The sequence below is a fragment of the Rattus norvegicus genome, chromosome 3 (genome assembly GCF_036323735.1).
Source record: "Rattus norvegicus strain BN/NHsdMcwi chromosome 3, GRCr8, whole genome shotgun sequence".
In the NCBI taxonomy this organism is placed as follows: domain Eukaryota; kingdom Metazoa; phylum Chordata; class Mammalia; order Rodentia; family Muridae; genus Rattus; species Rattus norvegicus.
Genome location: NC_086021.1, coordinates 161,222,031 through 161,291,771, shown reverse-complemented (window position 1 = coordinate 161,291,771; position 69,741 = coordinate 161,222,031). Strand labels below are relative to the sequence as shown.

Genomic DNA, 69,741 nt, shown 5'->3' with positions numbered 1-69,741 from the left:
CTTATCTGGAGGAGCAGGTGGTGTGTATGTATGTGCGTGCACATGTGCCTGCACAGCTGTCTGCCACTGCATGTGCCCTGAGAGCACAGCCTGGGCATCTATCTCTCTGCCCAGCCCAGCAGCAACTACGCTTGACCCATGTGAGGCCCAGTACCCATGCAAAGCTTCCTCCAGCTACAGCCCAAAGGTCTCCTCAGGGTAGACTCCAGGACTTGTCCCAGGTCAGAGATCCCTGACCCTGTCAGCATGGACTTCTCCACCGGGAGACTCAGACATTGGAGAAACACACATAGCCAGAGGCTTCTCTTCTGACCTGTGTATATGGGTTGTCCCCAGGTATATTCTCAAATTTCTAAACACTGACAAAGCCCTCAGTGATTCAGACAGATGTGCAAATGAAACATTGGTCCCTCAATCCACAAGTTCTATGCTAAGTACTTTCGTTTTGGTACACAGACTATAATGTAACCCAGGCTGGCCTCACTGTGTAGCCAAGGATAACCTTACATTCCTGACCCTTCTCCCTCTACCTCCCCAGTACTGGAATTACAGTCCTATGATATCACACCTTGATGTATGTTAGTAGCTTTGTGCTTTCGAAGCACATTGAACAACATGGTGATCTTAATTTTGTCATTCTCCGAGCCCCATTCGCTTTTGTTCTTGTTGTTGTTTGAGACAGGGTTTGTCTGTGTAACCCTGACTGTCTTGGCACTAGTTCTGTAGACCAGGTTGGCCTTGAACTCAGAGATCTGCCTGCCTCTGCCTCCCGAGTGCTGGAATAAAGGTGTGCACCACCATTGCCAGGCAAACCCCGGGTTTTGTTTGTTTGTTGTTATTGTTTTAAAGATTTATTTATTTTATGTATGTGTGTACACTGTCATTCTCTTCAGACACACCAGAAGAGGGCATCGGGTCTCCTTACAGATGGTTATGAGCCACCATGTGGTTGCTGGGAATTGAACTCAGGACCTCTGAAAGAGCAGTCAGTGCTTTTAACTGATAGGCCACCTCTCCAGCCCTGAGTGCCAGTTTTTAATTGAAATTTTTGTTTTAATTTTATTTTTGCTCATGTATACATGTGTGTGTGCCTCTGTGTATATGTATGAGCATTGGAACCCCCAGAGCTGGAGTTAAGCAACTGTGGGTTACTTGATGTGGCCACTGGGATCCAAAGTCTGGTCCCCTGGAAGAGCAATAAACGGTTACTACCACCGAGTCATCTATCCTGTCTCCCTCTCCCCAAAACTTGAGGCATAACAGCCATTTCCAGGATTATGGTCACTCCATGTGTTGGAATATTAACCCCCCCTCCCAATGTGCGTGTTAATGTATCCGAAGGTGGGATCTTTGTGAGAGGTTCAACTCCTTTATGAGGATTCTGCTCTCTTAAATGAATCCATCCTGGGTCGGTGGGGGATAGGTTCGTGGTTTACAGCAGAGTAGCTTTGTTGTAAAAGGTGTCTTGGGTTGCTGCAATGGCCTCTTCAAGCTATTTTGAAACAACAACAACAACAACAACAACAACAAAAAAAAGTCATGTTCCAAGCTCCAAGCCACAGAGCGCAGGGAAGAAGCATCAGGCCCCTGGACCTCATAGGCTCCAGACTTGAACCACACAGAGATCTAGTTTGTTATAGACAACTCATTCTATACTGTTCGGTTGTAGCTGTAAAGCCCAACCAACCCTGTTTTGGAAGAAACTTCATTTTGTACAAGACCAGGGTCTAAACTCCCCTTCCAGGAAGAAAAATCAGAATCCTTCTGAGCAAGTATCCTATGGCAACCCATCCCCCTTAGCAGCAGCCAGTCAGGCTACACTAGAAGGTCAAGGTACGCATAGATAACTTAAGACATCCTGCAGAGGGGTTGGGGATTTAGCTCAGTAGTAGAGCGCTTGCCTAGCAAGCGCAAGGCCCTGGGTTTGGTCCCCAGCTCCGAAAAAAGAGAAAAAAGAAAAAGACATCCTGCAGAGAATAGCTAACTTAACCATCCTATTCATCAGGTGGTTTTGTCCCTGTGTTCAGTTCCTGCAGATTATGCCAGAAATACAGTTTTTAAAATGTTAACTTGCGGGGCTGGAGAGATGGCTCAGCGGTTAAGAGCACCCGATGGGGTTGGGGATTTAGCTCAGCGGTAGAGCGCTTGCCTAGCACTTGCAAGGCCCTGGGTTCAGTCCCCAGCTCCGGGAAAAAAAAAAAAGAGCACCCGACTACTCTTCCAGAGGTCCTGAGTTCAATTCCCAGCAACCACATGGTGGCTCACAACCATCTGTAAAGAGATCCAATGCCCTCTTCTGTTGTGTCTGAAGACAGCTACAGTGTACTTATATATAATAAATGAATAAACCTTAAAAAAAAAATGTTAACTTGATGACCCGTATGGAAATTCCCCAAGCTTGCTGAAACTACAATAAACACCATGCACCCCTAGACTTGGGGCCCCCACTCCCACCTGCTGCGACCAGGACAGTGAGAGACCCTGCTCAAGAGTTTGTAATAAAGACCCTTATGTGTTTGCATCGTGATAGGTTCCTCGGTTGTCTTTGGGATACCTGCAACTTGGGCATAACAGTAGCCACAGAAAACAGCCTGAGGCCTCTTCCCCGCTGCACCCCACACTAATACTTCCCCAGGAACTGCCAGGTGTCATCAGATAGATAACAGTGACAGCCACTGGGGCTTATGCAGTGACAAGCAACAATGAGGAGTTATGGGATTCTCAGAATCCACTAGGCACCGCATTCAGCAGTCCCTGGCCCAAACCTACACTGGACAGACACCTGTGTGAGGCTTGAGAGAATCTTCGAGGGCAGGAAGGACAGACGATAGATATTGTATGTTTAACACCTAAGAGACAGCAGGTCAAACCATGACAAGTCCTCTGAGTGAGAGACAGAGGGGATGGGTGGGGTAAGGGTGGGGTGTGACAATGTGGAGGTGTGAGAGGCCATGGATGTGTGTGGAGGAAGAGGGATCTGACAGAAGAAACAGCAGGCCACGGCCCCTTCCTCACTAGTAGTGCCTCCTCCCAACGATTGTGCCCCAGTCACCAACATGGGTCCCCGCACATTTGCTTTCAGGGCGGGAGAATACAGAAAGTTCCACTCACCCACTGGAGCCAGAGAAAGTGCCAGAAAAACCACACAAAGACACTTGCATTTTTCCAAGTTGGCAAAGATCAGAAGTTTGGAGAACTGCCTATGCTGTAGAAATTGTGAGGAAATTGTGAGGAAGTAGACAGGTGGTTGGGGACAATCCCCATGGAGGGCTCCCTGTAAAAATACATACACTTTGACCTAGGGATTCTGTGTGTGAGTAGTTGACTCCTAGTGCTTTTGCATAGCACCTGCTCCAACACCAGCCTTGCTTGTGCAACAGAACCCTAGACATCCTGTCACGGGGGGAGGGCAAATATCTGCATCCCTACTGGGGCATCTATAACTTTTGAGGACTCACAGGAGGGTCTTTCTGAATGACTAGCCTGTCCTCCTCAAGACGTCTGGTTAAACCAGAAGAAATCTGGTGTGGTGGTGCACATCGGAAATCCAAACACTGAGAGGCCACTCAAGGATGGCCTTGGCTACATCCTGAGTTCAAGAACAACCTGGGCAACATGAGACACGTGTCTCAAAGAGGCTGGAGAGATGGCTCAGTGGTTAAGTGTCCCAGCCTGTGGGAACATCAACGGAGACCCTGAAGAGAGGGGTGGGATGGATGAGACAAGAGGCTCAAGGAATGGAGACAAGACAGTATTCTGATCAAGTCTCATTTAATCAAGCAAAAAGCACTTGCTTATAAGCAGAAAAATCACATGACACAAACTGGTAGTCAGGGTAATGATAAACATATGTCACATCAAAAACCAATGACATAAGTTTTGGTTTCCCCAAAACCTCTTACCTGAACAATTGAAACAATGTTTCAATTTCCTGAAGTCTCTAACTAACAATAGAGTGAAACTTATTCTTGTGTAGAAGCAAGCTACCAGGAAGTCTCCAGTATTTTTGGCTGGTGGTAACCTCCACTTTTGCTACCTGGAAACAAGGGCCCATGAAATGGAAAACACTAGTTCAGGCAAAGAGAGACATAAGCAGGCCGGGTGGCCCCGGACAGTTAAGAGCCCTGAGTTCCTCAGGGCCCAGATTCAATTCACAGCACCCACATGGCAGCTCACGACTGTTTATAACTCCAGTTCCAGGAGATCAGATGTCCTTCTCTGATCTCCATGGGTACCAGCCATGCAAATGGCTAACAGAGACCCTGCTGCTTCCTCTATACACGTTCCACAGGAGGGTGGGTGCTCACACCTCCACACTGTCACAACGCTACCCCTCCAGCCTACAAACACAGCTTCCTCTCCTCCATAGGGAGTCACTCCCTGTGACATACATGAAATCAAAGCAACACACACACACTCACACACATACACACACTCACACACACACTCACACGCACGCACACACGCATGCACACGCAAATAAATACCACCCCCCAAAAGAAACCTAAAGGGAAATCTGTATGTGCCCATATGTATAAAGACAGGAAACAAAGGAGAATTATGCCAGGCATGGTGGTGAACACCTTTAATCCCAGCACTCAGGAGGCAGAAGCAGGTGGAGCTCTGTGAGTTCAAGGCCAGCCTCATCTACACAGTGGGACCCTGCCTCAAAAACCCCAAAACAAACAAGAACAAAACAAAGCAGAATTTGTGTCATAAATGGGACACGAGAAGATGGTTTGTTTCCAAAATGAGGAGTAGTGGAGCTGGGGACAGGAATGAGGGGGAGATCTTAACCTTAGAATTTTAACCAAATTGAAAAATTAAAATACTAATTAATAACTAATACAATGTTAGTGCCAAGATAATAAACTGTTTTGAAATATGTACTCTCAAAAGTGCCATAGGCCCACAGGTTTCTTGTCCCCAGATAAGCTCTGTTTCCATAGGCAGAAACATCCAGGAGAAGAAAAACCCAGATGGGAGTCCAAGTGTGGGTCCTCCCTCTCTCACATGCTAGAGGACAGCCCCTCCTTCTAGACCTCAGCTCTACTAAGCTTGCAGACAGTGAGTACTTGTTTTCTTGTCCTCCATCTTAAACACATGTGTGTGTGTGTTCACTAGTGTGTGAGTACAGGTATGCTTGCACATACACACAAATATGGACGATCTCAGCAGATCTCATACTCAAGAAAGCCATCTCCCTCCTTTGAAGCAGAGTTCCTCACCGGCCTGGGGCTCGCTAATTAGGTTGTAGTGGCTGGCCAGTGAGCCTCGGGCGTCCTCTTGCCCCCTGTCACTCAGCACTGGGATTACACGCACATGCCATCACGTCCATCGTTTTTATGTGCATTCTGGGAATTGGACTCAGTTCCTCATGCTCATGAGGCAAGGAATTTACCAACCGAGCCATCTCTCACCCCTCACTTCTCTTCTTCTTCTTCTTCTATTTATTTATTATTTTAAGTCTTGTGTATGTATGTGTCTGTGTGGGGATCGTGCATGTGAGTGTGGGTGCCTATAGATGCCAGAGATATCAAATCTGGAGCAGGAGCATGAAACACTCTCAACTGCTGGGCCATGTCTCCAGCCCTCTTCTTGTCCTTTAATTCATTCACTATAGCTAGACTGAGTACCTACTCTACATGAAACTCAGTTTCCCTATTTCTTGCTGTCACATCTGCCCCTGTTTCCCAAGTGCTGGGACTAAAGACCTGCTTTAAAGACTATAGTCTTAAAGATTATCTATCAGCAATTCACTCACAAATCTATTCAGCTACCACCCACTATCCACCTGTCTACCTACTAGTCACTGTGCACCTACCAGCCATCTTTTCTTCCTCGGTAAGCTATAAAGTCCAATAGCTTGACCTCTTGTGCCATGAACAACAAGATAGAAATTGGTACCAGAAGTGGGGTTGTTGCTGTGATAAATCTGACCATGTGGTTCTTAGGCCTATGGAGCTAGTTTGTGGAGGAATGTGGAAGAGTTTGGAACTCCATTGCAAGCCCCAGGTGCCAATCACGGAGACGTGGGACTCAGTGTTTTCCCTGCTGTACTTTGGTCTGAGTATTCCTTGTTGTGTCTTGATCTTCATTTTACAATAAGAAAGCTTACTTTGTAGCATTGTATATTGGAAGCTTTGAATGTGGTTTTTATGTTTTAGGAGCTCATAGTTGAAAGACTTTGGACTTTTTTTTAAAGAGTTATTTATTTATTATATGTAAGTATATTGTAACTATCTTCAGACACACCAGAAGAGGGCATCAGACCTCATTACAGATGGTTGTGAGCCACCATGTGGTTGCTGGGAATTGAACTCAGGACCTCTGAATGAGCAGTCAGTGCTCTTAACCACTGAACCATCCATCTCTCCAGCCTCTCAAGACTTTGGACTTTGAAAGTATTAGAATGATTAAAGACTTTAGGAACATTTGAAGTTGGACTGTTACATTTGGCAATATAATATGGTCGTGCACTTTTGAGAATAAATAGGAAAGTTGTAGTTCAAAAGTTATGGTATTGGGTGTCAAGTTGTCAAGAGATAGACTTGCGATGATTAGTCTTGGTTGTAACTTGGCTATATCTAAAATCAAGTAATATATATAAACCACTGGGCATATCTGTGGAAGGATTTTCTTTACCAGATTATTTGAAGTAGGAAGACCTACCCTAACTGGGGGCAGCACATTCTTGTGGGAGACCTTAAATGAAAACTTCTGCTTTTTCCCTCATTGCCTTCATGATTTGCCTGCGAGTTCACTAGCCCTGTTGTTGCTGTTACTGCTGCCACCACTGCTGCTTCATTCCTTTGATGATATCACAACCCAGCCTTTCCCACTTCCGATGTAGACTAGTGAGTCTCCAGGAGCTTTCCAGGTGTTTGACTCAGGTCGGGACCACAGAAGCATCCAGACTCATGGGCTGAGCTGTTCTAGGGCTCTCAGCTTCTCCACTGTGAAGACGGCCGTTCTTGAACTACCCAGATCATATTTGTAAACCAATTTAATGCACCAATTTTAAAAAATATATATTCTCTCTGTCGGTTCTCCTCTCACCAAAGAGAACAATACCATTACCTTTGACAGTTAACTCCTCCCTGTTTCTTTTCTCTCTTCTTTGGTGTCCACGCTGCCCACTCTCCTGGTTTCCTCCTTCCCAGCTCACTTTGCTTTTCTTCAGTTCTTCCAGTCAAGGCAACTTCCAGTCATAGCCCAAGTCTCACCAGGTCTCGCATCTGTGACTTTCATCTCTGGACCTTCACCAAAGACATCCTGAACTTCAGGACATCCATCCAACCAGACAGGCTCTGGCTTTCCCCAAATGGCTTGAGCCATCTCATCGAATGCTTGACTTGCCTTCATTCAGTCCAAGAAGCTGAGGAGTGTCCTTGGTGCCTCCTTTTCTCTCTTACCCCACACTTAAAACCTCAGCAGGATCTGTAATTCCATTGTTCAGAGGCTCATTGGTAGAGCCCATACATACATGCACAGACCATGTAGCCATTTCCCAGCACCAGGAATATGAATGAATGAATGAATGAATGAATGAACAAATAAATAGAAATAAAGCTGCAATCCTTTTGGTATGCTTTAAAATGCAGCTGAAGCTCATACCCAGTACTCTGGAAACAGTGGCAGAAAGCTGTCTGCGAGTTCCAGGTCAGGCTGGCTTATATAGTGAGTTGTACATAATAAACCCTGTCTCAGACAAACAAACATGACTAACATGTCCCTACCTTATGGTGATTTGACTTGTACAGAGGACAGGAAGGGTCATGAGTTAGGTGGAAACTCACGATTTGGGATTTTGATCCCCCCCCCCCAGGTAGTAAAATGTTGGTTGGCAGCAAAAAAACTATAGCTCCTGTAAGCCACGTGATCATGGTGGCAAGCCAGTGACACAAGCCATGGTGTGTGTGTGTGTGTGTGTGTGTGTGTGTGTGCGTGTGTTATTCTCTGTCTCTGTCTCTCTGTCTCTCTGTCTCTGTCTCTGTCTCTCTCTCTCTCTCTCTCTCTCTCTCTCTCTCTCTCTCTGTGGGGGTGCATGTATGTATGTACCATGGTACACACGGAGGTTAGAGGAGAGCTTTGTGGAGTCATTTCTCTCCTCTCACTTTACATAGGTTCCAAGGATAAGACTCCAGTCATCGGGCTTGCATCGTCTGAGCCCTCACAGGACTTCATAATGACCCTGTGAAGTAACCTCATCTAAACGGAGGCGCACCAGTGTCCCAGAAGTCTTACCTCAGTGCACACAGCTTGGTTTATCACAATTCTGCTTCACCTGCTGCTGTCTGTATGTCCTGTGGTCCATTCCAAGCATGGCTCCCTCCAGAAGCCCAGTTTATTTATTTAGCTTTAAAAACCTTTTTAAAAATTGTATTCGTGGGGTTGGGGATTTAGCTCAGTGGTAGAGCGCTTGCCTAGCAAGCGCAAGGCCCTGGGTTCAGTCCCCAGCTCCGAAAAAAAGAACCAAAAAAAAAAAAAAAAGACCTTACTGTTCCCCAGAGCCCTTCAAAGGACTCCAAAGATGGTCTGAACTCTCCTCAGACCTCATTTACCACAGACACCCTCTTGCCCTATGCCAACAGCTCTAGGAGTCTTTGCAACATCTGTCCCAGCCTGTGTGGTTGCCTTCCAGTAGGTCCCCTGGTGTCCGCCCTGCCATGGCCTGTAAGTGTAAGCATTGTCTTTGTTTGTGTGTTAAGATTTACTTATTTATTTTATGTGTGTGAGTACACTGTCTAGAAGAGGGCATCAGATCCCATTACAGATGGTTGTGAGCCACCATGTGGTTGCTGAGGATTGAACTCAGGACCTCTGGAAGAGCAATCAGTGCTTTTAGCAGCTCAGCCATTTCTCCAGTTTGTGGAAGCACTGGTTTTTTTTGTTTTTTTTTTTTTTTTTTTTATCTGTTATACTCTTTGTAGCATCACCAACCCTTAGAAAAGAGTCTGAGTGTTTAATGAATATGTAACAAATGAGTAAATGGATACATGGTATCCTTGTGTTGGAAAGATGGATGAACAGATGTTCCCTGAATGGAGTTTGAGCCAGAGAGGGAGAGCAAATGACAAAAGCATACATTGTCCTGTTTATAAAGTGTCATCACAAAAGAGCAGGAGACCCTGGGGCTCTAGGAAAGAACAATGCCAGTGAGGATAGGAAAGAACTGTAAGTGGGCAGGTCTGGAGGTGGACAGGTCTGAAAGCAGAGGGGAATGCTTTACTCTAAGATCAGGATAAGTAGAGGGGTCTAGTGATGTATATCCAATCCCAGCACTCAGGAGGCAGAGGCAGGAGGATCTCTGTTAGTTCAAGAACAGCCTAGTCTAAATAGTGCAAATCCTGACTCCAAACAAACCAATAGCAACAACCACAAACTCACAAAACAAAACAAACAAAATGATCTTCCAGAAGGTTGCACCGGGAAAGTTCTAGACCAGGACTCCCCACACTCCCTTAGCTTAGTGCTCCAGGGAGTATTTCCTGTACTGACTCAGCACCTGTCCAGCCATCCCAGAGGCTCTGCCTAACTTTGCTCTTGCTTCACCCTGCCACTTAGGCTCTGGTTAGTCAGGAGCAGCCAGTATGTACAAATGCATGAGCTGGCCTGCCCTGTGGGAAGAGGACCAACACATAGCAGGGCAAGGAACAAGTGCCAGGCTCCTGGCGCCCACTCCTGTGCCCTCTTGATTGTGAGCAGGATGTCTAGAGCTAGAGTTGGTTTGTCTGTGGCTCAGGCAGAGTCAAGGATTAGGGTTTAGTCAACGTCTAAGCACTGACCTAGTCCCATTTCCCTAGAAAAAGGTTGTGGACTAGGTTCTGGTTTTTCTGGGGAGTGTCTTACAATTACCAGGAAGCCCAGGTCCTCTTAGCACCTGCCTCAAACCTTGCTATCCATCATTTCTAAGGTGCTGGACCTCCCTTGGTCACTCGCGGAATGCCACTTTGTCTTGGGGTCTTCCAAAGGAGCTTCTAGTTCTCACTGGGGTCCAGCAGGGCAGTAGGGCTGGGTAGGGGCTGGAGGCAGGACTGTGTCTGTCCAGGAGAGTGTCTTGTGCAAGGCTTTCTGATGCAATTGGCTGAATACTCGTCCCCCTCCCCCAGCTTTTCTCAGAAATAGAAGGGCTGGGCAGTGGCCAGGACTCAACACACAGAATCCCTTTGCTTCTCTGGCCTCCACGCAGGAAGAAAGGCTGAAGAGGGGTCAGATGACTCAGCAATGTCAGTCCTAGGAGAGGCAGGTGGTGGATGTGGCTGGAAGGTAAAGGAGTTAGGGCTCCTGAAAATTTGGAGGTCCCAGCATGTCCTATCCCCCCACACACACCTATACCCACCCTCAACAACAGAACCAGAATTATAGATACGTAATTGTGAAGATGAGCCTAGGGAGGAGCTGTTGGTAGTTCAAGGTCACCCCAAGTCAGACAAGGTCAGAGTCAAGAACAGCTCTTCCCTTGCTGCCTTCTAGCTCCTTCTCCCACAGGGAAGGAGGTCAAAGCCCTTCACTCTTGCACTGGGCTGGAGGCTTCCCCCAGAACCTTCCCTCCACTTCACTAGGCTCCTGAAATGGAAGGTGTTTGTGGTTTGGGGATATACAACCCTGGATTCAAGTCTCAGCTGCTTCTTGTGTTTCCCTGGGTAGGTTCCTTCTGCTCTCTGCTCCCACACTCACAGGATGGTTGGTGAGACTCACATGAGGATGTAGAGGAAGGGACCAGCAGGGGCCTGCTAGGGTGTGGCCCATACCCCTTCATCACTCCATGCAGCCACTGTGTCACTACTGTTCTGGTTTTCCTGACTATCCTGGACGCAGCCTGTGCAGGTTGTGGGTGATGATGGATCTGTGGGAAGGTCACAGGAGACCCCAGAGAAAGAGAGATGTCCAGTCCCTAAGAGAAGGCTCCCCAAGAGGAGCGCAGGTCAGCTGTAACCCCTGAATCACCCAAACACCTGCATCTTCTCCAAACAGGCTGGCCCAATCTGTCTTCCCAATGTCCTGTCATGACCTCCCAAGTATTGGGAATAAAGGCATGCACCACCCAACCTGGTTGATGTGGTGATAGGAATTGGACCCAGGTTCATGTATGATTTGCAAGCATCATACCAGTGTGCTATATCTCCAATCCTTCAACCTCCTTTTCAGGGCAAATAACAATTTTCCACCTGAAGTGATTTTTTTTTTCTTTTCTTTTTTTCGGAGCTGGGGACCGAACCCAGGGCCTTGCGCTTGCTAGGCAAGCACTCTACCACTGAGCTAAATCCCCAACCCCCTGAAGTGATTTTTAAAGGTCCATTTTAGGGCCAGGGAGATGACCCAGTAGTCAAGAGTGCTTCCTGGTCTTTCAGAGGACCTGAATTTTGTTCCCAGCACTCACACTGAACTATGCACAACTGTCTGTAACTCTAGCTCTTGGACTTTTGGTGCCCTCTTCTATCCTCCGTGCGCCTGCACACACACACACACACACACACACACACACCCATACATACAGAGTGTACATGCACACACAGAGAGTGTACATGTACACACACAGAGTGTACATGCACACATGTGCACACACATACACACACAGAGTATACATGCACACACAGAGTGTGCATGCATGCACACACATACACAAACAGTGTACATGCATACACACAGTGTACATGCACACACAGAGTGTGCATGCATGCACACACATACTCACACAGTGTACATCATGCACACACACAGTGTACATGCACACACACAGTGTACATGCTCTCTCTCACACACACACATACACACACACACACACACACACACACACACACAAATAAAAAGATGATAGGTGGATGTGCTGATACCATTAGTCCCAGTACTCAAGAGGCACGGCAGGCAGATCAATGTGAGTTAGCCTGGTCTACAGACCCACACCAGCCGGAATTGTAGTGAGATCCTATTTCAGAAAAACCGATACTAAAATACAATGTCCATTTTAGGGCTGGTGGAATGGCTGAGCAGATGAAGGTGCTGCTGCCTAACCTGACACCCTAAATCCAATCCCTGGGACCCACAGGGTGGAAGAAGAGACCTTCTCCTGTGGGTTGTCGCAGTCTAACCTCCACATGGAGGACTGTGGCACACATGTGGGAACACACGCATGTAAACTAAGATAAAACAGTATGCACTTAAAATTAAATAAAACGTCCATTTTAAACTAGACTTGGCACACATGTCTATAATCCTATCTGCTCAAGAGCCTGAGGCAGACGAATAACACATTCAAGGCTTGGGTTTGCTTTGTCCGTACAGTTGAGTTAGAGGCCAGCCTGGAAAATTCAGTGAGATGGTGCCTCTAAATTAAAAAAAAAAAAAAAGAAAGAAAGAAAAAAATTAGGAAGTCAGGTGTTGGTGGCACACAAATTTAATCCCAGCACTTGGGAGGCAGAGGAAGGTGAATCTCTGAGTTCTAAGGCCAGCCTTGTTTACAAAATGAGTTTTAGAATAGACAGGGCTACACAAAAAAGCCCTGTCTCAAAATAAGCAAACAAACAAACAAACAACAGAAAATCAGGACAAGAAGACTAAGTTCAGTGGCAGGGACTTGCCTAGATTCAGCCTCCAGTGGCTGGGGAAGAGCTCCTGAGCCAGGGTTCAGTGGTTGTGCACTTGTCTAACAAGCATAAGGCCCCAGGCTGGTCTCCAGCACTACAGGGGGAAAAAAAAAAAGAAGTAAAAAGAGGTCATCATAAAATTAAATACCAGAAGAGCAAAACAAGATTATGCAATGCCAGCTCAATCCAGTTCTGGTTAAAGCCTCTGAGCTGAGCTCTGCGCTCCAGTTCTTAAGAGAGAAGTGTGAAACACACAGAGAGTCTGAAGTCAGACTCTCTCCCCAAGGCACCGTTGGAGCAGCAGAGGCTCACATGGGAGGAAAGCCCGTGTCTCTGCTGGGATTCAGTTTCCCGCTGCTGTCCCAGGGCTGGACAGATGGACAGAGATGCTTCCACTGACTTGTTCCAACGTTCTCTCCCAATTTTTATTTGTTAGTAAAGCAACTCATTTGTTTGTGTTGTGTACATTTATAAAGCTCTTCTCTGTGTGTATGTGCAGGAATATGGAAGCTGGGTGAGTATTTTTCTCCCTCATGTGGGGTGTGAGGATCCACTCACACTGTCAGCCTTGGTGACAAGAGCCCTTTCCTGGCGAAGCTATCTCTTCAGCCCACATTTGTTTTGTTTCTTGAGATAAGGACTCTGTAGCCTAGGCTGAATTTGTGTCAATTCCCCTGTCTCAGCCTCCTAAGTGCTGGGATTACAGGCATGAGCTACCACGCTTGACCGAAACAGTTATAGCTTAGTTCCCATGATCCTTTGGAGTCAAAAGAAATGTCACACACTGGAGAGCCAGGAGGGGAGCCTGGGGCCTGTAATCCCAGCCCTAAGAGAGTTGCACACCAGCCTAGGTTACATAGTGAGACCTTTGGATCAGGCCAAGTGTGATGGCATGTACCTGTAATACCAGCACGTGACAATTAAAGGCAGGAGGATCAAGAGTTAGAGGCCAGCCTTGGCAGCCTTGTGAGTTTGAAGCCAGCCTAGGCTGCATAAGATCCTATCTCAAAAAAAAAAAGGGGGGGGGGGATTGGGGATTTATCTCAGTGGTAGAGCGCTTGCCTAGCAAGCACAAGGCTTTGGGTTCGGTCCCCAGCTCCGAAAAAAAGAAAAGAAAAAAAATTAGAAAAGAAGAAAAACTGAGGTTGGGGATGTAATCAACTGGGAGAGTGCTTGCTAGGCACGTGTGCACAGTTTCTAGCACCACATTAAACTGACGGCGTACATGCTTGTCACTATAGCACTTGAGGTGAGGCAGGAGGATCAGAAATCCAAGGCCATCTCCAGCTACATAAAATGTCTCAACAAAGCAAAAACAACAAGAAGAACAAAATCCAAGCCATACAAGATATAAAGAAAAAGCAAAATAAATAAATAAATAAATAAATAAATTCTAAGGTTATTACTGTTGATGGCAATTTTATCTGTTGAGTTAGTAAGTTCAGTATGTACTAAATATGATAGGTGCGTAAAGTGAATTCCTTTTTCAGTTTTCTTCAACCACAACTAGAACTAAATTTTTGAGACAAAACCCTTTTTTTTTTTTTTTTTTTTTTTGAGACAGGGTCTTAATGCTGTTCAGGCTGGCCTCAGGGGTGCAATGTAGCAGAAGATGTCTTTGAATGGCTGCCTCGACCTCCTGAGGGCCAGGATTAAAGGTACACGCCGTCAGGTCTGGCAATTACCCCATCTAAAAATTATTTTTTGCTTTAAATTTTTTTCTTTTCTTTTTTTTTTTTTTCGGAGCTGGGGACCGAACCCAGGGCCTTGCACTCGCTAGGCAAGCGCTCTACCGCTGAGCTAAATCCCCAACCCCCCAAAATTATTTTTTAATAGTTTTGTTTGTTTGCTTGTTTTGAGACAGGGTTTCTCTGTGTGGCCCTGGCTGTCCTGGAACTCACTCTGTGGACCAGGCTGGCCTTGAATTTAGAGATCTGATTGCCTCTGCCTCCCGAGTGCTGAGATTAAAGGCAGCACCACCATCGCCCAGAGCTATGATCTACTTTAAATTACTGTGACTCTTGGTTTGATTTTTCTGATTTATAAGATTTGTATACTGAGAGCAGTCAGGCTGGTTTCCTTGAGTCCTGGACATTTGAGCAAGGCCTGGCATAACAAGCAAACTCTGAGCACTGGCGAGCACACCTCGCTCAGGCCTGGTGTCAGATGGGTGCTCAGAAAACAGCCATCCCACCTCCCCGGGTTTCTCACATCTCTGAGGCTTCCACCTGTCTTGCTTTCTGGAAAGAAGTCCATTCATCCCTTCCCAGCCGCCAGGTGAGCAGGATCAGGTTAGATCCCAGAATCCTCTGGGGTATGTGGGGGTCGGGAGAGGGAGACCCAAGAGAGTTGGTCCCCTGGCTTCTCGAACCAGAGTAACAAACGCAGCCCTGCCTCCCTGTAGCTCTTCCTGGAGGAAGTTTGTTTTTGACTTGAATAAACTCAAGTATCAAGATATAAATTAGAGTATCGGGAAAGGCACTGGGCCTTTGGGGCTTTGCCAGGGTGGAGGAATGGAGGTAGCTGTCACCCCTTTGACTAGTCTCACTATGTCTAGCTTTGGCTGTGGCCGGAATCTTGTTCTATCCCTCCGCTTGCAGCGCCCGGCGGCTCCCTCCTATTTACGGAGTGCCTACAAGTCCCATAGACTGCACTCTGATGTTCCTGAGGATTGGACTCACTGCCTACCTTATGCTAGGCAAATGTTTTGTGGCTGAGCTACGACCCTTCTCGCGTCTCCCGCTGCAGCCATTACATTTCTTTTAGCTTGATAACAAGGCCTTTAGTCCCGGTCCTGGGGGAACAGAAGCAGGTACATCTCTCTGAGTTCGACAGCAGCAGCCTGGGCTACAGAGTGAGTTTCAGGCAAGCCAGAGCTGCATCAATTCAGCCTCCTGCCTTAGGCTTTCTAATAACTGAGATTCTGGACGTGCATCACACCCAGCTGTTCTAAGAGCTTTGCACACACGAACTTACTGATGCTCACAGCAACCCTATGAAGAGAGCAGCATTTCATGGAGAAGGGAGCTGAAGCTCTGCTTCCTTTGGTTGTTTTTGGCTTTGTGTTCTCACAGAGTCACACCGCTAGCGAGTAAGGTGCCAAGTGGCTTTTCTGAGCTACAGATGAGTGTGTACTTGAAAGGGTTGCTTTGGAGGGAAGTTTCCCAGGATTCAGAGTGGGGCTTCTAGCCCAGTCCTTAGTGGGGTGTGGAGGCGATATTTGTTTTTTGTTTGTTTGTTTGTTTTGTTTTGTTTTGTTTGTTTTTCGATACAGTGTTTTTCTGTATAGCCCTGTATATCCTGGAACTCACTCTGTAGTCCAGGCTGGCCCCGAACTCAGAGATCCACCTGCCTCTGCCCGACTACGGGGTAGAGAGTGGAGGGGATTGATGAGATTTTTAAACAGCCTCCGTTCATTCCTTTTACCACTATTCTCATTTTATATATGGGGAAATAGGTGTAAAGTACTGAATAAGGAGAGTCGGTGGCTCCTAGTGCTACTTCAGGAGCTGGAGGCTGGAGGAGGGGGCGTGTGGCTCCTAAGGTGAGGGCGGAGCACACTCGGCGACATGGGCGGGTCAGATGGTGCAATCCCCGGCCTCTGGGCGTCAGCAGCAGATTAGCTCAGGTTTACATCAGCCGGGCGGGGATCGGAGCCGGCGTCCCGGTGCCGCAGCACTTTAGCAGCGGAAGCGGCTGCTGTTGAGTACGTGACGGCTGGGGTCTGGCACGGGCGTGCTGGGACTCCGAGATAGGCTCAGTGAGGCTGGCAGCGGTCCACGGGCGCGGGCGCAGGCGGCTCTGAGACCTCAGGACAAGGTACCCAGAAGGGAGCTGCGAAGGGGGTTTAATAAGAGGTCTGGCAAGAAGGTTGTTGGGAGTCAGGCATATTCATAAATATTTATATTCTCTCTCTCTCTCTCTCTCTCTCTCTCTCTCTCTCTCTCTCTCTCTCTCTCTCTCTCCCTCTCTCCCTCTCTCGTTTTCTCGTTTTCCCGTTCTCCTACTCGCTCTCGCTCTCTTTTGCTCACTCTCACTCTTCTCACTCTCACTCTCTCGCTCCTTTACTTCGCCGTCTGGGGGCGCCCAGAGCCCGAGCCGTTGCCCCCAGCTTATTATGCAGCCCAGGCTGACCGGGAATTCGCCATCCTCCTGCCTCTGTCCCCACGGTGCTGGCGATACAGGGGTGCCTCTCTATGCCCAGCTTTCCTTATTACGTTAAGTCTTCAATTCGTCGCGGGTTCCTTCCCTCTCTAGCAGTCCTTGCATTTGAGAGCACTATGTTTAGTGAGCTTCAGGAAACCCAGTGTGATATTTCGCTGTCCGGAGGGTCCTAGCAGGGAAGACAAAGTACCAAACAGCCTTTCTTCCCTTCTCTCTAGATGCGAGCCACATCTCTGGCTGCTTCTGCCGATGTTCCCTGCAGGAAGAAACCGTTGGAGTTTGATGACAACATTGATGTCGAGTGTCCAGTCTTAAAACGAGTGAGAGATGAGCCTGAGCCTGGACCAACCCCCAGCCTACCTCCCGCCTCAGACTTGTCACCTGCTGTGGCCCCTGCAACCCGGCTGGGGCCCTATATCCTTTTGGAACGAGAGCAAGGCAACTGCACCTATCGGGCCCTGCACTGCCCCACAGGCACAGAGTACACCTGCAAGGTATATCCTACGGGCTCTCCCCCTAGCATCCCAGGACCCTGCAAAAGGCCTGGGATCCAGAGGACTGCCGCTTTCTAGCTTTGTAGGTTATCACTGGGTTCTTCAACTGACATGGAGCACCACACGTACAATGTACTTACTTGCCTTGGTCAAAAACCAGACCCAATCGGGGTGTGGTGGCACATGCCTGTAATCCTAGCACTAGAGAGGCTGAGGCAAGAGGCTTGCTCTGATATTCAGGCAAGCCTAGCGTACATACTGAGAACCTGTTTGAAAATGAAAAAACAAATCTAGACCCAGTGCTATTGCTTGCACGCTTGTAATTCTACACTGGGAAAGTGGAAGCGGGCAGGTCTCTGGAGCCAGATAGCTGGTCAGCCAGCTAGCCTATTCAGGGAGTTTGTTCAGAGGTCAGTGAGAGACTCTATCTCAGGTAGAGAGGAGAGAAAGAGAATGAATAAAGAGCTGGAGACATGGCTCAGTGATTAAGAGTGCTTGTAACTCTCTCGGAGACCCAAGTTCTGTTCCTGGCATCCGCTTGAGGCAGCTCGCCACTGCCTATATAATTCCAGGGCTCTGACCTCCTCAAGCATCTCACTCGTGTGCACATACTCATACACAGACAGACAGACAGTCACACACGATTAAAAATAAATCCTGGGGCTGGGGATTTAGCTCAGTGGTAGAGCGCTTACCTAGGAAGTGCAAGGCCCTGGGTTCGGTCCCCAGCTCCGAAAAAAAAAGAACCAAAAAAAAAAAAAAAATCCTAAGACAAAGATGGGATGGAATCTGAGAAATGACAACAGAGGCTTTCCTCTGCCTGCCACAAGAACACACACACACACACACACGTGCACACTTACACACACATGTGCACACACACACATGTGCACACAGCAGAAGAGCATGGGCAATGATGGAAAAGAAGCTGGTGTCAGTGGGGAGGGAGAAGCAAAGAGAGGAGGAGACACGTAGGGATGCAGGGGAGCATAAGGCAGTCTGGGAGGGCCTCGAAGATGATAAAGGGCGGCCGTGTCAGAAGTTGAAGGAGGCATGGGGAGGAGGGTCCAAAGGCAGTGTGTCCCCGCTGTGGGTATAGGAGGCACAAAGGGCCAACCACATTGATACTCACCTTTAATTGCAGCACTTGAGTGGTGTATTTTTGTAAGTTCGAGGCCAGCCTGGTCTACCTACTGAGTTTCAGGACAGCCACAGAGACACAGAGAGACCTTGTCTCAGAGAGCTCACCCCTTCTCCTGTGCAAAGGTGCCGGGACAGGACCAAGCTCTGGGGGAGAAAGAAAGGGTAGTCTGTGTATTTATTTCCTCCGTGCTACCCTAGATCTTTCTTTTAAGGTCCCATGGTTCACGTTTTACAGCACACCTGAGTTTAAAGTCAAAAGCAACAAAGTGCCACATCAACTCTGTGACACTAGCTTCTAGCAGGCATCCAGGGTGGCCTCTCACAGGCCACTTCCTTTTTCTGAACTTTGGTTTCTTTCTCCATCATAACTGGGCCCTCCTTCCAGGTGTTTGTATCCACAAACTCTGAGCTGTTCCCAGCTGCCTCATGGCCCACCCATATGACTGCCTCCCTCGTCCTCCTGGCCACCTTCGAGCTTTGCCTGCAATTTGAGAACAGGTTGATGTCTTGATTACCTCAGGGCCTTTGCACTGCTTGTGCCCCCAACACAGGGGAGCTTTTTCCTGTGGTGTCTTTGGATCATTTGGGCCACTTTTCCTAAGTCAAGTAGGTCCACATTTTTTTTTTTTCTGAATCAGAGTCTCACCTGCATAGCTCTGGCTACTTTGTAGACCAGGCTAAGCCTCAAAGTCAGAGAGCCACTGCCTCTGCTTCCTGAGTCCTGGGATTAAACTACAATGTCAGGATGGCACTTTTAAAATAGGTGCTCCCTTCTAAAATAACAACCCACACTTTCCTAGTAAAGACTAGTTTAAGTCCGAGATTGCAATATAAAATTTTCCGGGAGAGGTAAAAAAAAAAAAAATTCCGGATTCTAGCATCTTTCTTTGGAATATATGGTTATGGCTTGCTTGTGCTGCACTGTAGACACCAGGAGAACAGGAGCAATGGCTGTGAGTCTAGTCAGCGGAGCAGGGGCGGCATACAGGCTACTGAGCTGTTCTTAGACTGGATGTGTGGGAAAAGGGGGATTACAGTGGTGATCTGCCTCCAGGATCCGTTTTTTGTCTAGGTTACATCCTAGTTTCTGAGGCCTAAGTCACACCAGGTGACTTAAAGCAGAGATGGGTGCACAGGTTCTAGTCCCAAATGTGATACTTGCTGGCCTTGTGGCCCCGGGCTCTCCTGACTTGTGGTTTTGTGGAGAATCGGCTGATATTTGTCTATGAGTGATTTGCTAAGCAAGGGCCTCTGTAGGTGTAGCTCACAGAATTGGCTGTCGCCTTTTGCTGAGCCAGCCTAACTTGCTAGGTCCTTGGTGCTTACTCCTGACTCTGTTCGCAGGTGTATCCCGCCAGCGAGGCCCAGGCGGTGCTGGCACCGTATGCAAGACTGCCTACCCACCAGCACGTGGCCCGTCCCACAGAGGTCCTGCTGGGCTCTCAGCTCCTATACACCTTTTTCACGAAGACCCATGGGGACTTGCACAGTCTGGTGCGCAGCCGCCGCGGTATCCCCGAGCCCGAGGCTGCCGCGCTTTTCCGACAGATGGCTAGTGCGGTGGCACACTGCCACAAGCACGGGCTCATCTTGCGCGACCTCAAGTTGCGTCGATTTGTCTTCAGCAACTGTGAGAGGTGAGTGTGACCCCAGAGGCACACTTGAGAGGTAGGCCATGGTGGGGAAAGTGAGGTCCAGGAGAGTAGAGTAACCTAGGAAGAGCTAAGGTACAGCTCAGTGGTATACCTGTGCTTAGCATGTGGAAGGCTCTGCATTCGATCCTCAGCAGCAAAAGAAAGACAGGGAAAGAAATCCCCAGCGCTGAGTGACAGCTGTTCCGTGGAATCTGTAGCCCTACCACCTGAGCATGGGGGCAAGGGGCAGAGACAGGTGGATCCCCAGAGATCACTGGCCAGCTAGTTTATTCAATTGGTGAGCTACTGTTTCAAATTAAATAAGGACTAAAGGAATAGCTGCGGGTGGTAGCATACACCTTTAAATCCTGGCTGAGGCAGAGGTAAATGGGATCTCTGTGAACTGGAGGTCAGCTAGGTCTACAGGGTGAGTTTCAGCCCAGTCAGGGCTATGTCTCAGGCTATGAGATCCTGTCTCAGAAAAAAAAAAGTGTGCTGGGGGAGGGAAGAGTTGTAGAGATGAGTCAGTGGTTAAAGTACACATTGCAAGCAAAGGACCCATATTCAGTTCCCAGCCCACACCGTGGCTAACAATCACCTATAACTCCAAGTCCAAGGTATCTGACAAACTCTTCACAGGCACTGCATGCTCATGGTGCCAAACATACAGGCAGGGAAAACACCCATTTGCGTAAAATATAATAAAAATAAATGAAAAAAGAAAGAAGCTAAGTGGTGATGGCTCACTCAGAAGGCAGAGGCAGTCTGATCTCTGAGTTCAAGGCCAGCCTGGTCTACAGAGTTCCAGGACAGTCAGAGGTAGGTAAGACTCTGACCCTTCAAAGCCCAAACCAAACCAAACAAGCGCTCAGGAGGCAGAGACAGGAGGATAGTAATAAGCCCAGACTGGACAACGTAGTAAAATCCTTTTTCTGAGAAACAGACCCACCCCACCACTAACACCTGGCCAAAAATAAAATAAAATAAAATAAAATAAAATAAAATAAAATAAAATAAAATAAAATAAAATAAAATAAAATACAGAGTGGGGAGATGGCTTAGTGGCTGCTTTTCCAGAGGACCTGAGTAGGACCTGATCTTTCTGTCTGTGACCCAGGACGAAGTTGGTGCTGGAGAACCTGGAGGATGCCTGTGTGATGACTGGACCAGACGACTCTCTGTGGGACAAGCACGCGTGCCCTGCCTATGTGGGACCAGAGATACTCAGCTCCCGGCCATCCTACTCCGGCAGAGCGGCTGATGTCTGGAGCCTGGGCGTGGCGCTCTTCACCATGCTGGCTGGCCGATACCCGTTCCAGGACTCTGAACCAGCCCTGCTCTTTGGCAAGATCCGTAGAGGGACCTTTGCCCTGCCTGAGGGCCTATCAGCCTCTGCTCGATGCCTCATCCGCTGTCTCCTCCGCAGGGAGCCTTCAGAGCGACTTGTGGCCCTGGGAATCCTGCTACATCCCTGGTTGAGGGAGGATTGCAGCCAAGTCTCTCCTCCACGGTCTGACCGAAGGGAGATGGACCAGGTTGTCCCAGATGGGCCACAGCTGGAGGAGGCAGAGGAAGGGGAGGTGGGGCTGTATGGCTAGAGCCACCTTAACTGGCCCTTCAGCTCCAAGGTGTGAGTTGAGTACTGGTGTCTCAGCTTTCGCCTGCCTTTTTGGGCCAAGCTAAACTGTAAGTGCCTTTCTGGAGGAAGAAACAGCCATTGTGCTTCATGCATTCCTGTGCACAGTGGGGTGATGCTGTCTGGATGACAAGCCCTGTTCTAGGTGCTGTGAACAGCAAAGAAAAAAAAAAAAGAGGGAGAAGCATACCTTGCTGGCCGAGTTACCACAGTGCCACATGCTCCCAGGCCAGCATCTACCCTCTGCCCGGGGCATATTTCATACCAGGGCTGGCCTTCTCTGGTCTGGTGCTAGGCTTCTGTTCATGGGACAGTCCCTTTCATCAGTGCCCCAGCTGCCTTCTGTCTTGTGCCTTTAAACAAAGGGAACATCTCTGTGCCAAAGACCAAAGTCCCCATTCACCCTGTGCCTTGGGGCCACAAGTGAGGCCAAGCTGGGATTGTGGCCTCCAGGCAGGAGAACCTGCTTGAAGACCTGGCTGCTGGACTCAAGCCAAAAGGATGAGACTCCAATAAAGAGGCATCTGGCTCAAAGAATGGTCTAGAATGAGGATCCAGGTCTGTCTACCCTGGTAGCCTCCAGCTGGAGCATCAAAGTTGGAGGGGGAAGGACCAGGCAGGGACTGTCCTATTGCCATTTAGAGTCTCAGGCCCTGCTCTTGGGATTCTTAGTATCCAGGACTGCTGTCAGTTTGATGACTTTGGTTTGGTTGAGTATGTATTTTCACCATGTGCCCAATAAAAGAGAGCTGTGTGGTTTTACATGTGAGAGAGCTCTACCTCCTAACATCCTTGGCGACTTTCCCTGCCTTCAACACTGGCCCCACCATGAAAGCCAGGTACAGCCCAGCCCCTACCAAGTGGCTTGTGAGAGAATTCTCCTACTGATCTCCCTGTACACACCTTTTCTTCTAGAGACCTTGGGTCTCAGGTGGGGAACTTTCTTTTTTTTTCTTTTTTTTTCCGGAGCTGGGGACCGAACCCAGGGCCTTGCGGTCGCTAGGCAAGCGCTCTACCGCTGAACTAAATCCCCAACCCCAGAGGGGAACTTTCTAAGCTGAGGGCTGGGGTTCAGCTCAGGTGTAAGCACATCTAACACACTCAGGATTATGGGGCTCCATCCTCGGCCCAAAGGGGCACCAGTTTAAACCGGAAGGAACACACTTTGCATAAAGACAGGTCAGTGAACAGGATAGTTTCAGGGCAGGTCAGTCTGGCTCTCCAGGCTGTTGTCAGAATGCCTGCTTTCTTGACTCCTTCAGTTCTTGCTGGTTTCCATGGAGGCAGCTGGCACTTATGTCACACTGCACAAAGAGAAGTGGCACTGCCACACTTATGAACACTTGAGAGTCAGGCTGCCCCACGTGCAGTCTGTCCACAACACACCAGTTGTTGGATGGACCCTCAGCAAGTTCTTTTTTTTTTTTTTTTGGTTCTTTTTTTCGGAGCTGGGGACCGAACCCAGGGCCTTGCGCTTCCTAGGCAAGCGCTCTACCACTGAGCTAAATCCCCAACCCCCCTCAGCAAGTTCTTTACCATTGTATATACCTCAGGTTCTTCATCTGGAAAAGCAGAGAATAGGATCCAACCTACGAGACAACTATGGGCTCTTTTTTTCTTTTCCATATCGTGTGTGTGTGTGTGTGTGTGTGTGTGTGTGTGTGTGTGTGTGTATGTGCACACACGTGAGCACATGCACGCGTATGAGGGTGCACAGAGGCTGGAGGTAGATAAATTGGATTGTCCTTAATTACTCTTCCTCCTCCACCTTATTCCTTGAAGAGGGTCTCTCTCTCCTCTCTTTCCCTCCCTCCCTCCCTCCTTCCCTCTTTCTCTTTCCAAGACAGGGTTTCTCTGTGTAGTCTCTACTGCCCTGGAACTTGCTCTGTAAACCAGGCTGGCTTCAAACTCAGAGATCCGCCTGTGTCTGTCTCCTCAGTGTTGGGACTAAAGGCAAGTGCCACCACTGCCTGACTGAGAAGGGTCTCTCAGTCAAACCCTGGTCTCCCTGATATAGCGAGTCTTGTCCGTCAGCCTGCTGCTCTGGGGATCCCGTCTCTCACTTCCAAGGCATTTATGTAGGTTCTGGGATCTGAATGCGGGTCCTCACATGTTTACATGTGCTTTAAACCCTGAGCCATCTTCCCAGCACCAAAAGACCGTTCAGAGCAAGCAGGACCTGGCATCATCACCTTGCAGGAAAGCATTAGTTGCTGTTTCCACTGCTCTTTTTTTTTTTCCCCCCTTTTTTTCAGAGCTGGGGACAGAACCCAGGGCCTTGCGCTTGCTAGGCAAGTGCTCTACCACTGAGCTAAATCCCCAACCCCGCCACTGCTCTTTCTTGAGAAGCTTCTAGAAAGTCTACCTAATCATTCCCCACACTCCCAAAATGGTCCTATGGCTTCTCCCTGGCAATTACCCCAAGGAAGTATGTAGGCGGAAATGTTCTGTGGCCTACACCTTATAGAGGCTCTGTCCAGTTGCTGATCAATCCTGCAGCATCCTTTGGAGACTCAGCCATCATGCCACATGGTGGTCTCTGGGTTCCAAAACACGACAAGAAAGGGCAAGTCTGATGATGCACAAACTGTTGCAGAGCTTAGTGTGGTAGGCAGAAAAGTGGATTTCTTCTTGATGGGAGAAGCAGGAAATGTGTAGCTAATAATAAAGATGTATGTATATAAATACACCCATGTATATATGTGCATATTGGAGCCACTTAAAAAGGCTGTGGCAAGCTCCTGTAATTCCAGTATGTGGTAGGTAGGGGTGGAAGGATTACACAAGTTGGAGGCATGCCTGGTCTACAAAGCCTATTCAGACTGGCTAGGTTTATGCAGTGAGACCCAATCTTCAAAACAAAACAATCTGAATGTGGCATTTGTGTCTATAATATCAGAATTTGGGAAGTATAAACAATGATCTTTTCTGTCAAAACCCAAGAATATTTGTGACCAGAAGATCCCAGGTGGAATTATTTATCTCTCCTTCCCTTTCTCCCTCCCTCCCTCCATCCCTCCCTTCACAGTCTTCCACCTCCGTTCCTCCTCCCCTCTTTCTCCAGAGTCTCACATAGTCAAGTGTCCGGTCTCCAACTTCCAAGTTCTGGGATTTACAGACATTCCCAGATGGGGCTGTAAAATTCTAAAACCAGAAGCTTCCAAACTTGGCAGAGGAATTCATTCTAGGATTCAAGAGCCAGTGCTTCAGGGTGCAGTGAGACAGGGGGAGGGAGATAGTGGGAAATGCATGCAAAGGTGGGGGCAGGTGGAAAAGTATGCAAAATTTCCGTGTGTGTGTGTGTGTGTGTGTGTGTGTGTGTGTGTGTACTCGCACTCGAAGAAGTACTCCTATGTTCCTGTAGGGAAAGGTGAGATCTGTGCGCTAGAGAGACCCAGTGTATCCGCTAATCTGTGGAATGAAAGTGGGAGAAAATGTAAAATGAGTGGCGGCTGAAAAGAATTCCCATCCTTTGCTAGGCCAATAGAAGAGTGGTGAACACGTAAAGACAAGTCTTCAGGCTGCTAAGGTGGGTTCCCGAGACTGCCACATCTGGATTTAAACCCTAGCAATGTGGCTTTAAGCAAGTCATAAACATTCAAACCCTCTATTTCCTCAAGTGCAAAAGGACCAAGATCCGGGGCTACCTATTGATGTGTTGACGACTTGGTGAGCCTGCAGGCTACACACACGTTTGGACACGGTACTAGAAAAGCAAGCGGTGGAGAACAGAGGACGCTGAGAAGCCTATCCTAAACCTCGCCCTCCAGGCCCCGCCCCTAGCCCCGCCCCAGGCCCCGCCCTCTCAGAGCTTGGCGTTGCCTGGAATTAGTGGTCGGCCAAGGGGCACCTAAACCAAGTGTCTCTGGTCCGCCAGACCATGTGGTGGAGCGTGCGTGCCAGGAACAGTCTAGTGGTCTGCTCCAGCGGGTGACCCTGCTCTGTCTCGGGTGAGGGGACAGTTCTCCATTCAGTCTGCAGCACTTCCGGGACTGCCACTTTCACTTTCTCTTCCGGGGACGCTGCCCGCACTGTCTTCCGGGTAGCGCGAGCCTCCGGGCTGGGGTTCCGGACGCTGTGGCGCCCGCCCGCCTCCCTCCGTCTCTTGCTTTTGGGTCGTGGTTACCCATCGCCCTTTGCGGCCTTGGCCCTGTGTCTCCTTCGCTTTCTGTGTTCCTCGCAGGGCCCTACTGGGTCCCAATGCCAGACTTTGGGCCTTCGGCAGTGTGATGCTGCCCGAGTGTAGACCGGGACACACGCACAAGGCCGACTAGGACTGAGTTGCTTCTGCCCTCCCTCCCTCTCCCAGGTTACCCCAAGGTAGCGTTTCCCGGAAGCAGCAGCCCTTTCTGAGGGGATGGGCGCAGCCAGGCCAGATGGACGAGAAGACCAAGAAAGGTGGGCACCGATTGGAGCTGGTGGAAGTGGACCCTAGGGCTAGCCAGTGTAGAAGTAGGGGTCGGAGACCCTGTGAACACAGAGCATAGAACCTGGAGAACTCCCGGTTGTTAGGAAAATAAACTTAAGTTGACCAGAGTAGGACGGAGAGGGAACATACATGCCTCTCCCTAGTTCCACTCAGATTTGGGGGGAACTCCGATAGTGCTCCTGTTCTGTTTGCTAGAAACCCTATCCTCTTTATAAAACCAAGCCCAGAGCTCTGGGCCATCTTTAATGACCTTTCCCATTCTTTTTGCATCCATCTCTCACCAGCCTCCTCTGTTCTGTCTACCATGGGGATTGAACTGCGTGCGGTCTTCACGCATGCTAGGTCAATGCTCTACTACTGAGTCCTTGGCTTTTCTGTTTTGATTCAACCACGTCTTGCTCAAGGCCTTTGCCCACTCTCTGGCCTCTTGAAACAATCTCCCTTATTGGACATTGGAATGTCCAGCTACCTCTCCTTCAGGCCTCAATTTCCCTGACCTCCTTACTCAGTTATTGCTAGAATGGACCACAATCTGATTTCCTCGTCCAGCTTTAAATTTTCTACTTTCTTGTTGAACTTAAGAGGTTTATAAGGAGAAGGACACTCTTTGTCTTAGCCACCGTTAAAGAGTCTACTTTCTGGAAGAGTGGGTGGCATACAAGAGAGTTCAAGAAATGCTTATCAGATAAGCCAATGAAAGTATGGAGCATGAAGAAAGAAGAGAACTCCATGAGCCCAGGGTACAGGGGAGTGAGGACCGAAAAAGCACCTCCCTCTTAAAAAAGGAACTTTTAAGATAGCCATGTGCAGAAGATACAGTTACTCACTAGGGAAGGAGAACAAAGCATGCACCAAGGGCTACCTCTCCAGCTTCCCCAAATAAACTGGTGCTAACCTGCTTGCTCTCTGCCGACCTTCAGCAGAGGAGATGGCCCTGAGCCTTGCCCGGGCAGTGGCTGGCGGAGATGAACAGGCTGCAATCAAGTATGCCACCTGGCTGGCAGAGCAGAAGGTACCCCTCAGGGTGCAAGTAAAACCCGAGGTTTCCCCAACACAAGACATCAGGTGAGTGTGTCTCGCATCAAGGGGACCGGAAGCCTTTTGAGTGTCTGTGGACAGGTTATTTATTTTTTTCCCCTACAGTGCTAGGGAGCAAACATAGGGCCTCACTGGAGGATTCTCTTGTAGGGGATTGAGCTTCAGAGCCAAGTCGCTCACAAATCACTTGTGAGCTATGGGGTAGGCTGGGCTAGGGTGTGTTTTTTTTTGTTTTGTTTGTTTTTTTAAGAGGACCCTGCACAATGGGTGTTCTTGCACAGGGGCCATGCAGATCCTCCAGCGTTAGTGACTGCTGCTAGAAGCAAGCGCGAGGTTCATTCCTCCGTTGTGTTGAAGTCAGAACACATTTGAGGAGACAGTCCTCTCCTTCCCACCGTAGGGTCTGGAGGTCAGCTTGCACAGCAAGTGCTTCCACCCACTGAGCCATCTCTTCAACCGTTCTTTTATTTTTTTTTTTTTAAATTTACTTTTTGTTTTCATAGAGCAAGCCTTGCTCTGTTGGCCTGTAAATCACTGTGTAGTCATTGCTAGCCTTTACCTCAAGACGGTTTTATATGGGGGAGTATCGGAATCACAGGCTCAAAGGACCAAACCTGGTGATATAGTAACTTAGAGGTTTCGCTCTGTTACCACAAGGCTTCCATAATTTGCACCTCTTTGGTTCAGAACCTGTGTAGCCTTCCTAATGCTGTGACCCTTTAATACAGCTCCTCTTGGTGTGGTGACCCCCAGCCATAAATTTATTTATTTATTTATTTTTAAATATTTATTTATTTATTATGTATACATCATACAGCTTTCTGTCTGCATGTGCGCCTGCAGGCCAGAAGATGACCCCAGATCTCATTATAGATGGTTGTGGGCCACCATGTGGTTGCTGGGAATTGAACTCAGGACCTCTGGAAGAGCAGTCAGTGCTCTTAACCGCTGAGCCATCTCTCCAGCCCCGTAAATTTATTTTGTTGCTGCTTCATAACTGTAATTCTACTCCTGTCATGAATTGTAATGTGAATGTGTTTTCTGATGGTCTCACGTGACCCTGGTGAAAGCGTTAGTCAGTCAGCGTTAGTCTGTGTGATTCATAGTATTGTTATTGTGCAATTGTTCACTGTGGCATGAGTAATACAGTGTAAGGTGTATGTACTTTTGTGTTTCCAAACTCCTAGGTAGTTTGAATCTGGTCTTAGCTGAGTGTGGTGGTGCACACCTGTGATCCCAATTCTTGGATGGTAGAGGCAGGAGGATCAGAAGTTTCAGAACCAACCTGAATACATGAAACCAGATCTCACAAGAACACCAAAACAACAAAAACCCCTTTCTTATGGAAATGTAGACAGAGAACTTTGAGTCTTTGTATGTCTGTTTATTTCTGATTTTTACCAGTGGTTGGGTATCAGAATCATTTTCCTGCCTCAGGCATGTGGTACATGCTTATACTCCCAGCATTCAAGAGGCAGAGACAGGCGAATCTCTGAGTTAGAGGTCAGCCTGTTGTACATGGTCCATTCCAGACCAGGCAGTGCTAAATAATGAGATCCTATGTTAAAAAAGAAAATCATTTTCTGGAAGAGTTTCTTGGGTACTCTCTGAAGTGTTTTTCAGAGTAGGGGCTGCTAAGACAAGGTGTTTTTTGTTTTTGTTTTTTTTTGTTTTTTTTTTTTTTTTTTGTTTTTTTTTTTGGTTCTTTTTTTTTCGGAGCTGGGGACCGAACCCAGGGCCTTGCGCTTCCTAGGCAAGCGCTCTACCACTGAGCTAAATCCCCAACCCCTTTTGTTTTTTTTTTTTTTTTTTTTTTTATGTAGGATAGGAGTAGTCTGGCCTGAAACTTGGGGCTATCCTCCTGCAGAAATCAGCTTCCTGAGTCTGGGATCACAGGTGTGTACTACCTGACCTGGCTGCCTTTGCTCAGATGATGCACTGTTTCCCATGGCTCTCCCAGGTCTCAGAAGGCTGGACTCCAGTCCCGTGGTGTAGGTTATCTGTTTTCCTTGGTGGTCAGCTCAGTTCGCATTGTCATTTTTCTTACTTTTTGGTCTTTGCCCGATGTGTCAGGAGCCAGGCATGGTGGCACACATCTGTAATGCTTGGTAGCACTTAGAAGGCTGAGGTAGGAGGACAGTGACAGCTAGTCTAGGCTGCCTAGTGAGATCCTGCCTCAAAACAAAAGGGGCTGGAGAGATGGCTCAGTGGTTAAGAGCACTGACTGCTCTTCCAGTGGTCCTGAGTTAAATCCCAGCAACCACATACAGATGGTGGCTCACAACCATCTGTAATGAATCTGATGCTCTCTTCTGGTATGTATGAAGATACCTATAGTATACTCATAAAAGTAAAATAAATAAAATCTTAAAAAAAAAAACAAAAAAACAAACAAAAGAAAAAAATAAGCTCACAGATCTCCGAGAAAACTGATGCTTATATGCTAGAATAAGAACACGTGGCCTCCATGGTGGAGGGATTGCCTGGGGTGTGTGAGGCTCTTCATTCAGCGCCCAGCACTGCTAACCAAGTTAGACATCGTTAGAATGATACGGCTTGGACTTCAGTCTCTGTAGCACGTATTGATTGGCTGCCATGGAATGCTTGTATCTGGGAAAGAATATGGCAGAGTCTGCTTCAGGCTGCTAGAAAGGACTAAGTGGCTAGCCTCAGGTATGTGTCCCAACACCAGATGCTGCTCATTGGTCAGAAGAGAGGGACAGGTGCAGCCAGGGCAGACCGTAATTCCAACACTTAGCCATTGGAAGAGAGGATCCGAAGTTCAAGGGCATCTTCTGCTCAATAGGGAGTACAGGACCAGCCTTGCATGAGAGCCTACTTCAAACCAAACCACACCCAAAGAATCTTCCTTTCTCTGCAAAATAATTTACCTGGCTTGGTGACAGCTTCCTGGGAGGCTGAAACGGATAGACGACAAGTTCAAAGCCTGCCTTGGCAATTTACTGACCCTGTCTCAACATAAAAATACAGAGCTAGAAAATATGTATCAAAACAAACAGCAAAAACAAAAACAAAAAAACTTCTGGGCTGGAGAGATGGTTCAGTGATTAAGGACACTGACTGCTCTTCCAGAGGTCCTGATGGGGTTGGGGATTTAGCTCAGTGGTAGAGCGCTTGCCTAGCAAGCACAAGGCCCTGGGTAGCTCCGGAAAAAAGAAAAAAAGAAAGAAAAAAAGAAAAAAACCAAAACAGAGGTCCTGGGATCAGTTCCCATGGTGGCTCAAAACCATCTGTAATGGGATTGAATGCCTCCTCTGGTGTGTCTGAGGACACCAACAGTGTCCCCCTTCATATGTGAAATACATGAAAAATAAAGGGCTGGGACACAGCTCAGTGTAGAATACTCTCCTAGAGCCAGGCCCTGCGTCTAATCCCCAGTCCTGCTGTTCCTTGTGCCCTCCAGCTAATGTGAGCCAGTGAAGGGCTCAGGCGGTGCTTCCTGTTGGGTGGAGGTCGGGAGAAATTCTCCCCAACTTGGGCCGTCCATGCTAGTTGCTCTGGTTTGCTTCCTCTTGTAATAACACCGTGACCAGAAGCACCTGGGGAGGAGAGGGTTTGACTCCCACATATCGTGTCACTGAGGGAAGTCAGGTCAGGAACTGAAGCAGGAACCTGGAGGCAGGACTGACATAGAGTTCGTGGAGGGATGCTGTTTATGCAGTCTGAGGCTTGCTCAGATTGCCTTTTGTTTTTTTTTGTTTTTCCTTTTTTTTTCGGAGCTGGGGACCGAACCCAGGGAGGGCCTTGTGCTTGCTAGGCAAGTGCTCTACCACTGAGCTAAATCCCCAACCCCCAGATTGCCTTTTAATAATAACCTAGGACCATCTGCTTAGAGGTGGCACTGCCCACAGCCCAGTTGGAGATTTGACTCAGCGGTAAGAGTGGAAGACCCAGGTTTGGTTCTCAGCACCCACATGGTGGCTCACCACTCTTTGTAACTGATTCCAGGGAGTCTGACGTCCTCTTTTGACTGGCACAGGCACCAGGCACGCAAGCAGTGTGGATATGTACATGCAGGCAGTCACTCATACGCATGAAATAAGATAAATCTTGTAAAAATTTGATTTCTAAAAAGGATAGAAAATGTCCCACAGACTTGCCTACAGGCCAATTTGATGAAGATATTTTTTTTCAATGGATATTTTCTTTTCTGACTTTTTTTTTGTTGACAAAAATCTAGCCAGCAAATAGCGTTTGCACATGTGCAGACTTGAACATTCCCATGCTGGCAGCCCAAATCCTTGCCTACCCTTGTTTTCCACAGGCTTTGTGTGAGTGTGGAAGATGCTTACATGCACACTGTCACCATTTGGCTCACAGTACGCCCTGATATGACAGTGGCCTCCCTTAAGGACATGGTGAGTGAGAGGCTGCAAGGGGTGGGCTCCTCTTCGGCTTTCCCCATTCTCTCTCTCTCTGTTCCCCCTATACCCTATTTTCTGTTGCTGTGGTCAAGTCTCTGACAGAAACGATCTGAGGAGAGGCTCATTTTGGCTCACAGTCCAGAGGATACAGTGTGTCACAGTGGAAAGGGCTGTGCTTGAGAGACTCCATCTAGGGGTCAGGAACTTGCAGCTGCTGGGGGGTTTTGTTGTTGCTTTTTGTTTTGTTTGATTGTTTTAATTTCTGTCCTCAAACATTCTTTAGAGTTATATGTTTTACTTTATGTGAATGAATGTTTGCTGGCACGTGCGTGTTGTTCCATGTGTGCTGGCTGTGCCCTCTGGAACCGGGGTGGATGATTGTGAGCTACCTGTGCACGCTGGAAATTGAACCCAGGTCCTCTGCAAGAAGAGCAAGTATTCTGAATCACTAGGCATCTCTCCAGCCCTCCTCTCTCTCCTCTTGTAAATATAGGGTTTCACTCACCAACTCTGGGTGGCCTGGAAGGTACTTTGTAGATCAGGCTGGTCTCGAATTTAAAGAGATCCTTGTGCCTCTGCCCCCTGAGCCCTGGGATTAAAGGTGTGCCCCACTACTGGGCTTAACCTTTTGTGGCTTTTTGTATGGCCAAGGAGTAAAGAGCTGGGGCAAAAGCAGGGTAAACTCTAACCGTCAAAGCCAGCTTTCAGCCACCTATGCCAGCCAGGCCTCCCCAACAACAGTTCCACGGCTTCAGAAAACAGTGCCCCCACCTGGGATCAGGTGTTCAAATATGAGTGTAGTGGTAGACGTTTTACTTTTCAAACTATAACTGCACGCCCACCACACCCCCAAAGGTATTCCTGGACTATGGCTTTCCACCCAGCCTGCAGCAGTGGGTGGTTGGACAGAGGCTGGCACGAGACCAGGAGACCTTGCATTCACATGGCATTCGACGGAATGGAGACAGTGCTTATCTCTACCTGCTGTCAGCCCGCAACACATCACTCAACCCTCAAGAGCTGCAGCGGCAGCGGCAGCTGCGCATGTTGGAAGGTAAAGTCTCCTCTGTCAGTGATGTGCTGGAGGGAGCTTTCTGTAGAACTCTTGAGCATGGCTGGCATGAAGGGAGGGGCTGTTTAGTCCTGGCCTGACATTCCCAGCCATGTGAGCAGTGGCAGGTTCACTCCTGTCTGTTTTCTGTGTTTCTGTGTGTATGTGTTGGTGATGTAACTAAGGTATAGATAGTATGGTTGCTTTTACTGTAGTATTTCAGACCTGTAGAAAAGTCCCACAGCTATACACAGAAACATTTTCCTTCTTTATTTTGTTTTTTCAAGACTGGGTTTCTCTGTGTAGCTGTGGCTGTCCTGGCATTCAGGCTGTAGACCAAACTGGCCTCGAACTCAGAGATCTACCGCCTGCCTCTGTATCCCAAGAGCTGGGACTAAAGACCCTGCCACTGCCGCTGCTGTTTTGTGCTGTTTTTTTGTTTGTTTGTTTGTTTTGTTTTTTTGTTTGTTTGTTTATTTTTCCTTCTTTAGCTTTACCTCTGGGTACAGAGTCTTAGGAGTCATTTTAGAAGTACCTGTAAGTAGGCTCTCCCTCCCTTGAATACTTGTGTACTTTCTTGAAAGAAAAGTCATTTTCCCCTGTTACCCTAACTCTCCAGTGCCGGAAATTAACAAAAGTATAGGCCTTTTTCTTTTCTTTCTTTTTTTTTTAATTTTAAAAAATTACATTTATTGGGCTTGGCATAGTAGCACACACCTTTAATCCTAGCACTTAGGAGGCACATGCAGGCAGATCTCTGAGCTTGAGGCTAGCCTGGTCTACAGAGTGAGTTCCAGGGCAGCCAGAACTGTATCAGAAACCCTGTCTTGAAAAAAATAAACAAACAACCCCCTCACAAAGTAAGTAAATAATTTAAAGATTACATTTATTGGTTTGTGATTACATTTATTTCTGTGTGTGTGTGTGTCTGTGTGTCTGTGTGTGTGTGTGTGTGTGTGTGTGTGTGTGTGTGTGTGTCTGTCCATACATGTGCCACAGAGTACATGGAAAGGAAGACAGAAAACTTGCAGGAGATGGTTCTCTTGCCACTGTGTGGTCCAGGGCCTCATAGTCAAGCTATCAGGCGTGGTGGCAAGTCCCCTTGCCCACTGAGCTCTCTCTCTCTCTCTCTGGTTCACATTGACACAGTACAGTTAGTCTCATTTGGGTTTTGCCAGTTGTCCAACCTGTGTCCTTGGTGGCAAAAGATATGGCGTTCGGCTGCCACATCTCAGTCCCTCCCAGCCCGGATCCCCTTGGATCTCTGGTTATCATGTTGACTGAGGATGTTCAGGCCTCTTTCTTCTTGTGAGCATTTCGGCATGATAGAGTCAGAGTTTAGTAGCTTGTCCTCTTAAAAGGGCTGGAACTCATGAAGGTGCAGTTATGGGTGAGGTGAAGTAAAGCCTTAGCCTTGGGGTATCCTGGGGTATCCTGGGCACTCACCTTCAGGAGGGGTCTAGAAACACTGTAGAGTTGGGAGATGACTTTAGGTGGGTCGTGCCTGGTTAACTCGGCGTGTGGTTATCTGGATACCACACACACACTCTTTCTGCAGATTTGGGCTTCAAGGACCTCACCCTGCAGCCACGGGGTCCCTTGGAACCTGTCCTTCCCAAGCCCAGGACCCACCAGGAGACGGGGCAGCCAGATGCAGCCCCAGAGTCACCACCGGTAAGCTTCCTTAATGCGTGGGCACCTGGGCCCTGTCTTCCCTCTCAAGCTCAACAGCCAAGCTCACAGCCTGTCTGCTCCTAGGTGGGCTGGCAGTGCCCTGGCTGCACGTTCATCAACAAACCCACACGGCCTGGGTGTGAGATGTGCTGCCGTGCAAGGCCTGAGGCCTACCAGATCCCTGCCTCGTACCAGCCTGATGAGGAGGAGCGAGCACGCCTGGCTGGTGAGGAGGAGGCGCTGCGCCAGTATGAGCAGGTGGGCACACAGGTCCAGGGACAGATGCCTGCAGGCTGTTGGGGGAAAGCCTAACCAGAAAGGGAGCCACCTGCATTCTGCTGTGCCCCCGGCCATTGCCACTGCCCTGTGACCACACTGCTAAGCCATAACCTTGTCCTTGACTGAGAGCTGCCTCTCTGAGGCTGATTCTCTGGCTGACACTCCTTCTCTTGTTGTGGTGCACAGCTAGCCTCCTCACTCGCTCTGCGTTCTTGCTTTGACACCCCTTCCCCATGTATGTAAGCATCCCTGGCTATGCTGGCTGTACTTCTTTGTGACCCTATCTACTACCTCAGTCAGGTCCTCACCCCATGGCCTAGAACCTCGTCCCGGCTCCTGTTACATACATACTCCACCTCCTGTCCCTTCCTCGCGCATGGACTGCCTTCCTGTGCTTCTTGGGAGTGACTCTGTCCACTCTCATTTCCCTAGAGTAGTCAGTTCCCATCACAAACACTGATTCCATAGACATCCCACTGTGGTGCTCCCCCCTCTAAGAGCATGCTCCTCCCCTCTGGCATTCCCTTTGGATTCAGTGCAGCCTGCCCTGCCTGACCATGACCCCGTACCTAGCAAGCATTGTGCCCCTCACTTTGCTCCCAGCCTTGACCCTCCTTCTACCATTCCTGTAGCACTGCCCTGCTTATCCAGAGTTTGAGCCCTGTGGACCCCCCACTCTCTCTTGTACCCTGAACTTTGTCTTTCTCTACCATCCTCATTCCCTCACTGGCTTCTTACTCTGGTGTAGCCCCTCCTGGCCCTCTTGGCCTGCCCACATTCCCAGCCCACTACTACCTTGGTGCCCCCATCCTACCCCAGCCTTGCCCCACTTCTTACCTGAACAACCTGAGACCCTGACCCACCTGGTGGCCCTGCCCTGCCCATGTGCCCAGCGGAAACAGCAGCAGCAGGAGGGGAACTACCTGCAGCACGTGCAGCTGGAGCAGAGGAGCCTGGTGCTGAACACCGAACCTGCTGAGTGCCCTGTGTGCTACTCAGTGCTGGCACCCGGTGAGGCCGTGGTGCTGCGTGAGTGTCTGCACACCTTCTGCAGGTGCGGCCCCACTCCTACCCAGCAACAGCGTTACCAGAGTAAATGTGTGGCCTTGTTCCTTAGCTCATTGGATGCCCACTGTTTATGCAAGAGGTATTGTGGCTTATGCCTAAAATCCCAGCACTCAGGAGGTGGAGGCAGGAGGATAAGAAGTTCAAGGCTAGCTTTGGCTGTATAGTGAGTTCAAGGCCAGCCAGGGCTGCTTGAGACCTTGTCTCCAAATCCAAAAAGAAAAAAAAAAAAAAAAAAGAATAGGCAGAGAGAATCCAAGTGTCCATGTTGCCAAGGCCACACAGCTTGCAAGGAGCTCAGATGAGACAGGAGTTCGTTCTAGCTGCAGAGTTGCTGTCCCTCCTCACTACCTGGTACTGCCCTGGTATCTGTAAAGACATTAGGGCCAAGCCCTAACAGCCCACAGCATCCGTCCTCTGTATTCTTTCCCTGGGATCTCCTGTGTAGCCCTTCTACCCTGGAGCTGGGAATAGCATGTTCGTTCACCATAGTGGGCTCTGGTGGCATGCTCCGTCTAGCTTATGTTCCAGTGCAGAATCTGTTAATGTATGTGGTGCCATATGCTAAGTAACTAGGCTGAGCCTTGCTGGGAAGGACCCCCAAGGAAGTCATGCTGGAGCAGAGGCTGGAAAACTATCTGAAGAGACCAGGGAGCAGAGCGATGGTGGGTGTGGTGGGACAGGAGAGTTGTGCCTGTGCAGGTGACAAGCTCTGAGCAGCACTTGGTCTGGTCCCCTTTGAGTGGTACTGTTGCCGTGCTGAGCAGTGGCACGTGGACCGGCTAGACACAGAGACCAAGGAGGTTACTACAGACACCTGGGCAGAGATGCCAGTGCCCCAGACCAGAGCACTGGGTGGTGGGGGTGACTACAGGTGGGGCCTTGGCGATGGGTTGAGGATGACAGGAAGGAAGGACCTGGGATCAGGCCCTCCTGTCTGAGGGCTGGAGTCCCTGTGGAGGTTGGAATGAGCCTAACTGCCACCGTCCCCTTCCCAGGGAGTGCCTGCAGGGTACCATCCGAAACAGCCAGGAGGCGGAGGTATCCTGCCCCTTCATTGACAACACCTACTCATGCCCTGGCAAGCTGCTGGAGAGGGAGATCCGGGCGGTAAGACTGTGCGAGGGAAGGCATGCTGATCCCGGGAGTTAACCCTGAGCTGGTAACAGGCACAGCTCAGGAACACCAGCTCTCTGTATGCCCCAGCAGACATTTCCCAAGAGTTGTTTGGAGTGCCTGGGGCCTTCGCAGGGTAGCTGGAGGCAGTAGGTGAAACCTCAGCTGCTTTAGCTTCTTCACCGGGGCAGCAGGGCCTCGGGTTACGGTGGGTGGGAGCATGGCTGCTGCGCAGCTGTGTCACCTCATGTCAGACACTCAGCCTCTGCCCTGTGTCCTCTATCAGAACCACAGGTAGCGTCTGCTAGTGTGTGCAGGCTTGTGCAGTGCTGTGGCAACTGCTTTTGCTTTGTAGCCACTCACTCCAGGCCTGGTGCCCTAAGACTCGGTAGTTCGTAAGTTGTAAGGCAGCGCTTCCATGGGGTGGAGCTGGGGTTTCCGTGTTTCAGAGTCGGACCCTGGTTTGTCTGCTCAGTGGTATGAGATGTTCATGATGGCCTTGTCTAGAATAACGGTCTACGTCAGTCCCCTCCACATGCAGGCTATACAGGCCTAACACCTGACTGTGGTTAGTGAGGTTTCAGTGCTCCAGACACAACTGTAAGTGTGTGAAGACTGGTTGGCCTTAATCCTCAGCCCCTGATGCTCAGGCCCGAATTCCCTGTAGGGGACAACATGAACCATTTGGGTGACATCCTGTGGCAATATGGCCATTCAAGTGTTGAATGGTGTATAACAGTACACCCTGTCATCTCAGCACTGCTGAAGCTTCAGGATGAAAAGCTTGAGGCCAGCTTGAACTAGAAAGCAAGAGTGTTTTACAGAGCTAGGGGCTCGTAGGTAGAGTACAGCTTAGCAAGCACAGCACCTGAGTTTTACCATAGACTTAAAAAAGCAGGATCACAGTGGCCAGGGTCCAGATGGGAGACCCCAGGAATGCACAGGTTCCCCTTTCTCCCCATCACTCCTTCTCCTCTGACTTCTTCTGAGGTTCCCCAAAATATTACAAAATGATTCTCGAGCCAAGGGGCTCTTCTGAGGTGGGAAGGGGATCTGAGAGAGTAGAACTTGGGGAATTTCTATTCTATGTTCAAAGCAACTGTGTTTTAACCTTGCCTGGGGGCTTCTGAGTGGGTCAGTTCCTGGGCATTGATGAAGTGTCCTTATTGTCGTCTGGAGAGACCTGTATACTGACACTTGTCACTGGCTTCGAGGTTTCCTGGGAGGCCACTCTGCCAAAGGCCAAACTTACACCAGGTACTATGTGCAGGGCACCTAGATGTCCTCGGGCCCTGACTCAAGCCTCAGGAGTGACAGCGAGAGGAAGCAGGTGTCAGCAGAGTGGTCTGGGGTGGTGCTTCTAGTAAATGTCAGATAATAGAAATAAAAGAGAAAAAACCCCTCTAACTCTGTGAGCCCTACACATCCTGACATCCTCTGATAGTATTTTGTCCTGTTTCGCTCTTGGCAGATGACTTTTGTTGTGGATGTGGTTTGAGGCAAGGTCTCACTATGTAGCAGTCTTGGCTGGTTTGACTCACAGATCACCTGACACTGCCTCCTGAGTGCAGGGTTCAAGGAATGTACCAGTGCCCCTCCCCCACGTTTCTTTCATAGTTCCATTTATTTGTGTATGTATGTGTGTGCCACACACAGCATGCATGGAGTTCAGAGGACAGTTAGCCAGAGTTAGTTCTCTTTACAACCATGTGCTTCTCAGAGTTCAGATTCAGGTTGGCAGGTTTGCCAGCAAACACCCTTGATACTATGCCATTTCATTGGTCCCAGGCTGTAATTTTGAGGTTTTTGAGGTAAACATCAGTTATTGTGGTTCACACAAGATAGAATGTATGCCCAGGTCTGTGAGTTTTGACATGTGTAACTTCCGTAAGCACACCCAGCTAAATACAGAACAAAGGCCTACATCATACCGACCAGCTTTGCTGTTGCCAGTGATCCTTTAGGGAGCATTTCAGCTCTTGGGCATGCCTTCTCTGTCTCTCCTCTCAGCTTAGCTCTCCCTCCAGGAGGTGCAGCTCCCCAACACTGCTCCTGTGTGGAGTGGAGGGCTCCAGAAGATGCAAGCCTAGGACGCAGCCACATTGTTGGCAGAGTTCAGTGTACCTGGATATTGATTTGCCTTTGAGACAGGTCTTTTTATTTATATATATATTTATATTTATATAAAATTTCATGTTTTCCTCATGAAATTTGAACTGTTGGCTGTTTGTCCACATTTAAGTCCTTAGGTATGTAATTCTGACGCACTGTCACTTAGATTTATAGCCATCATGACCGTGCACTGTCAGAACTTTGCCCACATTCTGCCACAGCCTCCTGGGTGCTAGGATGATAGCTTTGTGCCATCTTGACTCTCAGTGGAGGTTTTAGTGCTAGAGGGGCTCCGAAGAGCAGAGCTAGAGTCACCTACGGTTGCTCACCTGTAATGCAGCCCTTGGGAAGTAGAGACACTTCAGGAGTTCAAGGGCAGCCTTTATTACATGAAACCCCGTTCCCCCACCCCCAAAAAGGGCACATGTGGGGGAAGAGGAGCTTGGGCAGGGTTGAAGTGCTGGGTTTCCTGGGACCATTGATAGGAGGAGGGTATCTGCTGGGTGTCCTGAACCCCAGCAACAAAGCTGTGTGTATGCAGCTCCTGTCCCCTGAGGACTACCAGCGTTTCCTGGACCTGGGTGTGTCCATCGCAGAGAATCGAAGCACCTTGAGCTACCACTGCAAGACCCCCGACTGCAGGGGCTGGTGCTTCTTTGAGGATGACGTCAACGAGTTCACCTGTCCTGTGTGCACCCGCGTCAACTGTCTGCTCTGCAAGGTGAGACAGGGACCATCTAGTTGGGGCTTGTTATAACTAGCTGTGGCAGCTGCAGGGATTACAGTCTGAGCCTAGGGGAGAGCTGCTTTAGGGGTTACAACACCCAGCAGCATCTAAATTAGGGTTTATATTAGGCTCCTACTGATGGTCCTGGATCCCCCTTCCTGAACCCTGCGTCTTCTGTAAAATGGGTCTAGGCTTTCTAAGTGAGGGCTTTCACCGATGGCACTCACTGCTGGGGTTGGGCCTCTTCTGTCCCTCACAGCTTAAGCCCCTGGGGAATGTCTCACTCAACTTCTTGCCCTTCAGGCCATCCACGAGCGCATGAATTGCAGAGAGTACCAGGATGACCTGGCCCATCGGGCTCGGAATGATGTGGCTGCCCAGCAGACAACTGAGATGCTGAGGGTAAGGCAGAGTCTTGGCAAGAGATGGGGACTTATGTTCTAAATGCTTCTTAGGGAGGACTAAGTTCACATGTTCTTGGAGGTCCAGTCTTCTGATCAAACCCCCATTTCAGGGTGTATCTTCGAGTAGGGTGTCATTTGTGGAACTGCAGGAAGAGCCTGGGTTGGGGAGCCCTCAGTAACGGAGTGGTGGCTATCCCTGCTGGGCTCTGAGAGAATACACTGCAGCGGGCAAGGCCAGGGCCTCAGTAGCTCCCCTTCCCAGGTGATGCTGCAGCAAGGCGAGGCCATGTACTGCCCACAGTGCCGGATTGTGGTGCAGAAGAAGGATGGCTGTGACTGGATCCGCTGTACTGTCTGCCACACTGAGATCTGCTGGGTCACCAAGGGTCCACGCTGGGGCCCTGGGGTGAGTCTTTGAGGGTACTGGAGAGCTGAGGGTGGTGTAGTTACTGGAGTGGGACTCGAAACTTCAGCCATGAACTCAGTCCAGCCTACCATGTACAGCTTAAGGGGAAAGGTTGTTATTTATTATTTGAGTCAGGGTCTCATAATGTAGACCTGGCTGACTTGGAACTTGCTCTGTAGACCAGGCTATCCTCCAAATCTGAGAGCCATCCACCTCTGCCCCCAAAGTACTGGGATTAAAGGTGTGTGCCACCATGCCTTAATTTTTTGAAATTTTATTTTTTTATTAGATATATTTATTTATTTACATTTCAAATGCTATTCCCTTTCCCAGTTTCCTGTGCACAAGCCCCCATCCCCTCCCCCTCCCTGTTTTTTATTGAGTGTGCACCCATGTGTGTCCACCCGTGCTAGAGGAAGGAGGTGAGTGAGTGAGCTCAGCCACCTCACCAGCTCAGGGCAGGATTGTCTTTTTTGAGACAGGGTTTCTCTGTGTAGCCCTGGCTGTCCTGGAACAGACCAGGCTAGCTATGAATGCAGAGATCCACCTGCCTCTGCCTCCCAAGTGCTGGGTTTAAAGTCAGGTATCACTGCCTGGATGATTCTGTCTCTTTTTTAAAATACTGTCTCGCACTCTGTGCCTGGGTTGCCTTGGGATATGTGGCAGTCCTCCTGCCTCAGCCTCCTGAGTGCTGGAGATTATAGTACCATGTGCTACCTTGCTGGACTTAAGGGCAAAGACTTTTTTTACATCTGAACAGCGTTTAAAAGGTTATCAAAGGCCACTGTTTGGAAGTGTTGAGAGACACAGTAAATAGTCCTGGAGTCACCAACCCCATGCTCTTGCCTCCTGCCTCTGTGCTTTGCTGAGGGCTCAGGACCTGCCAGGCTTTGGATCTGGCTTGTGCAGCAAGGCTTACCTGCTGTTCTGCTTGAGGGCAGAACAAGTCAAGGTCAGTCTGGAGTTGGCAGGAGACTCACCAGACCCTCCCTCTGGCACATCTTTGTCTCGGATTGTCAGAAACAAGTACTAGAGAAGTGCTCCTGGGTGCATGTCACAGGCTGTGAGTGCCCTACTGTAGGTGGTGGCAGTCAGTATTGGTGGTGGTTGCTGGTGTCAGAGTTGATGTCCCTACTAGTGGATGTAGAGACAGGTGGCACAGAGGGAACTATACTTTTTCCTTCTACCCGGGTGCTGGCCCACCTGCAGCTGGATCCCCTTCTCTCTCTGGCCTACAGAACACCACGCAGTTTAACAGTGCTGGAGAGGTTGGGACGGGGAAAAGGCTTCATGGCTGTCTCCCTGAAGTTGCTAAGGCTGTTCTTTGCAGCGGGCTTTTGGCAACCCCACTGCACCTTTAGATGAGCTCTGCCTTTGGGCTGATAGTGTGACTTTTGGGGATAACCTGTTTTCTTACCAACTTGATACCCTCTTTTCTCTATCCTTTAGGGCCCAGGGGACACCAGTGGTGGCTGCCGCTGCCGGGTCAATGGGATTCCATGCCATCCAAGCTGTCAAAACTGCCACTAAGTCAAAGATGGTGGCTCTCAGACTGACCCAGCCGCACATGTATAGCAGTGAACATCAGGGCCAGGCCAAGGGCTTTAGCTCTGGTTTGGCCACAATACCTTCAAGCTTGGTAAGGGAGAAAGACTGAGCTGTACTGCAGTCTGATTGCTGTGTTACAAGAACCCAGCTGAGCTGATGTCAGCCGCACTGCCTCTGTTGCTTCAAGGGCTTGCTGACCAGACCTCATGGCCCTGAGCTAGCTTCCCTACCCTTACTAGCCACCAGCCTTAAACACAGCCTTGGCCTAAGGCCTGGCGGCTAGTGCTCTGAGCCTCCTGGTGACTCTATTTCCCCTCAGCTTGCTCCCTGAGGACCCACAGCCGCATCTGTTGCCTTGCTGGCTTTCTGGGTACTTTTTAAAGCTGATGTGAATCCATCCAGGGCCCAGGTAGACTGGTAGGTCAGGAAACAGCCCATGGGGTCCAGCTCTGCATCCCCCTCTCTAAGTGAATTAAAGTGTTTTTCCAGGAGGGGAAATGTGTCATGCTTGAGGGAACAGACGTCCTAGGCTGGGTACCACACAGGTAGGATGGTGAGCTCTGGAGAGCTTGGAACAGAACCTGGAGGTGATCTGTTGGTTCTGGTGGTTGGCGGAATAAGGCTGGCTCAGCTCTGGGACCCCTGTAGCAAACCTGGCACCACTATGCCCAACTCTTGACAAGGTTGCTTGGGGCCAGTATTAGCCCAGACTGGTGAAATTTGTAGAGAAGAGGGATGCTAAGGAGGGAGGCCAAGGCAGCAGCTGGAGGCTGGGGAGAAAGGCTTGGCTGTTCTCTCTTTGGATATCAAAGGAGAAGAGCAGAGGATTTCTGAAACTGCTGAAACCAAGGAGGGAGGAGGTCCATTCTGCTTTAACAGCTGAAGCAAGATGGAAAAGCCTTGCTGTGATGTTTGTTCTAGTGGTTTCTTTCTGCACTGGCAGTGGTGAAGAGTGCCCTGGAGTGGGCCCCTAAGTTCCAGCTGCAGCTGTTCCCCTAAACTCAGCTCAAGCAGCCACTTCCTCACCCAGTGCACCAAGCTCTCCCCATTTCCGGAAAGAGGGTGAAATTGCTGTGAAATTTCTGACCCATACAGCTCCTTCTGAGATTGAGTATTACTGACTTCCCACAGTGTGATCGTTAACAAGAAGAGTAACGAAATCCTGCCTGTCCTTTGTGCTCAGTCCTCATGTCCTCGGCTGCTTAGGACTTTTGCCATTCAGACTGCTCTTTAGCCCTCTGCATTTGGAGGTTGGGCTCTGTCCCTGCTGGCCCTTTGAGGGTTACAGTTGCCATGTCAAAGGACATCACAGGCTGGTGGCCTATTGGGGAGCAAGGATCAACAAATGCCTACCCAGCACCAGCTCCAGGCTCCTGGCTGGCTCTGAGGCAGAAAGTAGGGACCCAGCTACTGCACACGCTCATTACAGAAGTAGGGGTGTTTAGAAGCTATCCCAGTGGCTCTCGCCCTCCCTAATGCTGTGACCCTTTAATTAGTTCCTCATGTTGTGGTGACCCCATGCAAAAAAAATATTTTCATTGCTACTTCATAACTATAATTTTGCTGTTAGGAATCATAATGTAAATATTTTTGGAGATAAGAGGTTTGCCAAAGGGGTTGTGGCACACAGCTTGAGAATCAACTAGGCTAGAAGCTGAGTGAGGCAGCTCTCAGGTGTACCTCAGTAGACAGAAACCAGTCATGATGGGCTGGTTTGCCTTTCACAGCAGGCTCAGTTAGGGTCTGAATCCAAGTGCTAGCCTCTGAGTTGAAAGTCTGCAAAGCAGAAAAAGCCCGAAAAAAACCCCATACATCCTGTCCCTGTCACCTCGTTGTGACGGTGTCCACAGCAGGTACAATATGAAGCCCACACTTCCTGTATGACTGGTACTTAGAAAACATATTTGCTGAGGCTGAAGAGACTACTCAGTGGCTGAGAGAATCTAATTCTCCAAGAAGATCCGAGTTCAGTTTCTCACACCTGACTGCCAAGGACACCTGCCATCACATACACATAATTAAAAACAAAATTGTAAAGAAAACAAACCCCACCCTAGAAATCCTTACTTGTACCCACAAAGGGATTAAAGGATGGAGGAAGCCTGAAGCCTGAGCCCTGATTTCGGCTCAGTCTCTGATTTGCCTCTGCTTGGGCATGTTAATGACATGTCTGCCCACCTAATCTAGCTCTTTCCTTGAAAGGCTGAAGGCAGATAGGCCTTGTCCCAAACAGAACCCTGAACCCCAAAGATGACTTGCGGTCACTGGACCTTTGTTCCATGTGCTGACTAAACTGCTTCTCACTACTTAGGTCTTAAGTTGGGTATCAAACTAGGGAAGTAACTAGCTTAGCCCTTGCTGGTTGCTACAACCAGGACTTCTCCCCTAAATCAATTATACCTGTTTGTGAGGCGAAACTGGAAAGAGTCACTGTGCTGCCAGCCGAGGCTGACAAGTGTACAGACCGACCACAGGGCCTGGGGCCAGGGCAGAAGCTGGTAAGTATCTGAGACTCACCAGGTCCACATCCAGACAGGCAGTGACGATAGAAGACAAGTGATTAGGAATCACATAAGGGCATTTATTTCATATGGGGCTCTGTACAAAACATCTACACACATTTTACAGAGTAAGTAAATACCTGACGGTGAACTGACAATACTTTCTTCTCAGTGGCAGGGGAGTCCTGCTATGGGCACAGCACAACTCAGCACAAGCCAGTGCCGCCTGCTTGTTTGGATAGAGTAATGGCTTGGACCCTGAGCCCAGGGCCTCCCTCAGCCAGCACACTCCCCACAGTCTTCAAGCAGGCAGGAGGCATAGGTGGTACACTCCCATGGTAGACTGATAGTTATCTGTCACCTTATCACTCTGGATCCTGGATAATTCTCCTTTGTCCTGAATGAATCCCAGTAAATCTCTCACCCTTGGCAGAGCTCACCATTCCAGCTTGACTTAAAGTGCTTTGTGTAACTCAGCCTGGACACTCCTATATGCTCTGGCTTCATGGCTGCCCAGCAATGCAGTGTCCCACTGCATACAATGGGCACGGGGGACAAGGGGATGGGCAGGGGACACATGAGAGGTGTAGACATGGCAGGACTGGAGAAGAGTGCCAGGAAAGATAAGGAAACTAGCTTCCACTACACACCCTAAAGCAGCAAAAGGCACTTTTGTTTTCAAGCCAGTTACTATAAAACACACCTGGCTTCACTTTGAACTAAGCCATCCTAGGAAGACCGAGTGATCCCATGGATCCTGTACACCTCTCCTGGAGGAGCCCAGGGCTAAGTGAGGCTGGTGGTGTGGGGTTCCTGCCAAACCCTGTCTACATGCTGGCAAGTTTCCAAGGACATTACCAGCCTGACACCAGCAGCTGAGGAGATCAACCCAGACAGGCCAAGGTGGGTAATTAAAGGAAAATAAGGGAAGTGAGACAGGAAGTGGCGCTGTGGGGTATGGGGGTGCTCACAAACAACTTTGGCTAAACTGAGCAGGAAGAGTATCTCAGGTGCAATCCTGTCATCCCAGATAATTGGGAGCTGAGGCAGGAGATCAAAAGTTCAAGGCCAGCCTGGATAACTTAGGTAGACCTTGTCTAAAAGAAAAAAAAAAAAAAAAAAACAAAAAAAAACTTGGAGAGAAAAAAAAAAAAGCTGGGGCTGCTCAGTGGTAGAACACTAGCTTTGCATGTGCAAGGCCCTGGGTTCCATTCCCCTCCAAATAGGGAAAGAATAAATGTTAGCCCAGTAGAAGGTCATTGCTCTGATAGCTTCTCTCATGAAGGAACTATGAAAGAGGCTGGAGAGATGGCTCAGCAGTTAAGAGCACTGACTGCTGCTTCACAGAGGCCTGGCATTCAGATCCCAGCACCCACACCAGGCTCCAAGAAACCTGAAGCCCACCTGCGGCCTCTGCGGGCACCTGTACATACACAAGTAATTTTTTTTAAAGTGAGAGTACTTGCTATGTTAGGTGTAGTATACAATCATAAAAACAGTATTAAAAATGTCTTTGTAGGTTTTGTCATGTGGGTTGTAGAGGAGAAAGAACAGGGAGACACAGGCAACACCATCCTGGTGACTGACGTTCTGCTGCATGTGATCTCTCTAGGCTGGGATCATCAAACTTTCATTAGAACCCAGCTCAAGTCTGCCTCTGATTCTGACCAGCTGATAGGGCCACTTTTAAGAGAGTCCCACTGGCTCCCAGGCTGAGTTCTCTCCCCTCGCTCTCATTCCAAGGCCGGACTACCCTGCCTGCTTTGTCTAAAGACACTCCAGACGAGGTGCTGTAAGGAGGGCAGTGATTGGGTAGCCAGGTGCTCCAGAGCCACTTCTGACAGGAGGAGGTGCAGGGAGCACTCAGGTCTGGTAAGCCCAGTGTCAGGCAGCTCTGCCACTTGCCCCCAAAGCCAAAGACAAGCTGCCAAGAGTGGCAGACAGAACACCCCTGACAGAAACCCTTTAATCACAGCAATTGCACCCTCTTTCCGGAAATGGGGAGAGCTTGGTGCACTGGCGAGGAAGTGGCTGATTGAGCTGAGTTTAGGGGAACAGCTGCAGCTGGAACTTAGGGGCCCACTCCAGGGCACTCTTCACCACTGCCAGTGCTGCTGCTCCTAGGGCCACCGTCAGCCCCATCACTGCCAGTTTTACAAAGCGGTTGGTCCTTGGTTTGGTCAGGACATCTTTTGTTCGAGCCTCAGGCCTCAGAAGTCCCCGAAACCGCTGCCGCAGCACCATGTCTGGCCTCTGCTGAGTTGACGCCAGCTCAAAGTCTTTGAAAGTAGAGGCTGCCGTTCTGTGGAAGGAAGCAGAAGGTAGCAGAGGGGCAGATGACACTGAGCAGGCCATTGCTCAGCATGCTCTACTGGTAAAGATCTCTATGGCCTGTAGAGAAGAATCTGCTGCAGTGTGGAACCCCATACCCTCTAGACAAGCATCCAGGGATGCTGACTTCCAACTGCCCCACTGCAGCAGCAGCACCTTGCCCACCTCACCTCTCCGCCTCCTGCTGAGCAGCCGCCTCCCTTGCCAGTTCAGAAGGGGGAAACTGAACAAAGAGGTCTCCTGCTCTGCTGATGAGCGTCTCATAGGGCAGGTCCTGAGGGATCTGGGACAACAGGTGGTGAACAGAGGCCATGTCACAGTCACAGTCCAGCACTTCCTGCTCCCGGTACAGCACGATCTAGTGAAGGCAGGCTTTGAGTCAGACACCAGAGGTGTAGGGCCTGAGTACTTGTCTGTCTCTACACAGACAGACAGACAGACAGACAGACAGACAGACACACTCTCTCTCTCTCTTAGGTACTGACAGCACTCAGCCCCGAGTACTTGTCTGTCTCTACACAGACAGACAGACAGACACACACACTCTCTCTCTCTTAGGTACTGACAGCACTCAGCCCCGAGTACTTGTCTGTCTCTACACAGACAGACAGACAGACACACACACTCTCTCTCTCTTAGGTACTGACAGCACTCAGCCCCAGTACTTGTCTGTCTCTACACAGACAGACAGACAGACAGACAGACAGACAGAGACACACACACACTCTCTCTCTCTCTCTCTCTCTTAGGTACTGACAGCACTCAGCCCAAAGGTTCAGCAAATGCAGCATGCTTCCACACCTATAATGTGAAAGACTACCCAATTCTCGTTAAGTCCTCTGACAAGTCTTGAAATAAACTGACATTCTTTTAGAAAGAAAGGGTCCCAGGAGATTCTGAGGAGCCTCAGAAAAGTCTCACAGAGCCATCTTGCTTACCTTAGTCACTCTCCCAAGTTTATAGCTGCTGAAGGACCACTCTCCACTTAGCCCTTTTGGGCATGAGCCCCGCACTCTTCCATAAACCACTCCTTTTTTAAGCCTCACACCAGGCCTACCTCTGGCCGACACACTACACCGGCTCTGCCCACGATGGTGTCTACCAGCTAGAGCTCCAGGAGGTGTCAGTAGTCAGTGACAGTCACATGGCACACTGGTTGGTGCTTGGAAGGGTCTGAAGTCTCGAAGTAAGGACAGTTGCTTAACCAACATTTGCTCACACTTTTCTGACTAGGGAATGGACCACCAGCCTGGGATCTACTGTCCCCTTCAAGAACCCGGTCAAGCAGGATGGATTAACAGTGAACTGAGTCACTGCCCCCCAGTGTGTACCTACCACAGCTGCAAAGTAAATAGGCATGAGTGGGTGGCAGGCCAGGAAGAAGTCGTATAACCTCACCACATGCCTGAAGTCCAACAGGACGTGCCCAAACCAGGTGATAAGCCAGCTGAGGGCGAAGATGGTCCCCACCTCAGCACTAGGAGCAAAGGATATCCAGATGTTAGGTCTCCTGCCAGCTCATCCGTTCCCTTTCCCTGAACTTTCTTTGTTCTTAAGAGCTGATGAGGAAGAAGTATTTGGAAAATATGCATACTTCTTTCTTGGGAAATTATGCTACTTAGGAGCTCAGAATCTTCTTTCAAAAAACACAAAAACTCAATGTACCACAAAGCCAAGTGGTGATAGCACAATCCTGTAGTCTCTGAGGGAGGAAGGGTGGCAGTCAGGGGCAGATGGATTCAAGGCCAATCTGGCCTACAAAGTGAGTTCCAGGACAGCCAGGGTTACAAAGAGAAACCCTTAAACCCTTTCGCAAAAAACAAACCAAAACCAAAACCAACCCCCCCCCCCAAAAAAAAACCAAACAAAAAAACAAAAACAAAACAAAACACCCAGGATGGGGGAAGGAGCTCACTAGAGTGCTGCCTCACCCTCCTGGGAACTTGTCTCATGCACAGCCAACCTCCATCTGAGAACAAGGAGCACCTGCTCTCAAGAGCACTGTGGCTTCCTCCTTGAGCACCAGGCACAGAGGCAACACACACATACATGTGAAAGCACATCTTTAATTATCTTTATATATGTGTGTGCGGCTGTGTAAGCTTATGTATACCACACAGGTCCCTGCACAGGCCAGAGGGGGTTGAAGACAGGTAAGAACAGTTGTGAGCCACCTGATATGGGTGCTGTGAATTGAACTCAGGTCTTCTGTAAGAGCAGTTAGTACTCTTAACCTCTAAGCCATTTCTCTATCCCCTTTTGTTTGTACTTAAAAAAAAATTTTTTTTTTTTTTTTGGTTGCTACTGTTTTTGAGACAGAGTTTCACTCTGCAGTCTTGACTGGCTTGGAACTCAGTATCTGGACCAGGCTGGCCTGGAACTCAAGAGATCATCTGCCTGTTCTGTCACTGGCAACCATCACCACTGAATGGCTTGTCGTACCCCCACCCCACCCCCACACACCTCCCCCAGTGTGTCTCAGATTGGCTTCAAAGTCATTACAGAACCAAGGCTGGCCTAAAATTTTCTGCATCACTGTGTAAAGATTTTCTTTTACCACCGGTACCACTGGGTGTGGTAGCACATGCTTTTAATCCTAGCATGAGAAGGCAGAGATCTTTATGAGTTCTAATCTGGCCACGACTACATAGTGAGACCCCCATCTCAAAAAATAAAAACTTAAGGGAAAGTAAAATTGCACTTTTCTGTGTATGTATGTGTATCTGTGTGTTACTGTGTGCATGTGTATAGGTGCCTATGGAAACTAGAAGAAGGTGCTGGAAGGTATTGAATTACCTACAGCTGGAGTTACAGACAACCATAGCTTAACTCTACTTCTCTTCAAGAGCAGCAATGGCCCTCAACTACTGAGCTGTCTCCTTAGTCCCTGGCCTTGAACTCTTGATCCCTCTGTCTCTACCTTCCAAGTGCTTCACCATAGGCATGCAGTACCACATGTAGCTTTCTAAGAATTTTTGACATAACCACCAAATGCAAGCTCCTAAAGTCCTGAACTGTCCTTACATGCTAGGTTTGTGAAGAAACAGACAGCCAAGAGCAAGAAGCAGGGCTGCCATGTGTGTCTTGTATACACAAATGTAGATCACCTCTGCATGAAGTCATGAAGTTCTGGGTTCACTTGGTCAATGATGGGCATCAGGTAATTTAAGATGTGCTTGGTGTTGTCCATTGTGGGATCCATGAAATCCCTATGGGAAGACAATTCAGTCAATGCAAGTGGTCAGGTCCAATGTTGAGCTTAGGGATGGTGAATGGAGTGGGCTCAAACTATTCAGACATCTGTCTGTCCTAGGTGGCTGGGGGAGTAACCCCCACCCTGACATGAGACCAGATGCACAGGTACCTGAGGTGGTGGGTGGACAATTTTTCTACCAGGGATGTTGCCAGCCTCTCGCCCACCACCAGCAGAAAAGTGACCACAATGTCATGGTAGCCCTGGTAGTAGTGGAGCTGAGGGTTTCGATCCAAGACGAGGAGGATGATATCGATTAGCTCTTCCTGGAGCCCTTCTCTCTGCTCATCTGGCATGCCTAAGGAGAGGAGGTGAATCTGCATTGGCAAAGGAGCCTAAGGACAGATTAGGCCAGCAATGCTTTTCAGAGAAGTGTCCAATGACAGAAAATAAATTACAAATAAGTTGGCCTTGCCTTGCAAAATCTACACATTGCTGATGACACCCAGCCCAGGAAAAGACACATAGTAGGGCCTCTGGGAAAATCACCTAACTAAAACCTTACAGGTAGCATGGCCAATCATGAGGAAAGAGCAGCATAAGAGCATGAGCTCTACACTTCAGGGATCTCCTGTCACCAGAATCACAGACATGACCCTAAGCCTCATGAATAAACATACCAGACAAAGGCAACATAAGCAGGAAGTGACAGAGTAACTGGCTTGCCATGCATACAAAGGAACTGTTGACATTAAAGGAGGCTGAAAAGAGGCTTGAGCAGAAATCCAAGAATCTATGTTTCTTTTTCTGATAAATAATTAGTAAATTATTTCTGATAAAAATAAATGGTGAAAGATGGACTCTTCTGTGGATTAGATATTTTGAACAAAAGGGTACTGTGATAGCTGTTTATCTTTAAATAGTTCAGAGACAATAATGTGGCAAAGTGTGAATCTGCAAGATCAGCAGAAAAATATCAAGAGACTTTCGGCTCTTCTTCATGGGATGAAATTATATAAGGAACTATATTCTTCTCTAAGCTATAGCCAATATTCTAAGTGGTCTCAATTTCTAGCTGCAGTTGTAAGCAGAAACACCTGATTGAGACCCCTCTAGAGTCCAGGGCCAAAAGTCACAGCAGTAAACACAGTGCTCTTTGGCGCACTTGTTTTGGTGAAGAATTATGAACCTGTTCTGCCTAAAGCCAGAACTCAAAGAGAAGGCCATACTCAGTCCATGTACCAACATCAAGACACCAAAAGGCAAGAAGGCTGGACAGTTCTAAATCTCTATCTACAAGGCAACCAGATCTGAAAGTGAACTTGAACCTCAAGGCTCTGTTAAGGGAGTTAAAAAACACAGCAATAAAGAAACCAAAGCTACCAGTGGTTGGAAGGCTGACATCACGTTACAGTTCCTCTACTAATCAGTGCCAGCTCTTGCTAGTGTATGAAATAGAGAGAATGGCCATGAGCAGCACATGGTCTTTACTGCCCAGCAGTCCTGGCTTATGAAAAATACACATGAAAAATAAACCAATGTGCCCAGGAGCTGTACACTGCCTGCCTGCAACACATGACCCTGTGGAAAACTGACAGGTGGTGGGTGGCCTGCTCACAAAGATGTCCACAGGATGACACATAGCAGGTCAGTGTGAAGTCTCAGGTTGAACTGATGTTGTGAGAGCTCACGCGCAATGATGTTAACTTTGAGTTTCAAGTCTGAATTGTAAATGACTGAGCACTCAGGGGAGGAGGAGGGTGTCAACCTTGACCTCACTAAGGGCCGGCGCTGAACTGAACTATAAAGGTTCAAGGCAAAGCCAAGGATGCTCCTTGCTCATATTCATTCCCCCACTCACAGAGGTGCTCTGGAAAGAGAACAAACAACAGCACAGCAAAGCAAACACTAAGTGCAACCAAGAAGCAATGAGAGCAAAGAGCTACTTCCTGCTTGAATTTCTGGTTTATGATTGGTCAGGCTAATCCAGAGGACATGAATGAAAAGAGTTTAAAATGTCAAGGAGGATCCTGTGTTCAGGAAGATCACAATGAACTGGTGACATAAAGGTATTAAGGATGACCTTCATACCCTCCTCCCCTTTAATTCCAGCTCCCAGGAGGCTGAGGTAGGAGGATCTCTGAGTTGTTAAACATACAGAGGAAAACAGGGCAGCACTTGCCCTACATCAACCACCTCAACTGGACTAGCATAGCAGGGAGGAGAGGGGATCATGGGATATGTTGCATCCTATCCAAGAGGCTACCAGCCTGTGGGAGCCTCAGCCACCTCCCCAGAGAGCAAAGGTCCAAGTAGGGTAGAAGGCCTGTAGCATACATGTCCCAACCAGAGCTTGCTTCAGCTACATGTGGCAAGAGAGTTAGGGAATCCCATATCTCTCCAAAAGTCAAGGGAAACTCACAAGGGGAAGAAAGCTAGATTTTATAGGTGAGGTTTGCTGTCTAGTTTCCTCCATTATGAGAACAGAAAGCACAGTCATTTTCCTTGTCCTGGAAAGCAAGAGGCAATTTCAGGAACATACTCTGTGAGCACGCAGGAAAAGGAAGCCAGTAAGCACATATGTAAGACAACACTCGCCAATGAAGACATAATAGTTCCCATTAGGGAGCAATTCCAACCAACCCGCTCTCCAAAGTCAGTCCTGGGCCCTGCCAATCCCTACCCAGTTCCTCCAGGACACAGGGCAGATGAGGACCAAAGAGCTGCTTCTCTCACTTGGCACCTCTGGGCTACGAGGCATCAACAGTGAGGGTACCCCTTACATGCCCGAGAGCAGAGTTCTGCATGTGTATGTCTCTGGTTGCTGGGAAACTCCCCCAACCTTGGCAAGCACCAACACAGGAAAGTGGTTAAGTGTGAAGGAACAGAAAGCACACTCCAGATGTGGGGAGTCAGGAGATATGCTCACCCGGAGGGAAGCGCCGAAGAGACCGCCTGACGTCCAGCAGCACTTGCTGGTAGTCCTTGCTCATGTCTCGAAGATCCTTCCCTATCAGAGGAAGAGGAACATGGTGTTATTACAAAGAGCTCTGGGAAGCCAGATAAGGAGTCAATCTTTCTTGGGTTTCCAGTATGTTCAGTTGTAGAGAGCTAACCTAGTAAGCTCCATGCCCAGAGTTTAGACCTAACATCACAAAGCAAGCAAAAAGCAATAGTAACTACATCTTGGAATGCTAGTTTAGAGCTAAAGAATACACAGAGCACCCTTTTCCTCAACAAAACATGACTTAAAATATAACACCTGGGGGCTGGAGAGATGGCTCAGCGGGAGAGCACTGACTGCTCTTCCAGAGGTCCTGAGTTCAATTCCCAGCAACCACATGGTGGCTCACAGCCATCTGTCATGGGATCTGATGCCTTCTCATGGTGTGTCTGAAGTCAGCGGCATTGTACTTATATATAATAAATAAATAAATCTTAAAAAAAAAAAAATCCCAGTGCTGAAGTGGCAGAGACAGTCAGATCTCTGTACATTCAAGGCCAGCCTGGTCTACAAAGCAAGTTCCAGGACAATAAAACCCTAACTCATAAAACAGAACAAAACTAAAAACGAGTTTCTTTTTATCTCAGGTGAATGGGTGTTTTGCTTGCTCCTATCTGTACATGGCATATGCAGATGAGGGTGTCAGATCCCCTGGAACTAGAAGTGGAGGCACAGAGGTTTGTTACCCACCAGGTTGGTGCTGAGACTAGAGCCTGGATCATGGAAGAGCAGCCAGCACTATTAACCACTGAACCATCTCTCCAGCCCTGACCTTGAGCCTTTCCCCACTTACATTTTTTCCTTCCTTCCTTCCTTCCTTCCTTCCTTCCTTCCTTCCTTCCTTCCTTCCATCCATCCATCCTTCCTTCCTTCCATCCATCCTTCCTTCCATCCATCCATCCATCCCTTCCTCCCTCCCTTCCTTCCTTTCTCTATGTAGCCCTGGCTATCTCTGAACTCAGAAATCCATCTGCCTCTCCCTCTGACTTCTAGGTGCAGGAATTAAAGGTGTGGCTTTAAACACTAAATTCTCCTGATGCTACCATCCCAGGCATGTGCCACCAAAATCAGTTTTGTGCGGTGCTAGGACTGAGCCTTGTACATGCTAAGTAAATGCTCTTATCAATGGGGCTGGAAGATGGCTTACAGATACAAGCATATATGTTCCTTATCCCAAGCCAAGTACTGTGTAAGTTGATTTTCCTCACAACCCACACAGAGAGCTATCAGAGGAACTGTGCAAGACTTACATACCCACCTCAGCCCACACCCACATACACTTTCTTCATCTTAGTGTCAAGTTTGAAACGTGAGAGAAGAATGACTTCTCACCTGACTCCCCTAACACAGAGCCCACTGCTCTGAGGCAGCAGTCTCAGATATCCATAACGAGCTGACATGTAGCAACCCAGCATCCACTGTGTATTATATCATCAACGTTTCAGCACATGGATCATTTTAACCACATCCAGTATGTGGCACACACCAAGGGCACCAAGATTTGACAAATGACTGAGAACTCCCAGAACACACAACGCATAGTCCACTGCCATGTTAGCAGGAAAGCCAGAGGCGGCAGGGCGGGCAATGGAGCTGGTGCTCTGGAGCTTGTTCTCTGCTCTCCCAGGTCCCCCATCACTCCGTGTCTTTAACGTTGTTAATCAACAGCTTCTGACAGAATTAAAGGATTCTGAACTCCAAGGAACCTCAGCACTTCTGCCACTTCTCTCTCTAGTGCTGTATGCAGGAGGCTAGAAAGGGACAGTGGATCTCCTGGAACTGGAGTTGTATGGTTGTAAGTCACCTTATATGTGCTGGGAACCCGAACCCAGGTCCTCTGAGCCATCTTCCCAGCCATGTAAGAGAACTTTTTTTTTTTTTTTGGTTCTTTTTTTCGGAGCTGGGGATCGAACCCAGGGCCTTGCGCTTCCTAGGCAAGCGCTCTACCACTGAGCTAAATCCCCAACCCCGAGAACTTTTTTTAAAAAAAAATAAACTCCTGGTTGGGGATTTAGCTCAGTGGTAGAGCGTTTGCCTAGCAAGCACAAGGCCCTGGGTTCAGTCCCCAGCTCCGAAAAAAAAAAAAAAAATTAAAAAATAAACTCCTCGGGTTGGGGATTTAGCTCAGTGGTAGAGCGCTTGCCTAGCAAGCGCAAGGCCCTGGGTTCGGTCCCCAGCTCCGAAAAAAAGAAAAGAAAAAAAAAAAAAAAAAAAAAAACCTCCTCTAGCTAGACAATATTTCGATCCCTAGTTGAAGCTCCCCACCTCAGGATTCTGCTCCCTTACTTGACATAGGCGGTGGCTCATCGGTGTTGACGTTGAGGAGCTTAGGCCATACTTGGCACCTGATCTCATCAGTCAGGAGCCCGCCCTCGCTGATAGCCATTCGTCGGAGGGCAGCCACATCGGTGGGATCACTGTTCAGAGCTTGGTGTATCTCCGCCACCTTCTTTTTCCTTTTGGCATTAAAGTCTGGAGAAACAAACAAGCAAACAGTGTGTGGAAGAGAATGAAGCACACTTCCTGTGTACGTTTCTGCTTAGAGTCCCCGTCTCCTAACTCGGTCTGAGGTGCCTTCTCTCAGCTGTGGCCCTCATGATTGCTTCTTACAGAACCTACACATATTTAGCACATGATGTATAAGACACTTTGGTCACACCCCATGTAACTAACAGGGAATTATAGTTTTAGGAACTATCAGTAAGTACCGGCTACTGTCAATGCTTTCCTGTTCAAAGTTCACAAAGCATAGATATCTCAATCTACGTGGTTTCCTTGGGCTGGTTTCCTTGCCTAGGTCTTGTTAACCCTTAAACTCAAGAAAAACAACCTTTTTTTATTTATTTATTTTTTATTTATTTATTTATTTTTGTTTTTGTTTTTGAGACAGGGTTTCTCTATGTAGCACTGGCTATCCTGAAACTTGCTTTGTAGACCAGGCTGGCCTTGAATTCACAGAGATCCCCCTGCCTCTGCCTCCCAAGGGCTGGGCCTAAAGGCATGAGCCATCACCACCAGGCCAGAAAAAAATTTTAATTGTTTTTTCTTTTTTCCTTCTTCCTTTTTTTTTTTTTTTAAGATTTATGTATTTATTTCATGTATAGAAGTACACTGTTGCTGTCTTCAGACACACCATGAGAGGGCATCAGATGCCCATCACAGATGGTTGTGAGACACCATGTGGTTGCTGGAAATTGAACTCAGTCAGGACCTCTGGAAGAGCAGTCAGTGCTCTTAACCGCTGAGCCATCTCTCCAGCCCTTAATTGTTTATACTGGAAAAAAATGTAATTCAAAACTCAATACTGGGCTCAGTGAATGTCCCAGCAGCACAGCACAGCACAGCACAGCACAGCACAGCACAGCACAGCACAGCACAGCACAGCACAGCACAGCACAGCACAGCACAGCACAGCACAGCACAGCACTTGTGTGTGAGTTTGATTCAAGGCACCCTCAACACTACATTTAACAAACCATATGCAACACTCATACACATAAAATAGAAATAAATCTTTTTTTTTCAAGCTCCATCATTGGCAATCAGAAAGTAGTACGCTAAGCATCTTACAGATATATTTAAAAATATTTTTAAAAGATTTATTTTTCTTTTCTGTATATTTGTGTTTTGCCTGCATGTCTGTGTGAGCACCTACTGAAAGTCTGGGGCCAGCGGAGTCAGAAAAAAATTCCAGATCCCCTGAACTGTGAGAAGCTGTCTGTATGCTGGGAACTAAATCCAAGCCTATGCATGAACAGTAACTCTCTTAACTCCTGAACAATCTTCCCAACCTCAGTCTTTTGCTCTCTCTATAGCTAACAATGAGACCATGAATTTCTGAACCTTCTGCTTCTGCTTCCCAAGTGCTTTGATTAGGGGGCCTGTGCTCCCATGCCTGATTTTATGCAGTGTAGTGAATTGAACCCAAGGCTTCTAAGCACTCTACCAACTGAGCTACATCTTAGCCCCCAAGGCAGCTCACACTCATATGTAAGAGTCTTATTTATAGCCAATTTGTAAGTCTGAAATAATTCTTTTAGAAGCCAAGCACAATAGAGCATGCCTTTATTCCCAGCACTTGGGAGGTAGACTCAAGATTGTCGCAAGTTCAAAGCCAGCCTCTTTTTTTTTACATAGCACATTCAAAGTCAACCTGGGATATAAAATCTTATTTCAAAAAACAAAACAAAAATTACTTTCTATTTGTTGGGCAGCTGGGGGTGCTTTGAGACAGGGTTTCTCTTACGTAGCCCTGGCTGGCCTCAAATGCAAAGCTCTGCCTGCTTCCTCACTAGCGCTGGGATTAAAGATATACACCACCATGCCCAGCTCAACTTTCTTTTTAAAGACAGGATCTTAGTGTATCGCAGGCTGGCCTGGAACTTGCTATGCAGACAAGACTGGCCTCAAACTCACAGCAATCTGCCTGCCTCTGCCTCAAAAGTAGTTTTTTAGGGGCTGAAAGATGGCTTAGTAGTTCTTGAAGAACCAGGTTCAAATCCTAGCACCCACATTGGCAACTCACAACTGTCTGCAACTTCAAGATCTGACACTGTCACATAGACATACATGCAGGCAAAACACCAATGCACAAAAAAATGAAAAGATACGCTAGTTAGCATCAAAAAAGGTAAGTGTTGGGGTTGGGGATTTAGCTCAGTGGTAGAGCACTTGCCTAGCAAGCACAAGGCCCAGGGTTCGGTCCCCAGCTCCGGAAAAAAAAAGAAAAAGGAAAAAAAAAAAAAAAAGGGGGGCTGGGGATTTAGCTCAGTGGTAGAGCGCTTACCTAGGAAGCGCAAGGCCCTGGGTTCGGTCCCCAGCTCCGAAAAAAAGAACCAAAAAAAAAAAAAAAGGTAAGTGTTTTAGAAAGCAGGATGAGTTCTTCTGTCCTAACTTTCCCATTTCAATGAGACACTGTCTCTAGGTTTTCAAGTGGAACATCTACTTTTAGGAACTGTGAATTACACTTGTTAAGATTTTATGGTTACCTGCACCACTGAGAAAATAAAAACTACAAGAATTTCAACACAAAACACCAACCATCACAAGGAATTATACTATAACTGTCACAAGAAAACATGTTTGCAGACAGTAAGGCCAAGAGTACAGAGAACTACAGTAGGTCAGGCCAACCTACTGTGCACATACACAACTACAGAACAGATACTAGACACTAACGTTAATGTAAGTCAGATACCACCAGAAGGTAGGTTAGACCTAAGTGACAATATCACATGGTACATTAAGTTCTGGAAGATGTGCTGAACAGAGGACCTCAGTAAGGTTCTATTCTGAGAGAACAGTCTACAACCGTGCTCATGACAAAGGTGAAGCACACTTAACACTGGAGTTGTTAAGAGTCTGGGTGCCTTATGTATGTGAGCCACATACACAGAGATTTGGAGTCACATGCAACTGCAAGCCAGACAGAAAGGTGCAAGTAATTTTTGGCCTATGTAAACTTGTTCTCTTGTTAGACTGTTGTTACAGGCCCTAGTAACAGAGGTGGACCAGTGTCTGAGTTCTTCCTGGTGTGTCTAGCCTCTGAGTAGAACTGCTCAGAGTAAATTCAAACTGTTCTCTTTACTCTTAAGACTGGCTCAGGTTAAATGCTAAATGCCTGCTTTACCTAGAAATAAAAATCCAGGCTCTTCCCTCAGTAAAGGACCTCCCTGGTCAAATGTTTCTGAGATGTCAAGGTCTTGCTTCAGCTGTGCCCTCCCACCCTCCTATCCAGTTAGTAGTCCATCACTTAATGAGGCTGTACTAAGCACTAAGGTGAAAATGAACAATGACTTCCTGGAAGCTCCTGGGAGGCTCAGAGCAGGAAGGGACACAATTATTACATTGTGGGTATTACATGGAGAACCCCGAAGGATGATGAAGACCCAAAGGAAAGACTATTTCTAAGGCTTTTCCAGATTCTGAAGCTTGTTGAAAACTTTGCCACACGCAAGTATGTGTCAAAAGTAAAGCATTCCTGGTAGAGGAAGTGTCCTACCCACCACAGGAGCTGTGTGTGCTCATGTCCTCAACAGCACAGGCTGGGCAGGAAGCTCAGCGGGAACTGAATTAGTTCCACAATGAGTACATTATAAGTACTGCCTGTGAACGTCTGTAGCTGAGTGAGTGCTCTTCCACCTTCACTACAGGGAAGAGCCCGAGGGAAGCTGACATTTCCGTTTTGTTGACCCTTCACTAAGAGTATGAAAGAAACTCATTTCTGCCCCATTCCAACAGCTTTCCCAGCAAGCTATCAGTGAACACAGTCTGCAGTCTCCTGTAGTTGCAGGAGATCTGGGCAAAGACACAGCCATGCATTACCTAATTCTGCACTTACTTTTCCCTGATGTTCTCAGTTTTTTGTTGCTTTTTGTTGTTTTTTGTTTGCTTTTGCTTTGTAAGATGGTTCTCTCTACAGAGTCCTGGCTATCCTGGAACTTGCTCTGTAGACCAGGCTGGACTTGAACCCTGCCTCCTGAGTCCTGAGATCAAACGCATGGGACACCCTGCCTGGCTGTTTTTGAGACAGGGTCTTATTAGTCCTGGCTGGCCTGGAATTCAAGAGTTCTGCCTGCCTCTGCCTCCCGAGTGATGGCATTAAAGGTGTGCCCACTGAGTCTAGCCAACTCTCTCGATTTTGAGTCTATAGAACTCAGGAAGTATAAGTGTAGTAGAATAAATTATTTATTTAGTTTACTTAATTTCTGCTCTTCTGGAGAAAGTTGTTCCATAGTAAGTGGCATTGCTTTCCCCCCACAATACTGTGTGCCTGGCTTACTAGGAATACTGTACAATTTTGTAGATTTTCTGGTTTTCCTTATAGCTCTGGGTGCTTCCTTGAGGAGGGTACACAAATTGGATTGGTCTGTCTGGCCACTTTGGGACACTGCCTTCCTTAACCTTACCTCCCAGTAGGTAAAGTAAGACTGCTCAGCGGGTAAAGGTGCTTGCACACAAGCCAGATGACCTAAGTTCCATCCCCACATCTCACAAGGTGGCAGAACTGACTCATGGATCTTGTCCTCTGACCTCCACATTTACTCATTCAGTCACAAGCTCAAAGCTTAATAGTGGATGAAGAAGTCATTCCTACATATGCCATCCCTACACATACTGTCTAGAGCCTAATGTATAGCATATCACTGCAATACAGGAAGAGTAAACAAGCCAGAGAACTCAGTGAGCCAGTCACATAAACTGTACAAAGAGGCCAGTGGCCAGCCTACACAACAGAGCATCAAGGTCACCAGTAACAACTAACAAACAGCCTATTTCTCCTACAAAGAGAAAAGTCAGTTATCCCTGGGGTGTTCAGGGAAACTTTAAAATGCATGTATGCCATCGGTTTTATTTTAAGGTAAATTCTAACCACTTCACATAGAGGAGTGGTGCATGATATACTCCAAAGCTGAGAGCTTCCAAATTCCTCTCTGGATGAGGACTTGGCTATTCTCACCATGATAAATAAAATGATTGTCCTAGAACTTTTACAAAACACGAAAGTTCCTATAAATAAACCCCAGATGCCTGAAAAATAACTAAGCCAACAAAAGAGAAGAACTGATAATGGCACCCCTCTCTCCTGCTCTCCAATAACTCTTTCATGGCACTGGGGCTGGAGCTTAGGCCCTTGTACATGGCAAATCAGCGTGTGCCATTCCTGACCTAACATGCCTACTTTAATAAAGGCCATCGAAGCAGACCTTTCTCTTCTCCCTCCCTGGAACCAAAGGATAATCCACAGGCCTCATATTACACAAGCATGTGACTGACTGCTGAGGTATATCCCTAGCCACTACTTTATTTCTCAGACAGGGTCTCACTGTGTAGCTTGAACTTGCTCTGCAGACCCAGCTGGCCTCAAACTCACAGACATCTGCCTGCCTCTGTCTCCCCTGTACTGGAATTAAAGCATGAGTTACTATGTCCATGCAGTGCTAACATTTTACAGAAATATTATGTTGGTTTGAGTTTTTATGCTTCTGGGGAAATGTGTGCGTTTTAACATCCAATCTAACTTGGGTCTAAAGACTACAAAGCTATAAAGACTTTAAAGACTGTTTAAGGCTGTAAGGTTCTCAGAGGCCAGTCTGGTCCACATCAGGAGCTCAGGCCAGTGGAGGCTGCTGATGGGAGGGACCCTGTTTCAAAAAAAACATTAGCACTGTGCTTGCTTCCACAGCACAGAAACTGAAACAATATAGACAAGAAAAATAATAGTGCCAACAAGTGTGGCAGTGCACCCCTGTACCTAACACTAGGGTAGAGGCAGAAGATACAAAGCAACCCTTGGCTACCAGGTAAGTTCATGGCTGGCCTGGACGCCACAAGACCTGATCTCAAAAGAAACATCATTATAAGTAAACAGAGGAACAGATGGTGGTAGTCCATGCAGAGGCAGAAGAGGCAGGCAGATCTCTTAAGAGGCCAGCCTCATCTACACAGTTCAAGGACACCCAGGGCTACACAGTGAAACACTGCCCTGAGAAACCAAAGAGAAAAAAGAAAAAAAAATATGTCTGTCTGAGCATCATGTCTGCATTTAAGATATGGACAGTGAATCACAAAACAAAACAAAACAAACAAACAAAAAAACTATGTTCGTTGTAAAATTCCTATTAAAAGAAAAATATATCCAAGTGTCCTTTGTCTTTCCCAGTACTAATTCATTTCTATAAAACATAACCAGATGAAGAAATTAAGTACTAACAAGGATAGACTGAGGCAGGAAGATGGTAAGTTCCAGAGTAAATTGTCAAGATCCTGTCTGAAAATAATTGTAAAAGATCCCTGGCCGTAAGGTCCTTAGTTGACCTTCTAGTATTTCCTGCCCCTTTCAAAGAAAGAATACTTTACCGAAAAATGAAAACAGAGCAAACCAACGCACCAAAAGGAGGGCTCTTACAACTGGTAATTTGGTCACCAACTCTCCAATATATGTAAGACCAGTCTAAACTAAGAAAGATCCTCTGATTTTCCTTTCCATCCACACAAGCTGAAGGGCCCGAGGTTTTGCAACCAAGACACAGCTGCACTGCAACAGGTCACAAGACTCGTGTCACTTGGGACACTGGCTATTATGCCATAAAGACAGATGTAGCACAGACACCTGCAAAGGGTGTTACAAATACCAAAGAGCTCTGGAAAGTAGCTCAGAGACCGAGCCTCAATTGTGGCCAGTATCAGATGGGAAAAGAGGAATAACAGAAAACAAGACGTGGGCGGATAACAGGGTCAGTTTTTTTTTTTTTTTTTTTTTTTTTTTTTTGGAGCTGGGGACCGAACCCAGGGCCTTGTGCTTCCTAGGCAAGCGCTCTACCACTGAGCTAAATCCCCAACCCCAACAGGGTCAGTTCTAATATGCTCATCACCTGTCAGAGGACAGGAAATGGATTAGCTCACCTGGTTCAGGAATTTTCACCAAGTAGCACACCATAGTGAAAATGTATTCCAGAACACGTGGACAATGAAGCAAAGATTTCACAGAAATGGGTTAGACTGAAAGAGTATGGAAAACAGCATTGCTTTGTGCACGTCTGAACACTAACACAGATGGCCCAGGAAAGGGTCAGAAAGTAACTGAACAGGGAGGAAGTGTGAGGTGGAGAGCTCACCGACCGGAGTTTCTGGAACTGGGCAGTGATGACTTTTCTTGAGTTTGTGTGTACGCGTGCAGAGGGGAATTTTAGGGTCACGAGTGCAGAGTGAAGGCCGGAGCTCGGGCAGCGGCCCAGCGCGGGCGGTCGGTTCTGCGGACGTGGCTGGCGGCGGCCTGGGCGAGGCCCGGCTCTTCCTCATCCGCCGCCGCCGCCCCCCTCAGGTCCCGGCCGCTCCGCGGCCCTCACTCACTCGTCGTCCCAGCCCAGTCCTCCGTACCTGCCTTCCCTGAGCCGCGGTTCCAGCGGCCGGCGGAGCCGTCGCCCTCTGAGGGCCGGAGGGCCATCCCCGGGGGCCCGGGCCCCAGCCCGAGCCCCGGCTGGCGGCGGAGCCTGACGCGCGGCTCCTACCGCGGACCTAACCCCAGTTCAGCCGGGGCAGGATAGTCGCCGTCGGCCTGTGGCGCGCAGGCGCGCAGGCGGCCACGCCCCCACGTGACCTGCGTTTTAGGGTTGGGCGGGACTGGAGCGCGCGCATGCGGTTTGACAGTGGAAGGCTGTGGAGGCTGGCTGCTGGGAACGCGCGTGCGTGCCGGGTCATAGTTTTGCCGCTGCTTTTGCCTTTTTTTTTTTTTTTTTAAAGATTTATTTATTTATTTTATGGAAAGCATTCTGCCTGCATATGTGACTGCAGGCCAGAAGAGGGCACCAGATCTCATTACAGGTGGTTGTGAGCCACCATGTGGTTGCTGGGAATTGAACTCAGGACCTCTGGAAGAGCAGTCAGTGCTCTTAACCACTGAGCCATCTCTCTAGCCCTGCTTTTGCCTTTATTCGTGAAATAGTTATGAAAATAAAATATTGAATCCGCGATGTTAGACACTGCCAAACTCCACGGTTATGCGCAGACTTTCGCTTACCAAGGACAAATCATACCAGGCTCCCGGAGTTTAGCAGGAACATCTCCGGGGAAGGGTAGCCGTCGATGGAGATATGGGGCAATGTTCTCTCACTGAGTTGTGCGTAGTGATTCTTTGGCCAAAATACTACAGAGCGGATCAAGCCGTTGAGCTCCCCTTTAGCTATGGTGTTTCTAAGGACGCACACTAACACATTCAAGCTCAGTGACACCCTAGTGCCATCTCAGATAGGTCATCCCCAAAGATTGCCTCACCTCCCAGATTGCCCAGTGAGGAGTCTAGTTTAATTAGATTCTGAAGCCTCCAGCCCCACCGCTACTGTTTTCGTTTTCTTCTGTAAGTATCGGCTCCTCCTGGTTCCATATACCTTCTCTCTAGCTCAGGTTCCAAGGGTCACATTTTTACTCCAAGACTTTTCTAAAGGGTCTTTCCAGAATATCCCTAGCCAGCCAGTCTAGTCAGGCCAGAGGATATGGATGGGCATTCCTGAGATTGTCTACTCATTTACACACACACAGACACACACACACACACACACACACACGCACGCACGCACGCGCGCGCGCGCGGACACACACACGCACACACACACGCACACACACACACACACACACACACACACACACGCACGCACACACACTTCCACAAGTCTCCTGGGGAATTTTCATGAGAAAAAAAGATTGCTCTGAAATTACTTTAATTTTTTTTTCTCTCTTTTTTTTTTTTCTTTTTTCTTTTTTTCGGAGCTGGGGACCGAACCCAGGGCCTTGTGCTTGCTAGGCAAGCGCTCTACCACTGAGCTAAATCCCCAAACCCCACTTTCTACACCTATTAAGCCATCAATTAGTTCATAGGAGCCGGGCGCTGGCAGCTCAGGTTTTGTTTCCACAAAGTGTGCTTCCTGAATGCAGTGGGCTAGGCCAGGTTCCTTTCTTCCTGGCTTCCTTTGTCTAATCATTTCCTTCACTCATTTTTAGGAAACTCAGCTCTTAGAGCCCTAGAATACTTAATACACCCGACAGACACACTAATCCTCACGGCGAATATTTGCTGTTGTTTGCAACAATGCCAGTAAGCAGCACAGTGCCTCCACTTTTGCCCTGGTAACATTGGGGGCCATTCCTTACTGAACAGGGCCTATTCCAGTCTTTTCGAAAGGTCCTAGAGATGGTTTGTCCTATCAGATGGTTTGTGTTTGATAATTTGTTAATTTGCTAAAAATAGGTCTGGCCAAAAGGAAATAAAGTTTGTTGGCTTTTATTTATTTCTTTTGTGTTTGGAGGATGAGTCCAGAGCCTTGCCCATGCCAGGCAATTGCTCTACCATAAGCTCTGTTCAAGGCCCTAATGAAATCTTTTAAATGTATTAATATAGCTTAAGGTTACAACTTAAGGGCTGGAGAGATGGCTCAGCCGTTAAAGGCTAGGCTCACAACCAAATATATAAGGTTACAACTTAAAAATCATAAGTCAGGGGTTGGGGATTTAGCTCAGTGGTAGAGCGCTTGCCTAGGAAGCGCAAGGCCCTGGGTTCGGTCCCCAGCTCCGAAAAAAAGAACCAAAAAAAAAAAAATCATAAGTCTAAATCATTCAAATACATATTTGTCACTGAAACACAAATATAATCTGTTAATGACCAGGCATGGTGGTGGCATAAGCCTTTACTTCTGACACTCTCCAAGCAGAGGCAAATAGATTCCTATGAGTTCAGGCAGGTCAGAACTGCATGGTTTAATTGTCAAATAAATAACAATATGGGTGGGAAGGGGTGGAAAAAATACCCCAGCAGTTTTAGAGTATGTACTTGTTGCTTTTGCTAAGGATTCAATTTCTGGCATCAACATGAAAGCTCAGAGCTGTCTTTTACTCCAGTTCCAGAGGATCTAGTGCTCGCTTCTGGTTTCCAGGCATGAATGTGGTGCCCATAACTATAAGAAGCAAAGCACTCATACACAAATATTTTTAATTGCATTTATTTATTTAGTGTGTATATGTGTGGGCACAGAATGCCCTGAAGTGTGTGGAGGTCAGGGGACAAGGTCAGAGTTGGTTCTTTCCTTCCACCACATGAATCCTGGGAATGAAACCCTGCTAGTAAGCAACCTTACCCACTGAGCCTCTGAGCCTTTCCTCTGCTTTTTCTTTTTCTTTCCTTCTTTTTTTTTTTTTTTTTTTTTTTGGTTCTTTTTTTCGGAGCTGGGGACCGAACCAGCCTTGCGCTTCCTAGGCAAGCGCTCTACCACTGAGCTAAAGCCCCAACCCCTCCTCTGCCTTTTCTTAAAATTGGAGACATATTGGTCTTGAACTGGCTGCTAACAGATGACCTTGAACTCTTGATCCTCCTGAGTGCTGGGATTACAGCATTGCCACCATGCCCGATTTATGAGCTACCAGCTCTTGAAATCCAGGACTTGAAGGATGCTAGACAAACACTGTAGCAGTTAAGCTACATCTCTGACCCCGAATTATACAAAACTTCCTAAGAACCTACGTTATTTTTGGAAACTAGATCTACACAGATTCCATAATTCAGTGATATTAACATCTGGAGAACATACCAAGGCCCTAGATTTTTCTCTGTTGCAAATAAATAAATACTAGTGTGGAAGTTTGGCCTGAGTCATCTTTGTTCTGTATCATCACCAAGAATCAAGGATGCTTCATGCTTACAGAGAATTAAGTCATCCATCCCACTTGGAAATATGAAAAATGAGGTCATCCCACCAGGGAATAACCTGCTTAAGCAAATTGGGTCATAGTACATATGCCCGTGCTGGTCAGTGAGGCAGCCGGGTTCTGGATTCTTGTCTTCAGTCAGTGATTCCTCTCTGCCCTAGCACCATAACACAAGGACCAAACTTTGTGGTCACTCTGAAGCGAAAGCCTGCTCCCACCACTGTAAAACAAGGAAGTGTCTGGCTCTCAAGGAGGAAAGGGAAAGATGGTTAAATGTAAAGAAAAAGTAGCTGCTCACAGTGACTGTTACATAGATATTTCCTTTGAGTGGAACACTCCTGGAGAGAGGATTCAGGAAGGAGGACTGGTGATGGTTCAGTTGGGTAAAAGCTCTTGCCATAATGTACCAAACTAGGAAAGAAATCTCTCAGCAATTTAAGCAATTGATAGGCTTAGATGTGTGTGCGCTATGTACCACTTATTCCCTTTAATGTTCTCTAAATGTTTTTTATAATTTACTCCTTCATTTACATACATTTGCCTGTATATTTATGTGAATAGGAACCCTTGAGACCAGAAGAGGTCTCTCATTCCCAGTTACTGAGGTTGCTACCTGCCATGTGTGTGCTGGGAACCAACAGGGTCCTCTGCAGGAGCAGCAAGTGCAAACCATGAAGCCATCTCTCCAACCCCTAGTATTTGTTTATTCAGACAGGGTCTCACTGTGTAGCCCTGGCAGTTTTGCCTGCCTCTGTCCAGGTACTAGAATTAAAGGTGTGTACCATCTTATCTGGTTTTTTAGTGTGTGTAGGATGTGTGGGCACAAGAACATGGAGGTCAGATGATAACCTGTAAAATAAGTTATTTCCTCCCTTCATGTGGATCCGGAGAGTCTAACCTGGTTACAAAATAGAGATAATCTCTTTTAGGCTGAATGTAAGCATCACCTGTCAACGAAACACAGATTGACCAATGAGCTGAGGCAAGATTAGAAGGTGGGACATCCAATAGAGAGAAAGGAGTTGTGGGAGGACTAGGAGGAGAGATTTTGCCTCAAACTCTGAGGTGACAGATACACAAAACTGAGTAACCAGCCATGCGGCATGCTAAGAATAGAATAAACAGCATTATTGAGATGTAAGCTAGTCAGGAACATAGCCAAAGTCACTGGACTAGGCATTCATTCATATATAAGAAGTCTAAGTCATTATTTCAGAGAACAGAGTGGATGGGTGGAAAAACATGATACAGATGGCATTGAAAACACTATTAGCCTTGCACAACATGCACTTTACAGGCTAAAACCATCTCAGTGCCCTGATCATTTAAAGCTCAGAATCTGATAATTTTATTTATCTGTGGGTATGCATATAGGCCAGTGGGTGAACTGGTTCTTTCCACCGTGAGTCCTGGGGATGAGACGCACAGTTGGCAACCTGCTAAGCCATCTTATCTGCCTCCAGGAAGTCTTTTAACTGTCCCAGTACTTATGAATTTGGAGAGGGGGGAGGGTTTATTATCTCTAAGTTACACCCCAACTGTCTCTACACCTTTGATCTTGCAAGCTGATTTTTGCTAGTTCCTCTATCATATCACCCTTTAACTCATCATTTGATAGTTCCAGTGAATGACAGTCTAATTTGTGCAAGACTGCTTCTTGGAAGTGCACATATATTGTCTAAGCTGGTTAACTCACGTAGGGCAGCAGAAACTCAAAAAGGGCTTTCAGGTATGCACTTAGGCATGCCTTCCTTTCTGCTAGCCCTTTATTTGCAGTTGAGTTGGGGCAGCTAAGTTTATTGTGAAGGTCAAACCCCATGCACATGCTTCAAACTCTTCTGACACTGCTGATGTGGCATGCTGACTGGTTTTCCTTACTGCATCTTTCAGCCTTCTGTTGCCCTCTTCAGAGCCTCTATGCCTTGGTATTGCCATTAGTGTCATTCGATGCTTATTTGCATAGCACTAATAACATCTAGAGTACTGTGCTAAGTCCACCTCAGTCTTCTTCAGGCACTGTGTCCCTGGGACTTAGTGGGTAGCTTAGTGTCCCTACTCCCCCTTTAGCTGGAATTCTAGATCCAGTACATATCTCTGTTCCTGCTGAAGAGTGTTTTTGTGTTCTTTCGGCTTTGTAATAACTTGGTTCTCCTACCCTCCAACCTTGGCCTTTTGTGTGGAGGCACAAAGGACAGTGATGTTTTTCTTCAACTTTTTTTCTTTTTAAGAGATATTTGTTTTTTGGTGTGGTTTGTAGTGTGCAGTGGCAGGGCCCTTCTCCTGTCACCTTTCATTTGTGTTCACATTAGTTTTCAAATCACTGGCTCTCTCTGCTTCTACCTTATGCCTGTCTTTCTTTACCTCTGATGTCTGCTCTTCAGATTTCTCTTCATGTGCCTACCTCTCAGGTTCCAGAAGAGAAAGCTGGTTATCTCTCCCACCTTTCAACTGGAGCACTGTTTACAAGAAGGGGAGGACAACAGAAAATGTGTGCAACGGGGAGGCTTTGATAAGCTTTGAAGCAAGAGACATGACTCCAAGAGTTCTCTGACTGGAGAGTTTAGGACAAACTGGAAGTCAAGGAACAGGACAGCATAAGAGACAGTTAGCTATGGTGGTAACAGAAGCACCAGGATGGTAGCCTGCACAAGGAATTTTGGCAGTTGGACTGGTGGGAAAGAATGTATTCAAAATAAATATCCATTTATTAAAATTTAGTTTATGTTTTATCCAGAGTGATAGTGTTACATGTACATAGGTCTACTATGTTAACAATAAAACATCAAAATCACATGCACAAACTCATTTTCCAATGTTAGCCATTATTCACTTTTCATAGAAAGTGTTTAGTGCTTCTAAACTTATCCTGTTCCCAACACTACCATACCCACACTCCCCCACCGTTACTTCTTTGTTGTGACGTTCTGGCTGATGAGATCAGTCTTCATGATGACTGCAAGTTCTCAATAGCTGACCAGGTGATGAATTTGTTAGCTTCTCCCCATTCTTAGAGTTGGTTGATTTTTGTTGGTTTTATTTTTAAAAGCTTTCAACATTTGAGCCTCTTACAGTTTTACCAATTATAATGTATTATTTACCCAATCGTTATAACGTGGAAACGCATGTAGCGACTCCCAATAAACCTAGCAGCGCCAGGCTGCAGACTCTTGCTCTTGGCAGGACTTCATTTTGTTCTGGCCAGGAAGTCTCAGACTCAGAACTGATTTCAATTATTGGTTTGGAGGTGCACATTTGTAGTCCTTGCACTGAGGAAGCTGAGGCAGGATTTCTGCAAGGGCTAAAACCCTGTCAAAAAACAAATGGAGGCTGGAGAAGGCTCAGTGGTTAGGAGCTCTCACACTGCTTCTCTGGAGGACCCGATTTCTTTTCTTTTTTTTTATACAGATTTATTTATTTTTATGTATTTGAGTACACTGTAGCTGTCTTCAGATACAATAGAAGAGGGCATCAGATCCCATTACAGATGGTTGTGAGTCACCATGTGGTTGCTGGGATTTGAACTCAGGACCTCTGGAAGAGCGGTCTGTGCTCTTAACCACTGAGCCATCTCTCCAGCCCTGGAGGACCCGATTTCAATACCTGGTATCCAATTTGGGTACCCATAT

General features: G+C 47.9%; 3 protein-coding genes across 14 annotated transcripts; 2 read left to right on the top strand and 1 right to left on the bottom strand.

The window, feature by feature from the left end:
- The first annotated feature begins 16,238 nt into the window (after positions 1–16,238).
- Trib3 (tribbles pseudokinase 3) lies at positions 16,239–21,833 on the top strand. Its single transcript, NM_144755.2, has 4 exons — positions 16,239–16,406; positions 16,970–17,245; positions 19,733–20,025; positions 21,140–21,833. The coding sequence occupies exons 2-4, from the start codon at positions 16,970–16,972 to the stop codon at positions 21,618–21,620; spliced, it is 1,050 nt and encodes a 349-aa protein (NP_653356.1). The 5' UTR covers positions 16,239–16,406; the 3' UTR covers positions 21,621–21,833.
- Positions 21,834–25,450: 3,617 nt separating this feature from the next.
- Positions 25,451–42,383, top strand: Rbck1 (RANBP2-type and C3HC4-type zinc finger containing 1). 6 transcript variants are annotated; one of them, XM_006235252.5, is made up of 13 exons: positions 25,451–25,608; positions 25,968–26,056; positions 27,008–27,152; positions 31,411–31,504; positions 32,366–32,564; positions 34,120–34,235; positions 34,320–34,493; positions 35,408–35,568; positions 36,578–36,689; positions 39,349–39,528; positions 39,838–39,936; positions 40,201–40,344; positions 41,794–42,383. In XM_006235252.5, exons 2-13 carry the CDS (start codon positions 26,035–26,037, stop codon positions 41,872–41,874), a joined length of 1,527 nt encoding a protein of 508 aa, XP_006235314.1. In that variant the 5' UTR covers positions 25,451–25,608; positions 25,968–26,034; the 3' UTR covers positions 41,875–42,383.
- Positions 42,384–44,452: 2,069 nt separating this feature from the next.
- Positions 44,453–63,073, bottom strand: Tbc1d20 (TBC1 domain family, member 20). Of its 7 annotated transcripts, none has more exons than XM_063284174.1 (8): positions 62,801–63,073; positions 55,208–55,393; positions 52,847–52,927; positions 50,089–50,275; positions 49,832–49,933; positions 48,060–48,201; positions 46,895–47,007; positions 44,453–46,695 (listed from the first exon to the last, which is right to left on the bottom strand). In XM_063284174.1, exons 1-8 carry the CDS (start codon positions 62,865–62,867, stop codon positions 46,440–46,442), a joined length of 1,134 nt encoding a protein of 377 aa, XP_063140244.1. In that variant the 5' UTR covers positions 62,868–63,073; the 3' UTR covers positions 44,453–46,439. The 7 variants fall into 7 exon arrangements, with proteins under 7 accessions (XP_063140244.1, XP_038961411.1, XP_038961410.1 ...); XM_039105483.2 differs by lacking the exon at positions 62,801–63,073 and adding an exon at positions 62,539–62,774; XM_039105482.2 differs by lacking the exon at positions 62,801–63,073 and adding an exon at positions 62,539–62,771 and having other exon boundaries at positions 46,895–47,082.
- Between the last annotated feature and the right edge of the window lie 6,668 nt (positions 63,074–69,741).

Excerpts from the sequence above, each read along its gene's own strand:
- Rbck1 (XM_006235252.5), top strand. The coding sequence starts at position 26,035 with ATGGACGAGAAGACCAAGAAAG. Across the intron at positions 32,565-34,119 it reads GCAGCTGCGCATGTTGGAAG|ATTTGGGCTTCAAGGACCTC; the intron begins GTAAAGTCTCCT and ends CTCTTTCTGCAG. Across the intron at positions 34,236-34,319 it reads CAGCCCCAGAGTCACCACCG|GTGGGCTGGCAGTGCCCTGG; the intron begins GTAAGCTTCCTT and ends GTCTGCTCCTAG.
- Tbc1d20 (XM_039105482.2), bottom strand. The coding sequence starts at position 62,722 with ATGAGGAAGAGCCGGGCCTCGCCCAGGCCGCCGCCAGCCACGTCCGCA. Across the intron at positions 50,276-52,846 it reads TCTTCGGCGCTTCCCTCCGG|GCATGCCAGATGAGCAGAGA; the intron begins GTGAGCATATCT and ends TCCTCTCCTTAG. Across the intron at positions 46,696-46,894 it reads GCTCAGCAGGAGGCGGAGAG|AACGGCAGCCTCTACTTTCA; the intron begins GTGAGGTGGGCA and ends TTCCTTCCACAG.
- Trib3 (NM_144755.2), top strand. The coding sequence starts at position 16,970 with ATGCGAGCCACATCTCTGGCTGCTTCTGCCGATGTTCCCTGCAGGAAG. Across the intron at positions 17,246-19,732 it reads GCACAGAGTACACCTGCAAG|GTGTATCCCGCCAGCGAGGC; the intron begins GTATATCCTACG and ends CTCTGTTCGCAG. Across the intron at positions 20,026-21,139 it reads GTCTTCAGCAACTGTGAGAG|GACGAAGTTGGTGCTGGAGA; the intron begins GTGAGTGTGACC and ends TCTGTGACCCAG.